Genomic DNA, 65,000 nt, shown 5'->3' on the forward strand with positions numbered 1-65,000 from the left:
TGCGGCACACCCTCAATAATGACCGCCCAACAGTTCGGAGCTCCCTCAGCACTGACACTCGGACATCGCGGCGCTCCCTCAGTCCTGACACCCCGACAGTTTGGAGCTCCCCCAGTACTGACCCTCTGACAGTGCGTCGCTCCCTTGGCACTAACCCTCCGACAGTACAGCGCGCTCTCAGCACTGACCCTCCTACAGTGTGGAGCTCCCTCAGCACTAAAACTCCGACAGCGCAGAGCTCCCTCTCCAATGACCCTCCGACAGTGCGGCGCACCCTCAGCACTGACCCTCCGACAAAGCGGCGCTCCCTCAGCACTGACCCTCCGACAGCGCATCCCTCCCTCTGTTCTGACCCTCCGACAGTGTGGCGCTACCTCAGCACTGACCCTCCGATAGTGCGTCACTCCCTCAGCACTGACCTTCCGACAGTGCGGCGCTACCTCAAAACTGACCCTCCGACAGCGCGGCGCTCCCTCAGAACTGAACCTCTGACAGTGCGGCTCCCTCAGCACTGACGCTCCGACAGTGCGACGCTCCCTCAGCACTGACCTTCCGACAGTGCGGCTCCCTCAGCACTCACCTTCCGACAGTGCGGCTCCCTCAGCACTGACCCTCCGACAGTGCGGCGCTTCCTCAGCACTGACCCTCCGAAAATGCGGCACTCCCACAGCACTGACCCTCAAACTGTGCGGCACTCCCCCAGCACCGACCCTCCGACAGTGCGGCGCTATTTAAGCACTGACCCTCCGAAAGTATGGCGCTCCGTCTGTACTGACCCTCCGACAGACCGGCGCTCCCTCAGCGCTGACCAACTGACAACGCGGCGCTCTCTGTCCTGGCCCTCCGATAGTGCGGCACTCCCTCAGTACTGACCCTCCAACAGCGCGGCGCTCCCTCAGGACTGAACCTCTGACAGTGCGGCGCTCCGTCAGTACTGACCCTCCGACGGTGAGGAGCTCGCTCAGCACTGCCCCTCCGACGGCGCGGCGCTCCCTCGGCACTGACACTGCTACAGTGCGGCACACCCTCAGCGCTGACCCTACAACAATTCGGAGCTCGCTCACTACTGACCCTTTGACAGTGCGGCGTTCCCTCTGTACTGATGCACCGATAGCGTGGCGCTCCCTCAGCAATGATCCTCCGACAGTCCGGCTCTCCCTCAACACTGAACCTCCGACAGTGCGGCGCTCCCTTAGCGATGACCCTCCGACAGTCCGGCGTACATCAGCACTGACCCTCCGACAGTGCAGCGCACCCTCAGCACTGACCCTCCAACAGCCCGGCGCTCCCTCAGGACTGAACCTCTGACAGTGCGGCTCCCTCAGCACTGACCTTCCGACAGTGCGGCTCCCTCAGCACTGACCCTCCGACAGTTTGGAGCTCCCCCAGTTTTGACCCTCAAACAGTGCGGCACTCCATCAGCACTGACCCTCCGACAGCGCAGCACACCCTCGGCACTAACCCTCCGACAGTACAGCGCGCTCTCAGCACTGACCCTCTGACAGTGCGTCGCTCCCACACCACTGACCCTCCGACAGTGCTGCGCTCCCTGTGCACTGACCCTCCGACAAAGCGGCGCTCCCTCAGCACTGACCTTCCGACAGTGCGGCTCTCCCTCAACACTGACCTTCCGACAGTGCGGCTCTCCCTCAACACTGACCTTCCGACAGTGTGGCGCTCCCTCAGCACTGACCCTCCGACAGTGCGGCACTCCCTCAGCACTGACCCTCAAACTGTACGGCACTATCTAAGCACTCACCCACCGAAAGTGAGGCGCTCCCTCAGCGCTGACCCTCCGACAGACCGGCGCTCCCTCAGCGCTGACCAACTGACAACGCGGCGCTCCCTCCGTACTGACCCTCCGATAGTGCGGCACTCCCTCAGCACTGACCCTCCGACAGCGCATCCCTCCCTCTGCTCTGAGCCTCCCACAGTACGGCGCTACCTCAGCACTGACCCTCCGACGGCGCGGCGCTCCCTCGAAACTGACCTCCGACAGTCCGACGCTCCATCAGCACTGACCTTCCGACAGTGCGGCTCCCTCAGCACTGAACCTCCGACGGCGCGGCGCTCCCTCAGCACTGAACCTCCGACAGTGCGGCGCTCCCTCGGCACTGACTCTCCGACGTCGCGGCGCTCCCTCGGCACTGACACTGCTACAGTGCGGCGCACCCTCAGCGCTGACCCTACAACAATTCGGAGCTCCCTCAACACTGACCCTCCGACAGTGCGGCGCTCCCTCAGGACTGAACCTCTGACAGTGTGGCTCCCTCAGGACTGACCCTCCGACAGTGTGGCGCTATCTAAGCACTGACCCTCCGAAAGTATGGCGCTCGCCCAGTACTGACCCTCCGACAGACCGGTGCTCCCTCAGCGCTGACCAACTGACAACGCGGCGCTCCCTCAATCCTGACACCCCGACAGTTTGGAACTCCCCCAGTGTTGACCCTCAAACAGTGCAGCACTCCATCAGCACTGACCCTCCGACAGTGCTGCGCACCCTCGGCACTAACCCTCCGACAGTACAGCGCGCACTCAGCACTGACCCTCCGACAGTGCCGCACTCCCTCAGCACTGACCTTCCGACAGTGCGGCACTCCCTCAGTACTGACCCTCCAACAGCGTGGCGCTCCCTCAGGACTGAACCTCTGACAGTGCGGCGCTCCGTCAGCACTGACCCTCCGACGGTGAGGAGCTCGCTCAGCACTGACCCCCCGACAGCACGGCGCTCCCTCGGCACTGACACTGCTACAGTGCAGCACACCCTCACCGCAGACCCTACAACAATTCGGAGCTACCTCACTACTGACCCTTCGACAGTGCGGCGTTCCATCTGTACTGATGCTCCGATAGCGTGGCGCTCCCTCAGCACTGACCCTCCGACAGTGCGCCGCTCCCTTAGGGATGACTCTCCGACAGTCCGGCGTACATCAGCACTGACCCTCCGACAGTGCGGCACTCCCTCAGCACTGACCCTCCGACAGTGCGGCACTCCCTCAGCACTGACCCTCCGACAGTGCGGCACTCCCTCAGCACTGACCCTCAAACAGTGCGGCACTCACTCAGCACTGACCCTCCAACAGTGCGGCGCTCCCTCAGTACTGACCCTCCGACAGTGCGGCGCTCCCTCAGCACTGACCCTCCGACAGTGCGGAGTTCCCTCAGCACTGACCCTCCAACAGTGATTTCCATGAGCAGCCGCAATCTCTCTCCATTCTCCCCTTAAGGACACTTGCCAGCTTTACAGACCTGGCACTTTTCTGGAGGGGGTGTTGGGTGGGGCATTGAGAGATTCCTTCCTCACTCCCATCCCCACCCCCCACCCCCGCATCCTCATGCACACGGATAAGGGAAGAAGCCTGGATTTAAGGGGAAAGCAACGCACCAGTCGTTCGATCGCATTGTGACGCACGCTGTGGCCAAATAGCTGAGGGGGAGTTGGTGAGGTTGGGGGATGGCACCGGTGAGCCGTTGGCCATGCCAGTGCCTTGGGGAGAGCGCCAGGGGAGGCCCCGAGCTTGGGTGAGGTTCTGGGGAAATTCTGGAACCAGCTGTGTCCACCCTGGTCTGTAAATCCTCGTGTATTGTGCCCAGGCCCTAGAGGGTGCCGCTGAGATCATGTTCCTGGTTCAACATGAAACCCTCTTGTGAATGGCGGCACGAGACTGTCTTTAAATCGCGGTGTCAGTTAGTGAACCGACAGTCCTTACAGCATAGCAGGCCATTCGGCCCATTGAGCTGATGCCAGAGAAACTACCTGCGTATTTATGATGTTTTGTGTGGACTCAATAAAATTAAACGTTGTTTCAGTCAGTGGTATATTGTGTGTGTGTGTGTGTGTGTACACGTCTCTGCAAACAGGAACAGGAGGAGGCCATTCAGCCCCTCTCGAGCCTTTTACACAGGAACAGGATGAGGCCATTCAACTCCTCTCAAGCATGTTACACAGGAACAGGAGGAGGCCATTCAGCCCCGCTGTTGAGACTGTTACACAGGAACAGGAGGAGGCCATTCAGACCCCTCGAGCCTTTTAAACAGGAACAGGAAGAGGCCCATTCAGGCCCATGAGCCTCGAAGGGCTGAATGGCCTCCTGTGGATGGCCCAATATGAAACTGGGGCAAACGCTGCCACCTGCTGGTCAACAAAACCTCGACGACCTGACAGAGGCTCAACAGCAGTCGGGCAGGTTCGGTTTCAAAAGCTCATGTTGGGGGGTGGGCAGGTTGAACGGGGGTGGGGGAGGTGGGGTCGGAGCCTTTGAAGGCGGAGGCGTTGGTCCAATCACAGAATGACACAGCTCAAGAGGAGGCCATTCAGCCCATCATGCATGTGCTGGCTCTTTGAAAGTTCTGTCCAATTAGCCCCACACTCTAACCCCCACCCCCGACCCCACCGGCTCTTCCCCCCACCCCCATAACCCTGCACGTTTTTCCCCTTCCAGTATTTATCCAATTCCCCCCTTATCGAAGAGAAGGAGAGAGAGAGAAAGAGAGAGGGAGACAAGGAAAGACTGACCGTAGCGAAAGAAAGACGTGCGCTCCCTCAGCACTGACCCTCCGACAGTGCGGCGCTATCTAAGCACTGACCCTCCGAAAGTATGGCGCTCCCTCTGTACTGACCCTCCGACAGACCGGCGCTCCCTCAGCGCTGACCAACTGACAACGCGGCGCTCCCTCAGTCCTGGTCCTCCGATAGTGCGGCACTCCCTCAGCACTGACACTCGGACAGCACGGCGCTCCCTCAGCACTGACCCTCCAACAGCGCGGCGCACCCTCGGCACTAACCCTCTGACATTACAGCGCGCTCTCAGCACTGACCCTCCTACAGTGTGGAGCACCCTCAGCACTAAAACTCCGACAGCGCAGAGCTCCCTCAGCACTGACCCTCCGACAGTGCTGCCCTCCCCCTGCACTGACCCTCCGACAGCGCATCCCTCTCTCTGTTCTGTCCCTCCGACAGTACGGCGCTACCTCAGCACTGACCATCCGACAGTGCGTCACTCCCTCAGCACTGACCTTCCGACAGTGCGGCGCTACCTCAAAACTGACCCTCCGACAGCGCAGCGCTCCCTCAGTACTGACCCTCCGAAAGTGCGGCACTCCCTCAGCACTGACCCTCAAACAGTGCGGCTCTCCCTCAGCACTGACGGTGCGACAGTGTGTCGCTCCCTCAGCACCGACCCTCTGACAGTGCGGAGCTATCTAAGCACTGACCCTCTGAAAGTGCGGCGCTCCCTCAGCGCTGACCAACTGACAACGCGGCGCTCCCTCATTCCTGACCCTCCAATAGTGCGGCACTCCCTCAGAACTGACCCTCCGACAGCGCATCCCTCCCTCTGCTCTGACCCTCCCACAGTACGGCGCTACCTCAGCACTGACCCTCCGACAGTGCCGCACTCCCTCAGCACTGACCCTCCGACAGTGCGGCGCTCCCTCAGCACTGACCCTCCGACAGTGCATCCCTCCCTCTGCTATGAGCCTCCCACAGTACGGCCCTACCTCAGCACTGACCCTCCGACGGCGCGGCGCTCCCTCAGAACTGAAGCTCTGACAGTGCGGCGCTCCCTCAGCACTGAACCTCCGACAGTGCGGCGCTCCCTCAGCACTGAACCTCCGACAGTGCGGCGTCTTCAGTACTGACCCTCCGACAGTTTGAAACTTCCTTAGCACTGACCCTCCGACAGTACGGCGCTCCCTCAGCACTGAACCTCTGACAGTGCGGCGCTCCGTCAGTACTGACCCTCCGACGGTGAGGAGCTCGCTCAGCACTGCCCCTCCGACACTCGGCACTGACACTGCTACAGTGCGGCGCACCCTCAGCGCTGACCCTACAACAATTCGGAGCTCCCTCACTACTGACCCTTCGACAGTGCGGCGTTCCATCTGTACTGATGCACCGATAGCGTGGCGCTCCCTCAGCAATGACCATCCGACAGTCCGGCTCTCCTTCAGCACTGACCCTCCGACAGTGTGGCGCTCCCTCAGCAATGACACTCCGACAGTCCGGCTCTCCCTCAACACTGACCCACCGACAGTGCGCCGCTCCCTTAGCGATGACCCTCCGACGGTCTGGTGTAAATCAACACTGACCCTCCGACACTGCGGCGCTCCCTCAGCACTGACCCTCCAACAGCGCGGCGCTCCCTCAGTACTGACCCTCCGACAGTGCGGCACTCCCTCAGCACTGACCCTCAGACAGTGCGGCACTCCCTCAGCACTGACCCTCCGACATTGCGGCGCTCCCTCAGCACTGACCCTCCGACAGTGCGGCACTCCCTCAGCACTGACCCTCCGACAGTGCGGCGCTCCCTTAGCACTGACCCTCCGACAGTGCGGCACTCCCTTAGCACTGATCCTCCGACAGTGCGGAGAGAGAGGGGGGAGCAAAGCGATGGGGATCTAACCCCATTATGATGGTTCGTGTATGCACAGGGGTGGCAGGAGCGAGGTGTTTAAGGAACTGACCGGCCCCCCTGGCCGATCAGCTGTTGTTCAGTCATCGAATCACAAATGTGTCTATTTAAATGTATATATATTTATACGCTAAGCGTGATACCCTCTTGTGAATCACGGCACGAGACTGTCTTTAAATCGCGGTGCCGGTTAGCGAACCGACAGTCCTTACAGCATAGCAGGCCATTCGGCCCATCGAGCTGATGCCAGAGAAACTACCTGCGTATTTATGATGTTTTGTGTGTACTCAATAAAATTAAACGTTGTTTCAGTCAGTGGTATATTGTGTGTGTGTGTGTGTACACGTCTCTGCAAACAGGAACAGGAGGAGGCCATTCAGCCCCTCTCGATCCTGATACACAGGAACAGGAGGAGGCCATTCAACTGCTCTATCGAGACTGTTACACAGGACCAGGAGGAGGCCATTCAGCCCCTTCTCGAGCTTGTCACACAGGAACAGGAAGAGGCCATTCAGCCCTTCTCGAGCCTGTTACACAGGAACAGGAGAAGGCCATTCAGCCCCTTCTCGAGCCTGTTACACAGGAACAGGAGTAGGCCATTCAGCCCATCTCTAGAGACTGTTACACAGGAACAGGAGGAGACCATTCAGCCCCCCTCTCGAGCCTGTTACACAGGAACAGGAGGAGGCCATTCAGCCCCCCTCTCGAGACTTTTAAACAGGAACAGGAGGCGGCCTTTGGCCCTTGAGCCTCGATGGGCTGAATGGCCTCCACCTGTGGATGGCCCAATATGAAACTGGGGCAAACGCTGCCACCTGCTGGTCAACAAAACCTCGACGACCTGACAGAGGCTCAAAAGCAGTCGGGCAGGTACGGTTTGAAAAGCTCCGACAGTGCGGCACTCCCTCAGCACTGACCCTCCGACGGTGCGGTGCTCCCTCAATACTGACCGTCCGACAGTGTGGCACTCCCTCAGTACTGACCCTCCGACAGTGCGGTGCTCCCTCATTACTGACCCTCCGACAGTGTGGCACTCCCTCAGTACTGACCCTCTGACAGTGCGGCACTCACTGAGCACTGACCCTCCGACAGTGCGGCGAGAGAGGGGGGTGCAATGAGATGGGGATATAACCCCATTATGATGGTTCATGTATTCATAGGGGTGGCAGGAGCGAGGTGTTTAAGGAACTGACCGGCCCCCCTGGCCGATCAGCTGTTGTTCAGTCATTGAATCACAAATGTGTCTATTTAAATGTATATATATTTATAAGCTAAGCATGAAACCCTCTTGTGAATCACGGCACGAGACTGTCTTTAAATCGCGGTGCCGGTTAGCGAACCGACAGTCCTTACAGCATGGCAGGCCATTCGGCACATCGAGCTGATGCCAGAGAAACTACCTGCGTATTTATGATGTTTTGTGTGTACTCAGTAAAATTAAACATTGTTTCAGTCAGTGGTATATAGTGTGTGTGTGTGTGTGTGTGTGTACACGTCTCTGCAAACAGGAACAGGAGGAGGCCATTCAGCCCCTCTCGATCCTGATACACAGGGACAGGATGAGGCCATTCAACCCCACTCTCTAGAGACTGTTACACAGGAACAGGAGGAGGCCATTCAGCCCCCCTCTCGAGCCTGTTACACAGGAACAGGAGGAGGCCATTCAGCCCCCCTCTCGAGCCTGTTACACAGGAACAGGAGGAGGCCATTCAGCCCCCCTCTCGAGCCTGTTACACAGGAACAGGAGGAGGCCATTCAGCCCCTTCTCAAGCCTGTTACAGAGGAACAGGAGGAGGCCATTCAGCCCATCTCTAGAGACTGTTACACAGGAACAGGAGGAGGCCCATTCAGCCCCTCTCGAGCCTGTTACACAGGAACAGGAGGAGGCCATTCAGCCCCCCTCTCGCGACTTTTAAACAGGAACAGGAAGTGGCCTTTGGCCCTTGAGCCTCGAAGGGCTGAATGGCCTCCTGTGGATGGCCCAATATGAAACTGGGGCAAACGCTGCCACCTGCTGGTCAACAAAACCTCGACGACCTGACAGAGGCTCAACAGCAGTCGGGCGGGTTCGGTTTCAAAAGCTCCGACAGTGCGGCGCTCCCTCAGCACTGACCCTCCGACAGTGCGGCACTCCCTCAGCACTGACCCTCCGACAGTGCGGCGCTCCCTCAGCACTGACCCTCCGACAGTGCGGCGCTCCCTCAGTACTGACCCTCCGACAGTGCGGCACTCACTGAGATCTGACCCTCCGACAGTGCGGCGCTCCCTCAGCACTGACCCTTCGACTGTGCGGCGCTCCCTCAGCACTGACCCTCCGACAGTGCGGTGCTTCCTCAATACTCACCCTCCAACAGTGATTTCCATGAGCAGCCGCAATCTCTCTCCATTCTCCCCTTAAGGACACTTGCCAGCTTTACAGACCTGGCACTTTTCTGGAGGGGGTGTTGGGTGGGGCATTGAGAGATTCCTTCCTCACTCCCACCCCCACACACCCACCTCCGCATCCTCATGCACACGGATAAGGGAAGAAGCCTGGATTTAAGGGGAAAGCAACGCAACAGTCGTTCGATCGCATTGTGACGCACGCTGTGGGCAAATAGCTGAGGGGGAGTTGGTGAGGTTGGGGGATGGCACCGGAGAGCCGTTGGCCATGCCAGTGCCTTGGGGAGAGCGCCAGGGGAGGCCGCGAGCTTGTTTGAGGTTCTGGGGAAATTCTGGAACCAGCTGTGTCCACCCTGGTCTGTAAATCCTCGTGTATTGTGCCCAGGCCCTAGAGGGTGCCGCTGAGATCATGTTCCTGGTTCAACGTGAAACCCTCTTGTGAATGGCGGCACGAGACTGTCTTTAAATCGCGGTGTCAGTTAGTGAACCGACAGTCGTTACAGCATAGCCGGCCATTCGGCCCATCGAGCTGATGCCAGAGAAACTACCTGCGTATTTATGATGTTTTGTGTGGACTCAATAAAATTAAACGTTGTTTCAGTCAGTGGTATATTGTGTGTGTGTGTGTGTGTGTGTACACGTCTCTGCAAATAGGAACAGGAGGAGGCCATTCAGCCCCTCTCTCGAGACTGTTACACAGGAACAGGAGGAGGCCATTCAGCCCCTCTCTCGAGCCTGTTACACAGGAACAGGAGGAGGCCATTCAGCCCCTCTCTTGAGCCTGTTACACTGGAACAGTAGGAGGCCATTCAGCCCCTCTCTCGAGCCTGTTACACAGGAACAGGGGGAGGCCATTCAGCCCCTCTCGAGCCTGTTACACAGGAACAGGGGAAAGCAATAAGCCCCCCCAAGCATGTTATACAGGAACAGGAGGAGGCCATTCAGGCCCTCTCAAGCCTGTTACACAGGAACAAGTCAGTCAGCCCCTAGAGAGAGATTCAGAGAGTCAGAGAGAGCCACCGAAAGAGAGATAGAGGGAGAGACAGAGAGAGAGACAGAGAAAGACAGAGAGAGGAGAGAAACACAGAGACAGAGAGAGATAGAGACAGAGAGAGAGAGATTCAGAGAGACAGAGAGACAGAGAAAGAGAGTTCGGCGCTCCATAAGACCATAGGAGTAGAAATTAGGCCATTCGGCCCATCGAGTCTGCTCCGCCATTCAATCATGGCTGATCAGTTTCTCAACCCCATTCTCCCGCCTTCTCCCCATAACCTTTGATCCCCCTTACCAATCAGGAACCTATCTATCTCGGCCTTAAATACACTCAATGACCTGGCCTCCACAGCCTTCTGTGGCAATGAGTTCCATAGATTCACCCACTCTCTCTGGCTAAAGAAGTTTCTCCTCATCTCTGTTGTAAGAGGTCTTTACTCTGTCTGAGGTAAAACAATGGATGGAACAGAACCTTATCTACCGACTGGGCACTTTACAGCTTCCCAGACTGAATATTGAGTTCAACCACTTTCGATCAGGAACTCTCTCCTCCATCCCCACCCCCTGTTTCCCCCAAACATTTCTATATATTTTTCTTTTCCCACCTATTGCCATTATTGTTTGGAATGTGTTTCCATCCATTGGGCTATCTGTCCCTTGCATGTCTTGCTTTCTACCCTTAATGTCCCCATTAGCACATTTCTTCGCTGATATCACCACCATCAACACCTCTTTATCCTTTGGCCCGTGACATTTTTTGGTTCCCTCCACCTATCACTGGCCCTCTATCCATCTCTACCTGTCCAACCCCCTCCCCCTTAAACCAGTTTATATATTTCACTCCCTGTTCTATTTTCCCTTAGTTCTGGTCAAGAGACAGAGACACTGGACACGTGAATTGTGCTTCTCTCCCCAGGAAGGGCAAAATTCTTCCTTAAAGAAACAATTATTTTGGAAGCGATTACGAGACTATCTTTCTCTGTCCCAGAGGAATCTTTAACAGCAGCGACACCGCCCCCCCGCAGAGACAATGCTGTCTACCAAGTTGGGGACTGAGTGCAGCCAGACACCGGCCGAGGGATCGCTCCCAGGTAGGAAATTGTTTTTTACATCGTGAGTTCCCCGAGTGTTGGCGCAGGGTCTTTCCCCCCATCTCCCACCCCCCAGAAGTTGGTGTTTGGGGGGAGAAGGGGGAGTGAGCAGGAGTTCTCCAGAGCCAGTGGGATGCAGAGACAGAAACTGAGAGAGAGAGAGAGAGAGAGAGACAGGGACAGAGATGGTCTGGGGCGGAGGGGGCCAGAGACGGATGGAGAGGGAGAGGGAGGTTCGGTTCGGTGATCCCATTAATTGATGATTGATTGGGTCGGAGAGGGAGAGAAAGGATGAGAGAGAAACAGGGAGAGAGAAACAGAGAGAGACAGAGATAGAGAGAGACAGAGAGAGACGGAGATAGACAGAGAGAGATGGAGATAGACAGAGACGGAGATAGACAGAGACGGAGAAAGAAAGAAAGACAGAGAGAGAGAGAGAAAGAGAGAGAGAGAAAGAGAGAGACAGAGACAGAAAGAGAAACAGAGAGACAGAGATAGAGAGAGACAGAGATAGAGAGAGACGGAGATAGACAGAGACGGAGAGAGAAAGAGAGACGGAGAAAGAGAGAGAGAAAGAAAGACAGAGAGAGAGAAAGAAAGACAGAGAGAGAGACAGAGAAAGAAAGAGAGAAAGACAGAGAGAGAATGAGACACAGAAAGACAGAGAGAGATAGAGAGAATGAGACAGAGAGAGAGAGACAGACAGAGAGAGGAGATAGACAGAGAGACGGAGATAGACAGAGACGGAGATAGACAGAGACGGAGAGAGAAAGAGAGACGGAGAGAGAGAAAGAAAGACAGAGAGAGAGAGAGAAAGACAGAGAGAGAATGAGACACAGAAAGACAGAGAGAGATAGAGAGAATGAGACAGAGAGAGAGAGACAGACAGAGGGAGAGAGAGAGTGAAAAAGACAGAGAGAGAAAGAAAGAGAGACACAGAGACAGAGAGAGAGAAAGGAAGAGAGAGAAGGGAAGAGAGAGAAAGGAAGAGAGAGAAAGAGACAGCGAGAGAGAGAGAGAGTGAGAGAGAAAGAAAGAAAGAGACAGAGAGAGCTAGAGAAACAGAACGAGAGAGAGCGAGACAGCAGTGAGACACAGAAAGTGAGACACAGACACACACAAAAAAGCTGTTAGAGAGAGACGGAGAGAGAAGGGGTGACAGAATCACATGTGAGTGAGCGAGAGAGGCAATGGGCAAACTCATTAATTCTCGCTGGAGTTTCGTGGGCTGGGAAGGGTCGGGAGCCTTTGTTAATAAGAACAATTTCAGTCTGATGTGATGTTTGATTGTCTGTCATAACTTTGTTAAACTGAGGCTGGGATCATTGGATGGAGTGTAATTCTCTCTCTCTCTCTCTCTCTGTCTCACCTCCTGCAGTGAAGAAGAGAGAAAGCTTCAAGAAGCTGTACAGTGTGGGCAAGAAATTGGGCAGCGGCGGCTTCGGAACAGTTTTCTCGGCTGTGAGGACCTTCGATGGAGCTCCGGTGAGAGAGGAGGGGGAAAGGAGGGTATTAATGTAATAAGCACATCGATATATAGACACACACACACACTCAGACACACACGCACACACTCAGACACACACACACACTCTGACACAGACACACACACTCAGACACACACAGAGACACACTCAGACACACACACACACCCAGACACACACACACACACTCAGACACACAAACACACACCACCAGACACACAGAGAGACACACTCAGACACACACACACACTCAGATACACACACACACACGTCCCCAGACACACACAGAGACACACACCCACACGAACACACACACACCCCCAGACAGACAGAGACACACTCAGACACACACATGCACTCACACACACGCCCCCAGACACACACAGAGATACACTCACACACACACTCAGACACACACACACACATTCAGACACAAACACACGCACACACACTCAGACACACAGAGAGACACACACACACTCAGACACACACACACACACGCTCCCAGACACACAGACACACACACACACACACGCCCCCAGACACACACACTCAGACACACACACACTCAGACACAAACACACACACTCAGACACAAACACACACAGACACAAAAACATTCACACAGACACTCACTCACACAAACATGCACATAGACACACTCACTCACACACACAAAGATCCTCACAGTCATGCACAGCCAAACACGCACACACACAAACACACACTCAGACACACACACAGGCATACACAGAGACACACTGCCATCTAGAAGCTTCCGTTTTTAGTGCAATAAATTGTAAAACGCGAGCACAACATTACAACATTCCGGGGGTCGCGGGGGGAGTGAAGAGCCAAAATAATTCCCAGGGATCAATGTTTACACCTGCAGGTGTTGCTGATGTTTCTATAGGGGGGTGGGAGACAAGGTGTGTGTTAACTCAGTATGAAATTTCACTTAAAATATATCAATATGGATGTAGTGTTTAAAGTCAGCTCATTTGAATGAATTGGGATCCTGTTTCTGTGCCAGGTGGCGGTTAAACACGTGCCCAGGAAGAAAGTGGTGGATTGGGGTCGTCTGGTGAGTTTAAAATGATTTCAATAAGACTTGTGAACCTGTCTCTGTCTGAGTGTGTGCGAGTGTGCATCTGAGTGTGCACAAAGTGTGCCTCTGAGTGTGCAAGTGTGTGTCTGAGTGTGTGCAAGTGTGACTGAGTGTGAGAATGTTTGAGAGCGTGTCTGAGTGTGCAAGTAACTCAATGTGAGAGTGTGTCAGAGTGTGTCTGCGAGTAACTCTGAATGTTAGAGTGTGCGAGTGTGTCTTAGTGTGTGCAAGTGTGTGTCTGAGTGTGAGAGAGTGAGTATGAGTGTGTGTGTGTTGAGGGCATGTGCGAGAGTGAGTGTGAGAGTGTGTGTGTTGGAGGGCGTGTGCGAGAGTGAGTGTGAGAGTGTGTGTGTTGGAGGGCGTGTGCGAGAGTGAGTGTGAGAGTGTGTGTGTTGGAGGGCGTGTGCGAGAGTGAGTGTGAGAGTGTGTGTGTTGGAGGGAGTGTGAGAGAGTGAGTGTGAGAGTGTGTGTGTTGGAGGGCATGTGCGAGAGTGAGTGTGAGTGTGTGTGTGTTGGAGGGCATGTGCGAGAGTGAGTGTGAGAGAGTGTGTGTTGGAGGGCCTGTGCGAGAGTGAGTGTGATTGTGTGTATGTTGGAGGGCGTTGCGAGAGTGAGTATGAGTGTGTGTGTGTTGGAGGGCATTGCGAGAGTTAGTGTGAGTGTGTGTGTGTTGGAGGGCGTGTGCGAGAGTGAGTGTGAGTGTGTGTGTGTTGGAGGGCGTGTGCGAGAGTGAGTGTGAATGTGTGTATGTTGAAGAGCGTGTGCGAGAGTGAGTGTGAGTGTGTGTGTGTTGGAGGGTGTGTGCGAGTGTGAGTGTGAGTGTGTGTGTGTTGGAGGGCGTGTGCGAGAGTGAGTATGAGAGTATTTGTGTTGGAGGGCATGTGCGAGAGTGAGTGTGAGTGTGTGTGTGTTGGAGGGCGTGTGCGAGTGTGAGAGTGAGTGTGTGTGTGTTGGAGGGCGTGTGCGAGAGTGAGTGTGAGTTTGTGTGTTGGAGGGCGTGTGCGAGAGTGAGTGTGAGTGTGTGTGTGTTGGAGGGCGTGTGCGAGAGAGAGTGTGAGTGTGTTTGTGCAGAGGAGCTGGTTCTTGTTTGCAATTCAGTGAAAAATGATGAAGACTTTCTTTTCAATCTTCGTTCTGTGATATATTTATTACAACCCTAGATCTCATTGCCTTTGAGGGAATGTTTACTTTGCTTTCCCTCCGTGACATCAGTTTAGAGGGAAAAACCCAGGAAACTAAATCATCGCAACAGAAAATTGTTAAAGGTGAACTCGTCACCAGGGGTCGACCCACAAGTGAGTTTTTTTTAGATAGCACATCAATCTCAACGTGTAACCCCCCCCAAACCAGCCTCTTCCCACCCCCTACCCACCCCCAACTCCATCTCCCCCCAAAACCAGCCTCTTCCCACCCCCTACCCACCCCCAACTCCATCACCCCCCAAAACCAGCCTCTTCCCACCCCCTACCCACCCCCAACTCCATCACCCCCCAAAACCAGCCTCTTCCCACCCCCTACCCACCCCCAACTCCATCTCCCCCCAAACCAGCCTCTTCCCAACCCACAACCCACACCCAACTCCATCTCCCCCCAAAACCAGCCTCTTCCCACCCCCTACCCACCCCCAACTCCATCTCCCCCCAAACCAGCCTCTTCCCAACCCCCAACCCACACCCAACTCCGTCTCCCCCCCAAACCAGCCTCTTCCCACCCCCTACCCACCCCCAACTCCATCTCCCCCCAAACTAGCCTCTTCCCAACCCCAACTCCATCTCCCCTAAACCAGCCTCTTCCCAACCTGCTACCCACCCCAACCCCATCTCCCACCAAACGAGCCTCTTCCCACCCCCTACCCACCCCCAACTCCATCTCCCCCCAAACCATCCTCTTCCCAACCCCAACTCCATCTCCCCAAACCAGCCACTTCACACCCCCTACCCACCCCCTACCCACCCCCAACTCCATCTCCCCCAAACCAGCCTCTTCCCACCCCCAACTCCATCTCCCCCCTAAACCAGCCTCTTCCCACCCCCAACTCCATCTCCCCCAAACCAGACTCTTCCCAAACCCCCTACCCAACCCCTACGCCATCTCGCCCCAAACCAGCCTCTTCCAAACCCCTACTCCATCTCCCCCTAAACCAGCCTCTTTCCACCCCCAACTCTATCTCCCCACCCAAACCAGCCTCTTCCCAAACTCTGCCTACCCCCAACTCCATCTCCCCCCAAACCAGACTCTTCCTACACTCTACTCCATCTCCCCCAAACCAGCCTCTTCCCAACCCCCTACCCAACCCCCTACCCAACCCCTACTTCAACTCGCCCCAAACCAGTCACTTCCCACTCCCAGCTCCTTCTCCCCCAAACCAGCCTCTTCCAACCCCCTACTCCATCTCCCCGTAAACCAGCCTCTTCCCACCCCCAACTCCATCTCCCCCCAAACCAGCCTCTTCACACCCCCTACTCCATCTCCCCCCAATCCAGCCACTTCCCACCCCCTACCCACCCCAAACTCCATCTCCCCCAATCCAGCCACTTCCCACCCCCAACATCATCTCCCCCCAAACCAGCCTCTTCCCAAACCCTACCCACCCCCAACTCCATCTACCCACAAACCAGACTCTTCCCACCCACAGCTCCAGCCATTTCTCTTTGCGAACTTGTTCCCTGCTGCCCATGTTCTGAATCCTGCCATCCTTGTGCCCTCTGCTTGCAGAATGACCGCCCCGTGCCCATGGAGATCATCCTGATGTGGAAGGTGTCTTTGCCGGAGCACCGAGGCGTGATTCGCCTGCTGGACTGGTTCTCCAGGCCGGCCGGCTTCCTGCTGGTGTTGGAGCGCCCGCCCAGCGCCAAGGACCTCTGCGACCTCATCGCCGAGCAGGGCCCGCTGAGCGAGGAACGCGCCCGCTCCTTCTTCCGCCAGGCGGTGGAGGCACTGCGGCACTGCCATGCCTGTGGGGTCGCGCACCGGGACGTGAAGTGCGAGAACCTCCTGGTCGACCTGCACACTGACGAGCTCAAGCTCATCGACTTCGGTTCGGCAGCCCTGCTGCGCGACACCGCCTACACCGATATCAGTGGTAAGTACCCGGGCCCGGACACTCCCTGGGGGCATCGCGGAAGCAGCTGGGGGCACAGCGGCTCCTCCTTTCTCTCTCTGACACCTGGGATCCCAGACTTGTTGCACAGACGCCAATTCCCTCCCACAGTGCGGCTCAGTACTGACCCTCCCACAGTGCGGCTCAGAACTGACCCTCCGACAGCGTGGCGCTCCCTCAGCACTGACCCACCAACAGTGCGGCTCAGCAGTGACCCTCCGACAGTGCGGCTCAGAACTGACCCTCCGACAGCGGGGCGCTCCCTCAGCACTGACCCTGCGACAGTGCGGAGCTCCCTCAGCACTGACCCTGCGACAGTGCGGAGCTCCCTCAGCACTGACCCTCCGACAGTGCGGAGCTCCTTGAAGAACTGACACTCCGACAGTGCGGAGCTCCCTCAGCACTGACCCTCCGACAGTGCGGCTCAGCACTGACCCTCCGACAGCGCTGCTCAGCACTGACCCTCCGACAGTGCGGCGCTCCCTCAGCACTGACCCTCCGACAGTGCGGCGCTCCCTCAGCACTGACCCACCGACAGTGCGGAGCTCCCTCATCGCTGACCCTCCAACAGCGTAGCACTCCCTCAGCACTGACCCTCCGACATTGCGGAGCTCCCTCAGCACTGAACCTCCGACAGTGTGGAGCTCGCTCAGCACTGACCCGCCGATAGTGCGGCGCTCCCTCAGTACTGACCCTCCGACAGTGCGGACCTCCCTCAGCACTGACCCTCCGACAGTGTGGAACTCCCTCTGCACTGACCCGCCGATAGTGCGGCGCTCCCTCAGTACTGACCCTCCGACAGTGCGGACCTCCCTCAGCACTGACCCTCCGACAGTACGGCTCAGCACTGACCCTCCGACAGTGCGGCGCTCCCTCAGCACTGAACGTCCAACAGTGCGCCGCTCCCTCGGTACTAGCACTGGGCTGGGGTGGTAGGGCAGGTGGGCGAGTGTCAGGCGTGGGTATTTTGGGGGCATCAGGGCATTAAAACCACAAAGCAATGCTGGGTGGGGTAAATAGTCTCACAGTGAATGTTGTCTGGTTTTAATCTTGTCTCTCTCTCTCTCTCCTATTTCCCTCTCTTTCTGATGTAAATGCCCAGGCACCAGAGTGTACAGCCCGCCAGAGTACATCAGTGAAAGGCGCTACCATGCCCGCTCCGCTACTGTCTGGTCCCTCGGGGTCTTGCTCTACGCCATGGTCTGTGGTGACATCCCCTTCGAGCGAGACGTGGAGATCCTGGCTGGCGAGATCCAGCTGCCCTCCGGCATCTCCAAGGGTAAGTGGCACAGGGGGTGGAGAGAGGGGATTTTAGTTTTAAAGCATCCTTCACTGTCTCTCCTTTCCTATGATCTCAAGAAATAGGGGCAGGAGGAGGCCATTCGGCCCCTCGAGCCTGCTCCCCCATTCAATACGATCGCCTCTGATCCGATTGTTACTCAACTCCACTTCCCTGTCCGTCCCCCTCATAACCCTCGACTCCCCTCGTCGATCAGAAATCTGTCTCACTCGGACTTGAATATATTCAGTGACCCGACCCCCACTGCTCTCTGGGGGGGGAGAGAATTCCACAGACTGACCACCCTCTGAGAGAAGAAATTCCTCCTCATCTCAGTCTTCAATGGGAGACCCCTCATTCTGAAACTGTGCCCCCCTCCCCTCGTTCTAGATTCCCCTCCCACGAGGGGAGGGAAACATCCCCTCAGCATCCACCCTGTCAAACCCCCTCCCCTCAGAATCTGATATGTTTCAATAAGATCACCTCTCATTCTTCTAAACTCCAATGGGTAGAGGCCCAACCTGCTCAACCTTTCCTCATCAGACAAACCCCCTTCGTCCCAGGAATCGGCCGAGTGAACCTTCTCTGAACGGCTTCCGATGCGAGTCTGTCCCTCCTGAAGTAAGGGGACCAGAACTGTCCACAGTGCCCCAGGAGCGCCCTCACCAACGCCCTGTCCAGTTGTAGCAAGACTTCCCCACTTTTATACTCCATCCCCCCCCCCTCGCAATAAAGGACAACTTTCCATTTGTCTTCCTCATCACTCGCTGCATCTGCACACCAACTTTTGAGATTCATGTCCCAGGACACCCAGATCCCTCTGCACCGCCGACTTCTCCAGTCTCTCTCTCTCTTTCTCACATTCATTTCTTCCCCGCGATGCAATTTTTAATGGACCATCTTGTGCTTCCTTCCCCCCTTCCCCCTGCAGAGTGCGAGGAGCTGATACGATGGTGCCTCTCCATGCAACCCTCCAAACGCCCCACCCTCCACCAGATATTGTACCACCCGTGGGTGCAGCGGGACATCACCAGACCGAAAGCCGTGGGCCTCTGGAGCCCGGGGGGAGACTCCGACTGTAGCGCCAGCCAGGAGAGACTGTAGGGAGCAGACAGACCGGGCATGGACACACTCTGTTGCTGGTCACCGTATGGAAGGAGGAGGAACTTTCAGGACTGATGGGGACCTCGCCTGATCGCTCTGTCAGCAGTGGCTGGCTGGTCAGTGAACATTGGCCCAAGGGCCGGAGAGAACTCGAACTGCACACCCCTTGTTCATCTCCCTCGTTCATCCTGAAAGACGCCTCCGACAGTGCGGCTCTCCCTCAGCACTGACCCTCCAACAGCGCGGCGCTCCCTCAGTACTGACCCTCCAACAGTGCGGCGCTCCCTCAGCACTGACCCTCCAACAGCGCGGCACTCCCTCAGCACTGACCCTCCGACAGTGCAGCACTCCCTCAGCACTGACCCTCCGACAGTGTGGCGCTCCCTCAGCACTGACCCTCCGACAGTGCAGCACTCCCTCGGCACTGACCCTCCGACAGTGCGCCTCAGCTCCCTCAGCACTGACCCTCCAACAGTGCGGCTCTCCCTCAGCACTGACCATACGACAGTGCGGCGCTTCCTCAGCACTGACCCTCCGACCGTGCAGCACTCCCTCAGCACTGACCCTCCAACAGCGCGGCACTCCCTCAGCACTAACCCTCCGACAGTGCAGCGCTCCCTCAGCACTGACCCTCCGACAGTGCGGCACTCCCTCAGCAATGATCCTCCGACAGTGCAGCACTCCCTCAGCACTGACCCTACGACAGTGTGGCGCTCCCTCAGCACTGACCCTCCGACAGTGCAGCACTCCCTCGGCACTGACCCTCTGACAGTGCAGCACTCCCTCAGCACTGACCCTCCGACAGTGCAGCACTCCCTCAGCACTGACCCTCCGACAGTGTGGCGCTCCCTCAGCACTGACCCTCCGACAGTGCAGCACTCCCTCGGCACTGACCCTCCGACAGTGCGCCTCAGCTCCCTCAGCACTGACCCAGCTGGGTCCACCCTGGTCTGTAAATCCTCGTGTATTGTGCCCAGGCCCTAGAGGGTGCCGCTGAGATCATGTTCCTGGTTCAACGTGAAACCCTCTTGTGAATCGTGGCACGAGACTGTCTTTAAATCGCGGTGTCAGTTAGCGAACTGACAGTCGTTACAGCATAGCAGGCCATTCGGCATATCGATCTGATGCCAGAGAAACTACCTGCGTATTTATGATGTTTTGTGTGCACTCAATAAAATTAAACCTTGTTTCAGTCAGTGGTATATTGTGTGTGTGTGTGTACACGTCTCTGCAAACAGGAACAGGAGGAGGCCATTCAGCCCCTCTCTCGAGCCTGTTACACAGGAACAGGAGGAGGCCATTCAGCCCCTCTCTCGAGGCTGTTACACAGGAGCAGGAGGAGGCCATTCAGCCCCTCTCTCGAGGCTGTTACACAGGAACAGGAGGAGGCCATTCAGCCCCTCTCGAGTCTGTTACACAGGAACAGGAGGAGGCCATTCAGTCCCTCTCTCGAGACTGTTACACAGCAACAGGTGGAGGCCATTCAGCTCCCACTCTTGAGAGTGTTACACAGGAACAGGTGGAGGCCATTCAGCACTTCTCGAGTCTGTTACATAGGAACAGGAGGAGGCCATTCAGCCCCTCTCTCGAGACTGTTACACAGGAACAGGTGGAGGCCATTCAGCCCCCCTCTCCAGCCTTTTAAACAGGAACAGGAGGAGGCCCATTCAGGCGCTTGAGCCTCGAAGGGCTGAATGGCCTCCTGTGGATGGCCCAATATGAAATTGTGGCAAACGCTGCCACTTGCTGGTCAACAAAACCTCGACGACCTGACAGAGTCTCAACAGCAGTCGGGCAGGTTCGGTTTCAAAAGCTCATGTTGGGGGGTGGGCAGGTTGAACGGGGGTGGGGGACGGGGGGGGGGGGTGCGGAGCCTTTGAAGGTGGAGGCGTTGGTCCAATCACAGAATGACACAGCTCAAGAGGAGGCCATTCAGCCCATCATGCATGTGCTGGCTCTTTGAAAGATCTGTCCAATTAGCCCCACACTCTAACCTCCAACCCCGACCCCACCGGCTCCTTCCCCCCCCATAACCCTGCATGTTTTTCACCTTCCAGTATTTATCCAATTCCCCCCTTATCGAAGAGAGAGAGAGAGAGGGAGACAAGGAAATACTGACCGTAGCGAAAGAAAGACCTGCGTTTATATAGCGCCTTTCACCACCAGCAGACACCTCCAAGTGCCTCGCAGCCAATGAAGCACCTTTGCCGGTGGGATCACCATTTTGCGCAGAGGAAGATCCCACGAGCAGCCGATGTCAGGGGATCTTTTATGTCCACCTGAGAGGGTGGACACAGGCCTCAGGTTTAATGTCTCATCCTGAAGGATGGAGAGAGAGAGAGAGAGAGACAGAGAGAGAGAGAGAGAGAGACAGAGAGAGAGAGAGAGAGAGAGAGACAGAGAGAGGGAGAGAGAGACAGAGAGAGAGAGAGAGAGAGAGACAGAGAGAGAGAGAGGGAGATAGAAAGAGAGGGACAGAGAGAGAGAGATATAGACAGAGAGAGAGAAATAGATAGAGAGAGATAGACAGAGAGAGAGAGATAGAGTGAGAGAGATAGAGTGAGAGACAGAGAGAGAGAGACAGAGAGAGAGAGAGAGAGAGAGACAGAGATAAAGCGAGAGAGAGAGGGAGATAGAAAGAGAGGGACAGAGAGAGAGAGATATAGACAGAGAGAGAGAAATAGATAGAGAGAGATAGACAGAGAGAGAGAGATAGAGTGAGAGAGATAGAGTGAGAGACAGAGAGAGAGAGACAGAGAGAGAGAGAGACAGAGATAAAGCGAGAGAGAGAGAGAGGGAGATAGAAATAGAGGGACAGAGAGAGAGAGATATAGACAGAGAGAGAGAAATAGATAGAGAGAGATAGACAGAGAGAGAGAGATAGAGTGAGAGAGATAGAGTGAGAGACAGAGAGAGAGAGACAGAGAGAGAGAGAGAGAGAGACAGAGAGAGAGCGAGAGAGAGAGAGAGGGAGATAGAAAGAGAGGGACAGAGAGAGAGATAGAGAGAGAGAGAAAGAGAAATAGATAGAGAGAGAAAGATATAGACAGAGAGAGAGAGATAGACAGAGAGAGAGAGAGAGATAGAAAGAGAGAGAGATAGACAGAGACAGAGAGAGATAGAGTTAGAGAGATAGACAGAGAGAGAGAGACAGAGACAGAGAGATGGAGAAAGAGAGATAGAGAGGGAGCGAGAAAGAGACAGAGAGTGACAGAGAGGGATAGAGAGAAAGGGAGAGAGAGACACAAAGAGAGAGAGAGAGAAAGAGAGAGACAGAGATAGAGAGAGAGACAGTGATAGAGAGAGAGACAGAGAGAGAGAGACAGAGACAGAGAGAGAGAGAACTTCAGGATTGCAGTGCAGTATCACCAGAACGCCCTGGGTGTGAGAGGGTTAAATTCCGATCAGGGGTCTCACAGGCCGAGCTTGTATTCCCTCGAGTATCGAAGATTAAGGGGGGTTCTGATCGAGGGGTTTAAGATGATGGGTTTGGAGGGGGTGGGAGAGCCCAGAATGAGGGGTCCGAACATCACAGTTGGAGCCAGGCGGTCAGGGGTGATGTCAGGAAGCAATTGATACAAAGTGGAGTGGAAATGGGAAAGTCCCTCTCCCCGATAAGCCTGTCGAGGCTGAGACGGTGGGGAGGGGAATTGTAAATTTACACCCTGAGATTGGGAGATGTTTCTGGGTAAGGAGGGGATTGAGGATTACAGAACCCAGGGCAGCAGATGGAGTTAAGATGCTGATCAGCCCTGATCTGGTTGAATCGAGCAGGGCTCGAGGGGCAGAATGGCCGCCTCCCGTTCCTGTCTAACAGGCTTGAGCGGGGCTGAATGGCCTCCTCCTGTTCCTGTCTAAAAGGCCTGAGAGGGGCTGAATGGCCTCCCACAGTCCAAAGGTTCTCCCTCAGCACTGACCCTCCGACAGTGCGGCGAGAGAGGGGGGTGCAATGAGATGGTGATCTAACACCATTATGATGGTTCGTGTATGCACAGGGGTGGCAGGAGCGAGGTGTTTAAGGAACTGACCGGCCCCCCTGACCGATCAGCCGTTGTTCAGCCATCGAATCACAAATGTGTCCATTTAAATGTATATATATTTATTACCTAAGCATGAAACCCCCCTTGTGAATCACGGCACGAGACTGTCTTTAAATCGCGGTGCCGGTTAGCGAACCGACAGTCGTTACAGCATAGCAGGCCATTCGGCCCATCGAGCTGATGCCAGAGAAACTACCTGCGTATTTATGATGTTTTGTGTGTACTCAATAAAATTAAACGTTGTTTCAGTCAGTGGTATATTGTGTGTGTGTGTGTGTGTGTACACGTCTCTGCGAACAGGAACAGGAGGAGGCCATTCAGCCCCTCTCTCTCGAGCCTGTTACACAGGAACAGGAGGAGGACATTCAGCCCCTTCTCGAGCCTGTTACACAGGAACAGGAAAAGGCCATTCATCCCCTCTCTCTCGAGCCTGTTAAACAGGAACAGTAGGAGACCATTCAGCCCCTCTCTCTTGAGCCTGTTATACAGGAACAGGAGGAGAACATTCAGCCCCTTCTCGAGCCTGTTACACAGGAACAGGAGGAGGCCATTCAGCCCCTCTCTTGAGACTGTTACACAGGAACAGGAGTAGGCCATTCAGCCCATCTCTAGAGGCTGTTACACAGGAACAGGAGGAGGCCATTCAGCCCCCCTCTCGAGACTTTTAAACAGGAACAGGAGGCGGCCTTTGGCCCTTGAGCCTCGAAGGGCTGAATGGCCTCCACCTGTGGATGGCCCAATATGAAACTGGGCCAAACGCTGCCACCTGCTGGTCAACAAAACCTCAACGACCTGACAGAGGCTCAACAGCAGTCGGGCAGGTACGGTTTCAAAAGCTCCGACAGTGCGGCACTCCCTCAGCACTGACCCTCCGACAGTGCGGCGCTCCCTCAGCACTGACCCTCCGACAGTGCGGTGCTCCCTCAGCACTGACCCTCCGACAGTGCGGCGCTCCCTCAGCACTGACCCTCCGACAGTGCGGCACTCCCTCAGTACTGACCCTCCAACAGTGTGGCATTCCCTCAGCACTGACCCTCCGACAGTGCGGCGCTCTCTCAGCACTGACCCTCCGACAGTGCGGCGCTCCCTCAGCACTGACCCTCCGACAGTGCGGCGCTCCCTCAGCACTGACCCTCCAACAGTGCGGCACTCCCTCAGTACTGACCCTCCAATAGTGCGGAACTCCCTCAGCACTGACCCTCCAACAGTGCGGCACTCCCTCAGCACTGACCCTCCAACAGTGCGGCGCTCCCTAAGCACTGACCCTCCAACAGCGTGGCGCTCCCTCAGCCCTGACCCTCCGAATGTGCAGCGCTCCCTCAGCACTGACCCTCCGACCGTGCGTCGTTCCCACAGAACTGACCCTCCAACAATGCAGCACCGACCCTCCAACAGCGTGGCGCTCCCTCAGTATTGCCCCTGCGACAGTGCAGCGCTCCCTCAGCACTGACCCTCCGACAGTGCGGCGCTCCCTCAGCACTGACCCTCCGACAGTGCAGCGCTCCCTCAACACTGACCCTCTGACAGTGCGGCGCTCCCTCAGCACTGACCCTCCGACAGTGCGGTGCTCCCTCAGCACTGACCCTCCGAGAGTGCGGTGCTCCCTCAGCACTGACCCTCCGAGAGTGCGGCGCTCCCTCAGCACTGACCCTCCGACAGTGTGGCGCTCCCTCAGTACTGACCCTCCGACAGCGCGGCGCTCCCTCAGTACTGACCCTCCGACAGTGCGGCGCTCCCTCAGCGCTGACCCTCCGACAGCGCGGTTCTCCCTCAGTGCTGACCCTCCGACAGTGCGGCGCTCCCTCAGCACTGACCCTCCAACAGTGCGGCGAGAGAGGGGGGTGCAATGAGATGGGGATCTAACCCCATTGTGATGGTTCGTGTATGCACAGGGGTGTCAGGAGCGAGGTGTTTAAGGAACTGACCGGCCCCCCTGGTCGATCAGCTGTTGTTCAGTCATCGAATCACAAATGTGCCTATTTAAATGTATATATATTTATAAGCTAAGCATGAAAACCCCTTGTGAATCATGGCACGAGACTGTCTTTAAATCGCGGTGCCGGTTAGCGAACCGACAGTCGTTACAGCATAGCAGGCCATTCGGCCCAGCGAGCTGATGCCAGAGAAACTACCTGCGTATTTATGATGTTTTGTGTGTACTCAATAAAATTAAACGTTGTTTCAGTCAGTAGTATATTGTGTGTCTGTGTGTACACGTCTCTGCAAACAGGAACAGGAGGAGGCCATTCAGCCCCTCTCCATCCTGATACACAGGAACAGGATGAGGCCATTCAGCCCCTCTCGAGTCTGTTACACAGGAACAGGAGGGGGCCATTCAGCCCGTCTCTAGAGACTGTTACACAGGAACAGGAGAGGCCATTCAGACCCCCTCTCGGGCCTGTTACACATGAACAGGAGGAGGCCATTCAGCCCCCCTCTCGAGCCTTTTAAACAGGAACAGGAGGAGGCCCATTCAGGCCCTTGAGCCTCGAAGGGCTGAATGGCCTCCTCCTGTGGATGGCCCAATATGAAACTGGGCCAAACGCTGCCACCTGCTGGTCAACAAAACCTCGACGACCTGACAGAGGCTCAACAGCAGTCGGGCAGGTTCGGTTTCAAAAGCTCATGTTGGGGGGTGGGCAGGTTGAACGGGGGTGGGGGAGGTGGTGTCGGAGCCATTGAAGGCGGAGGCGTTGGTCCAATCACAAAATGGCACAGCTCAAGAGGAGGCCATTCAGCCCATCATGCATGTGCTGGCTCTTTGAAAGATCTGTCCAATTAGCCCAACACTCTTCCCCCCCACCCCCGACCCCACCGGCTCTTTCCCCCCCATAACCCTGCACGTTTTCCCCTTCCAGTATTTATCCAATTCCCCCCTTATCGAAGAGAGAGAGAGGGAGAGCCAAGGAAATACTGACCATAGTGAAAGAAAGACCTGCGTTTATATAGCGCCTTTCTCCACCAGCAGACACCTCTAAGTGCCTCGCAACCAATGAAGCACCTTTGCAGGTGGGGTCACACTTGTAGGGGAAAGGGATCACCATTTTGCCCAGAGGAAGATCCCACGAGCAGCCGATGTCAGGGGATCTTTTATGTCCACCTGAGAGGGTGGACTCAGGCCTCAGGTTTAATGTCTCATCCTGAAGGATAGAGAGAGAGAGAGAGAGACAGAGAGAGAGAGAGAGAGAGAGACAGAGAGAGAGAGAGAGAGAGAGAGAGAGAGAGGGAGATAGAAAGAGAGGGACAGAGAGAGAGAGATATAGACAGAGAGAGAGAGAGAGAAATAGGTAGAGAGAGAGATAGACAGAGAGAGAGAGATAGAGTGAGAGAGATAGACAGAGAGAGAGACAGAGAGAGAGAGACAGAGAGAGAGCGAGAGAGAGAGAGGGAGATAGAAAGAGAGGGACAGAGAGAGAGAGAGATAGACAGAGAGAGAACGAGAAATAGAGAGAGAAAGATATAGACAGAGAGAGAGAGATAGACAGAGAGAGAGAGAGAGATAGAAAGAGAGAGAGATAGACAGAGACAGAGAGAGTTAGAGTTAGAGAGATAGACAGAGAGAGAGAGACAGAGACATAGAGATGGAGAAAGAGAGATAGAGAGGGAGCGAGAAAGAGACAGAGAGTGACAGAGAGGGATAGAGAGAAAGGGAGAGAGAGACACAAAGAGAGAGAGAGAGAAAGAGAGAGACAGAGATAGAGAGAGAGACAGCGATAGAGAGAGAGACAGAGAGAGAGAGACAGAGACAGAGAGAGAGAGAACTTCAGGATTGCAGCGCAGTATCACCAGAACGCCCTGGGTCTGAGAGGGTTAAATTCCGATCAGGGGTCTCACAGGCCGAACTTGTATTCCCTCGAGTATCGAAGATTAAGGGGGGTTCTGATCGAGGGGTTTAAGATGATGGGTTTGGAGGGGGTGGGAGAGCCCAGAATGAGGGGTCCGAACATCACAGTTGGAGCCAGGCGGTCAGGGGTGATGTCAGGAAGCACTTGATACAAAGTGGGGTGGAAATGGGAAACTCCCTCCCCCCGATAAGCCTGTCGAGGCTGAGACGGTGGGGAGGGGAATTGTAAATTTACACCCTGAGATTGGGAGATGTTTCTGGGTAAGGAGGGGATTGAGGATTACAGAACCCAGGGCAGCAGATGGAGTTAAGATGCTGATCAGCCCTGATCTGGTTGAATCGAGCAAGGCTCGAGGGGCAGAATGGCCTCCTCCTGTTCCTGTCTAACAGGTTTGAGAGGGGCTGAATGGCCTCCTCCTGTTCCTGTCTAACAGGCTTGAGAGGGGCTGAATGGCCTCCTCCTGTTCCTGTCTAACAGGCTTGAGAGGGCTGAATGGCCTCCTCCTGTCCCTGTCTAAAAGGCCTGAGAGGGGCTGAATGGCCTCCCACAGTCCAAAGGTTCTCCCTCAGCACTGACCCTCCGACAGTGCGGAACTCCCTCAGCACTGACCATCCGACAGTGCGGAGCTTCCTCAATACTCACCCTCCAACAGTGATTTCCATGAGCAGCCGCAATCTCTCTCCATTCTCCCCTTAAGGACACTTGCGAGCTTTACAGACCTGGCACTTTTCTGGAGGGGGGTGTTGGGTGGGGCATTGAGAGATTCCTTCCTCACTCCCATCCCCACCCCCCACCCCCGCATCCTCATGCACACGGATAAGGGAAGAAGCCTGGATTTAAGGGGAAAGCAACGCACCAGTCGTTCGATCGCATTGTGACGCACGCTGTGGCCAAATATCTGAGGGGGAGTTGGTGAGGTTGGGGGATGGCACCGGAGAGCCGTTGGCCATGCCAGTGCCTTGGGGAGAGCGCCAGGGGAGGCCCCGAGCTTGGGTGAGGTTCTGGGGAAATTCTGGAACCAGCTGTGTCCACCCTGGTCTGTAAATCCTCGTGTATTGTGCCCAGGCCCTAGAGGGTTCCGCTGAGATCATGTTCCTGGTTCAATGTGAAACCCTCTTGTGAATGGCGGCACGAGACTGTCTTTAAATCGCGGTGTCGGTTAGTGAACCGACAGTCGTTACAGCATAGCAGGCCATTCGGCCCATCGAGCTGATGCCAGAGAAACTATGCTGTTTATTTATGATGTTTTGTGTGGACTCAATAAAATTAAACATTGTTTCAGTCAGTGGTATATTGTATGTGTGTGTGTGTGTGTACACGTCTCTGCAAATAGGAACAGGAGGAGGCCATTCAGCCCCCCTCTCGAGAATGTTACACAGGAGCTGGAGGAGGCCCATTCATCCTCCGCCTCGAGCCTGTTACACAGGAACAGTAGGAGGACATTCAGCCCCTCTCTCTCGAGCCTGTTACACAGGAACAGTAGGAGGCCATTCAGCCCCTCTCTCGAGCCTGTTACACAGGAAGAGTAGGAGGCCATTCAGCCCCTCTCAAGACTGTTATACAGGAACAGGTCAGTCAGCCCCTCTCGAGCCTGTTACACAGGAACAGGGGGAGGCCATTCAGCCCCTCTCGAGCCTGTTACACAGGAACAGGGGAATGCAATAAGCCCCCCAAGCACGTTATACAGGAAAAGGAGGAGGCCATTCAGGCCCTCTCAAGCCTGTTACACAGGAACAAGTCAGTCAGCCCCTAGAGAGAGATTCAGAGAGTCAGAGAGAGCCACCGAAAGAGAGATAGAGGGAGAGACAGAGAGAGAGACAGAGAAAGACAGAGAGAGGAGAGAAACACAGAGACAGAGAGAGATAGAGACAGAGAGAGAGAGACTCAGAGAGACAGAGAGAGAGAGAGAAAGACAGAAAGAGAGCGCGGCGCTCCATAAGACCATAGGAGTAGAAATTAGGCCATTCGGCCCATCGAGTCTGCTCCGCCATTCAATCATGGCTGATCAGTTTCTCAACCCCATTCTCCCGCCTTCTCCCCATAACCTTTGATCCCCCTTACCAATCAGGAACCTATCTATCTCGGTCTTAAATACACTCAATGACCTGGCCTCCACAGCCTTCTGTGGCAATGAGTTCCAGAGATTCACCCACTCTCTCTGGCTAAAGAAGTTTCTCCTCATCTCTGTTCTAAGAGGTCTTTACTCTGTCTGAGGTAAAACAATGGATGGAACAGAACCTTATCTACCGTCTGGGCACTTTACAGCTTCCCAGACTGAATATTGAGTTCAACCACTTTCGATCAGGAACTCTCTCCTCCATCCCCACCCCCTGTTTCCCCCAAACATTTCTATATATTTTTCTTTTCCCACCTATTGCCATTATTGTTTGGAATGTGTTTCCATCCATTGGGCTATCTGTCCCTTGCATGTCTTGCTTTCTACCCTTAATGTCCCCATTAGCACATTTCTTCGCTGATATCACCACCATCAACACCTCTTTATCCTTTGGCCCGTGACATTTTTTGGTTCCCTCCACCTATCACTGGCCCTCTATCCATCTCTACCTGTCCAACCCCCTCCCCCTTAAACCAGTTTATATATTTCATCCCCTCTTCTATTTTCCCTTAGTTCTGGTCAAGAGACAAAGACACTGGACACGTGAATTGTGCTTCTCTCCCCAGGAAGGGCAAAATTCTTCCTTAAAGAAACAATTATTTTGGAAGCGATTACGAGACTATCTTTCTCTGTCCCAGAGGAATCTTTAACAGCAGCGACACCGTCCCCCCGCAGAGCCAATGCTGTCTACCAAGTTGGGGACTGAGTGCAGCCAGATACCGGCCGAGGGATCGCTCCCAGGTAGGAAATTGTTTTTTACATCGTGAGTTCCCCGAGTGTTCGCGCAGGGTCTTTCCCCCCATCTCCCACCCCCCAGAAGTTGGTGTTTGGGGGAGAGAAGGGGGAGTGAGCAGGAGTTCTCCAGAGCCAGTGGGATGCAGAGACAGGAACTGAGAGAGAGAGAGAGAGAGAGACAGGGACAGAGATGGGCTGGGGCGAAGGGGGCCAGAGACGGATGGAGAGGGAGACGGAGGTTCGGTTCGGTGATCCCACTAATTGATGATTGATTGGGTCGGAGAGGGAGAGAAAGGATGAGAGAGAAACAGGGAGAGAGAAACAGAGAGAGACAGAGATAGAGAGAGACAGAGAGAGACGGAGAGACGGAGATAGACAGAGACGGAGATAGACAGAGACGGAGAAAGAAAGAAAGACAGAGAGAGAGAGAGAAAGAGAGAGAGAGAAAGAGAGAGACAGAGACAGAAAGAGAAACAGAGAGACAGAGATAGAGAGAGACAGAGATAGAGAGAGACGGAGATAGACAGAGACGGAGAGAGAAAGAGAGACGGAGAAAGAGAGAGAGAAAGAAAGACAGAGAGAGAGAAAGAAAGACAGAGAGAGAGACAGAGAAAGAAAGAGAGAAAGACAGAGAGAGAATGAGACACAGAAAGACAGAGAGAGATAGAGAGAATGAGACAGAGAGAGAGACAGACAGAGAGAGGAGATAGACAGAGAGACGGAGATAGACAGAGACGGAGATAGACAGAGACGGAGAGAGAAAGAGAGACGGAGATAGAGAAAGAAAGACAGAGAGAGAGAGAGAAAGACAGAGAGAGAATGAGACACAGAAAGACAGAGAGAGATAGAGAGAATGAGACAGAGAGAGAGACAGAGGGAGAGAGAGAGTGAAAAAGACAGAGAGAGAAAGAAAGAGAGAGACACAGAGACAGAGACAGAGAAAGGAAGAGAGAGAAGGGAAGAGAGAGAAGGGAAGAGAGAGAAAGGAAGAGAGAGAAAGAGACAGCGAGAGAGAGAGAGAGTGAGAGAGAAAGAAAGAGACAGAGAGAGCTAGAGAAACAGAACGAGAGAGAGCGAGACAGCAGTGAGACACAGAAAGTGAGACACAGACACACAAAAAAGCTGTTAGAGAGAGACGGAGAGAGAAGGGGTGACAGAATCACATGTGAGTGAGCGAGAGAGGCAATGGGCAAACTCATTAATTCTCGCTGGAGTTTCGTGGGCTGGGAAGGGTCGGGAGCCTTTGTTACTAAGAACAATTTCAGTCTGATGTGATGTTTGATTGTCTGTCATAACTTTGTTAAACTGAGGCTGGGATCATTGGATGGAGTGTAATTCTCTCTCTCTCTCTCTCTCTGTCTCACCTCCTGCAGTGAAGAAGAGAGAAAGCTTCAAGAAGCTGTACAGTGTGGGCAAGAAACTGGGCAGCGGCGGCTTCGGAACAGTTTTCTCGGCTGTGAGGACCTTCGATGGAGCTCCGGTGAGAGAGGAGGGGGAAAGGAGGGTATTAATGTAATAAGCACATCGATATATAGACACACACACACTCTGAAACACACACACACACTCAGAGACACACACACACTCTGACACAGACACACACACTCAGACACACACAGAGACACACTCAGACACACACAGAGACACACTCAGACACACACACACACACAGACACACACACACATACTCAGACACACAAACACACACCACCAGACACACAGAGAGACACACTCAGACACACACACACACTCAGATACACACACACACACGTCCCCAGACACACACAGAGACACACACACACACGAACACACACACGCCCCCAGACACACACAGAGATACACTCACACACACACTCAGACACACACACACACATTCAGACACAAACACACGCACACACACTCAGACACACAGAGAGACACACACACACTCAGACACACACACACACACGCTCCCAGACACACAGACACACACACACACACACGCCCCCAGACACACACACTCAGACACACACACACTCAGACACAAACACACACACTCAGACACAAACACACACAGACACAAAAACATTCACACAGACACTCACTCACACAAAAATGCACATAGACACACTCACTCACACACACAGAGATGCTCACAGTCATGCACAGCCAAACACGCACACACACAAACACACACTCAGACACACACACAGGCATACACAGAGACACACTGCCATCTAGAAGCTTCCGTTTTTAGTGCAATAAATTGTAAAACGCGAGCACAACATTACAACATTCCGGGGGTCGTGGGGGGAGTGAAGAGCCAAAATAATTCCCAGGGATCAATGTTTACACCTGCAGGTGTTGCTGATGTTTCTATAGGGGGGAAGGAGACAAGGTGTGTGTTAACTCAGTATGAAATTTCACTTAAAATATATCAATATGGATGTAGTGTTTAAAGTCAGCTCATTTGAATGAATTGGGATCCTGTTTCTGTGCCAGGTGGCGGTTAAACACGTGCCCAGGAAGAAAGTGGTGGATTGGGGTCGTCTGGTGAGTTTAAAATGATTTCAATAAGACTTGTGAACCTGTCTCTGTCTGAGTGTGTGCGAGTGTGCATCTGAGTGTGTGCAAAGTGTGCATCTGAGTGTGCAAGTGTGTGTGTGTGAGGCTGTGCGTCTGAGTGTGCAAGTGTGTGTCTGAGTGTGTGCAAGTGTGACTGAGTGTGAGAATGTTTGAGAGTGTGTCTGAGTGTGCTAGTAACTCAATGTGAGAGTGTGTCAGAGTGTGTCTGCGAGTAACTCTGAATGTGAGAGTGTGCGAGTGTGTCTTAGTGTGTGCAAGTGTGTGCCTGAGTGTGAGAGAGTGAGTATGAGTGTGTGTGTGTTGGAGGGCATGTGCGAGAGTGAGTGTGAGAGTGTGTGTGTTGGAGGGCGTGTGCGAGAGTGAATGTGAGAGTGTGTGTGTTGGAGGGCGTGTGCGAGAGTGAGTGTGAGAGTGTGTGTGTTGGAGGGCGTGTGCGAGAGTGAGTGTGAGAGTGTGTGTGTTGGAGGGAGTGTGAGAGAGTGAGTGTGAGAGTGTGTATGTTGGAGGGCCTGTCCGAGAGTGAGTGTGAGTGTGTGTATGTTGGAGGGCGTTGCAAGTGTGAGTGTGAGTGTGTGTGTGTTGGAGGGCATTGCGAGAGTTAGTGTGAGTGTGTGTGTGTTGGAGGGCGTGTGCGAGAGTGAGTGTGAATGTGTGTGTGTTGGAGGGCGTGTGCGAGAGTGAGTGTGAATATGTGTATGTTGAAGAGCGTGTGCGAGAGTGAGTGTGAGTGTGTGTGTGTTGGAGGGTGTGTGCGAGAGTGAGTGTGAGTGTGTGTGTGTTGGAGGGCGTGTGCGAGAGTGAGTATGAGAGTGTTTGTGTTGGAGGGCGTGTGCGAGAGTGAGTGTGTGTGTGTTGGAGGGCGTGTGCGAGAGTGAGAGTGAGTGTGTGTGTGTTGGAGGGCGTGTGCGAGAGTGAGTGTGAGTTTGTGTGTTGGAGGGCGTGTGCGAGAGTGAGTGTGAGTGTGTGTGTGTTGGAGGACGTGTGCGAGAGTGAGTGTGAGTGTGTTTGTGCAGAGGAGCTGGTTCTTGTTTGCAATTCAGTGAAAAATGATGAAGACTTTCTTTTCAATCTTCGTTCTGTGATATATTTATTCCAACCCTAGATCTCATTGCCTTTGAGGGAATGTTTACTTTGCTTTCCCTCCGTGACATCAGTTTGGAGGGAAAAACCCAGGAAACTAAATCATCGCAACAGAAAATTGTTAAAGGTGAACTCGTCACCAGGGGTCGACCCACAAGTGAGTTTTTTTTAGATAGCACATCAATCTCAACGTGTAACCCCCCCCCAAACCAGCCTCTTCCCACCCCCTACCCACTCCCAACTCCATCTCCCCCCAAACCAGCCTCTTCACACCCCCTACCCACCCCCAACTCCATCTCCCCCCAAAACCAGCCTCTTCCCTCCCCCTACCCACCCCCAACTCCATCACCCCCCAAAACCAGCCTCTTCCCACCCCCTACCCACCCCCAACTCCATCTCCCCCCAAACCAGCCTCTTCCCAACCCCCAACCCACACCCAACTCCATCTCCCCCCAAAACCAGCCTCTTCCCACCCCCTACCCACCCCCAACTCCATCTCCCCCCAAACCAGCCTCTTCCCAACCCCCAACCCACACCCAACTCCGTCTCCCCCCCAAACCAGCCTCTTCCCACACCCTACCCACCCCCAACTCCATCTCCCCCCAAACTAGCCTCTTCCCAACCCCAACTCCATCTCCCCTAAACCAGCCTCTTCCCAACCCGCTACCCACCCCAACCCCATCTCCCACCAAACGAGCCTCTTCCCACCCCCTACCCACCCCCAACTCCATCTCCCCCCAAACCATCCTATTCCCAACCCCAACTCCATCTCCCCAAACCAGCCACTTCCCACCCCCTACACACCCCCTACCCACCCCCAACTCCATCTCCCCCAAATCAGCCTCTTCCCACCCCCAACTCCATCTCCCCCCTAAACCAGCCTCTTCACACCCCCAACTCCATCTCCCCCAAACCAGACTCTTCCCAAACCCCCTACCCAACCCCTACGCCATCTCGCCCCAAACCAGCCTCTTCCAAACCCCTACTCCATCTCCCCCTAAACCAGCCTCTTTCCACCCCCAACTCTATCTCCCCACCCAAACCAGCCTCTTCCCAAACCCTGCCTACCCCCAACTCCAACTCCCCCCAAACCAGACTCTTCCTACACTCTACTCCATCTCCCCCAAACCAGCCTCTTCCCAACCCCCTACCCAACCCCCTACCCAACCCCTACTCCAACTCGCCCCAAACCAGTCACTTCCCACTCCCAGCTCCTTCTCCCCCAAACCAGCCTCTTCCAACCCCCTACTCCATCTCCCCCTAAACCAGCCTCTTCCCACCCCCTACTCCATCTCCCCCCAAACCAGCCTCTTCACACCCCCTACTCCATCTCCCCCCAATCCAGCCACTTCCCACCCCCTACCCACCCCAAACTCCATCTCCCCCAATCCAGCCACTTCCCACCCCCAACATCATCTCCCCCCAAACCAGCCTCTTCCCAAACCCTACCCACCCCCAACTCCATCTACCCACAAACCAGACACTTTCCACCCACAGCTCCAGCCATTTCCCTTTGCGAAATTGTTCCCTGCTGCCCATGTTCTGAATCCTGCCATCCTTGTGCCCTCTGCTTGCAGAATCACCGCCCCGTGCCCATGGAGATCATCCTGATGTGGAAGGTGTCTTTGCCGGAGCGCCGAGGTGTGATTCGCCTGCTGGACTGGTTCTCCAGGCCGGCCGGCTCCTGCTGGTGTTGGAGCGACCGCCCAGCGCCAAGGACCTCTGCGACCTCATCGCCGAGCAGGGCCCGCTGGGCGAGGAACGCGCCCAGTCCTTCTTCCGCCAGGCGGTGGAGGCACTGCGGCACTGCCATGCCTGTGGGGTCGCGGCACCGGGACGTGAAGTGCGAGAACCTCCTGGTCGACCTGCACACTGACGAGCTCAAGCTCATCGACTTCGGCTCAGCAGCCCTGCTGCGCGACACCGCCTACACCGATATCAGTGGTGAGTACCCGGGCCCGGACACTCCCTGGGGGCATCGCGGAAGCAGCTGGGGGCACAGCGGCTCCTCCTTTCTCTCTCTGACACCTGGGATCCCAGACTTGTTGCGCAGACGCCAATTCCATACCACAGTGCGGCTCAGAACTGACCCTCCGACAGCACGGTGCTCCCTCAGCACTGACCCTCCAAAAGTGCGGCTCAGCAGTGACCCTCCGACAGTGCGGCGCTCCCTCAGCACTGACCCTCTGACAGTGCGGCGCTCCCTCAGCACTGACCCTCCGACAGTGCGGCGCTCCCTCAGCACTGACCCTCCGAGAGTGCGGTGCTCCCTCAGCACTGACCCTCCGAGAGTGCGGCGCTCCCTCAGCACTGACCCTCCGACAGTGTGGCGCTCCCTCAGTACTGACCCTCCGACAGTGTGGCGCTCCCTCAGTACTGACCCTCCGACAGTGCGGCGCTCCCTCAGCGCTGACCCTCCGACAGCGCGGTTCTCCCTCAGTGCTGACCCTCCGACAGTGCGGCGCTCCCTCAGCACTGACCCTCCAACAGTGCGGCGAGAGAGGGGGGTGCAATGAGATGGGGATCTAACCCCATTGTGATGGTTCGTGTATGCACAGGGGTGTCAGGAGCGAGGTGTTTAAGGAACTGACCGGCCCCCCTGGTCGATCAGCTGTTGTTCAGTCATCGAATCACAAATGTGTCTATTGAAATGTATATATATTTATAAGCTAAGCATGAAAACCCCTTGTGAATCATGGCACGAGACTGTCTTTAAATCGCGGTGCCGGTTAGCGAACCGACAGTCGTTACAGCATAGCAGGCCATTCGTCCCAGCGAGCTGATGCCAGAGACACTACCTGCGTATTTATGATGTTTTGTGTGTACTCAATAAAATTAAACGTTGTTTCAGTCAGTAGTATATTGTGTGTGTGTGTGTACACGTCTCTGCAAATAGGAACAGGAGGAGGCCATTCAGCCCCTCTCCATCCTGATACACAGGAACAGGATGAGGCCATTCAGCCCCTCTCGAGTCTGTTACACAGGAACAGGAGGGGGCCATTCAGCCCGTCTCTAGAGACTGTTACACAGGAACAGGAGAGGCCATTCAGACCCCCTCTCGGGCCTGTTACACATGAACAGGAGGAAGCCATTCAGCCCCCCTCTCGAGCCTTTTAAACAGGAACAGGAGGAGGCCCATTCAGGCCCTTGAGCCTCGAAGGGCTGAATGGCCTCCTCCTGTGGATGGCCCAATATGAAACTGGGGCAAACGCTGCCACCTGCTGGTCAACAAAACCTCGACGACCTGACAGAGGCTCAACAGCAGTTGGGCAGGTTCGGTTTCAAAAGCTCATGTTGGGGGGTGGGCAGGTTGAACGGGGGTGGGGGAGGTGGTGTCGGAGCCTTTGAAGGCGGAGGCGTTGGTCTAATCACAGAATGGCACAGCTCAAGAGGAGGCCATTCAGCCCATCATGCATGTGCTGGCTCTTTGAAAGAAAAATTAGCCCAACACTCTTCCCCCCCACCCCGACCCCACCGGCTCTTTCCACCCCCCCCATAACCCTGCACGTTTTCCCCTTCCAGTATTTATCCAATTCCCCCCTTATCGAAGAGAGAGAGAGGGAGAGCCAAGGAAATACTGACCATAGCGAAAGAAAGACCTGCGTTTATATAGCGCCTTTCACCACCAGCAGACACCTCCAAGTGCCTCGCAACCAATGAAGCACCTTTGCAGGTGGGGTCACTCTTGTAGGGGAAAGGGATCACCATTTTGCGCAGAGGAAGACCCCACGAGCAGCCGATGTCAGGGGATCTTTTATGTCCACCTGAGAGGGTGGACTCAGGCCTCAGGTTTAATGTCTCATCCTGAAGGATGGAGAGAGAGAGAGAGAGACAGAGAGAGAGAGAGAGAGAGAGAGACACAGAGAGAGAGAGAGAGAGAGAGAGGGAGATAGAAAGAGAGGGACAGAGAGAGAGAGATATAGACAGAGAGAGAGAGAGAGAAATAGGTAGAGAGAGAGATAGACAGAGAGAGAGAGATAGAGTGAGAGAGATAGACAGAGAGAGAGACAGAGAGAGAGAGACAGAGAGAGAGCGAGAGAGAGAGAGGGAGATAGAAAGAGAGGGACAGAGAGAGAGAGAGATAGACAGAGAGAGAAAGAGAAATAGAGAGAGAAAGATATAGACAGAGAGAGAGAGATAGACAGAGAGAGAGAGAGAGATAGAAAGAGAGAGAGATAGACAGAGACAGAGAGAGTTAGAGTTAGAGAGATAGACAGAGAGAGAGAGACAAAGACATAGAGATGGAGAAAGAGAGATAGAGAGGGAGCGAGAAAGAGACAGAGAGTGACAGAGAGGGATAGAGAGAAAGGGAGAGAGAGACACAAAGAGAGAGAGAGAGAAAGAGAGAGACAGAGATAGAGAGAGAGACAGCGATAGAGAGAGAGACAGAGAGAGAGAGACAGAGACAGAGAGAGAGAGAACTTCAGGATTGCAGCGCAGTATCACCAGAACGCCCTGGGTCTGAGAGGGTTAAATTCCGATCAGGGGTCTCACAGGCCGAGCTTGTATTCCCTCGATTATCGAAGATTAAGGGGGGTTCTGATCGAGGGGTTTAAGATGATGGGTTTGGAGGGGGTGGGAGAGCCCAGAATGAGGGGTCCGAACATCACAGTTGGAGCCAGGCGGTCAGGGGTGATGTCAGGAAGCACTTGATACAAAGTGGCGTGGAAATGGGAAACTCCCTCTCCCCGATAAGCCTGTCGAGGCTGAGACGGTGGGGAGGGGAATTGTAAATTTACACCCTGAGATTGGGAGATGTTTCTGGGTAAGGAGGGGATTGAGGATTACAGAACCCAGGGCAGCAGATGGAGTTAAGATGCTGATCAGCCCTGATCTGGTTGAATCGAGCAAGGCTCGAGGGGCAGAATGGCCTCCTCCTGTTCCTGTCTAACAGGCTTGAGAGGGGCTGAATGGCCTCCTACTGTTCCTGTCTAACAGGCTTGAGAGGGGCTGAATGGCCTCCTCCTGTTCCTGTCTAACAGGCTTGAGAGGGCTGAATGGCCTCCTCCTGTTCCTGTCTAAAAGTCCTGAGAGGGGCTGAATGGCCTCCCACAGTCCAAAGGTTCTCCCTCAGCACTGACCCTCCGACTGTGCGGCACTCCCTCAGCACTGACCCTCCGACAGTGCGGAGCTTCCTCAATACTCACCCTCCAACAGTGATTTCCATGAGCAGCCGCAATCTCTCTCCATTCTCCCCTTAAGGACACTTGCGAGCTTTACAGACCTGGCACTTTTCTGGAGGGGGGTGTTGGGTGGGGCATTGAGAGATTCCTTCCTCACTCCCACCCCCACCCCCCACCCCCGCATCCTCATGCACACGGATAAGGGAAGAAGCCTGGATTTAAGGGGAAAGCAACGCACCAGTCGTTCGATCGCATTGTGACGCACGCTGTGGCCAAATATCTGAGGGGGAGTTGGTGAGGTTGGTGGATGGCACCGGAGAGCCGTTGGCCATGCCAGTGCCTCGGGCAGAGCGCCAGGGGAGGCCCCGAGCTTGGGTGAAGTTCTTGGGAAATTCTGGAACCAGCTGTGTCCACCCTGGTCTGTAAATCCTCGTGTATTGTGCCCAGGCCCTAGAGGGTGCCGCTGAGATCATGTTCCTGGTTCAATGTGAAACCCTCTTGTGAATGGCGGCACGAGACTGTCTTTAAATCGCGGTGTCGGTTAGCGAACCGACAGTCGTTACAGCATAGCAGGCCATTCGGCCCATCGAGCTGATGCCAGAGAAACTATGCTGTTTATTTATGATGTTTTGTGTGGACTCAATAAAATTAAACATTGTTTCAGTCAGTGGTATATTGTGTGTGTGTGTGTGTGTGTGTACACGTCTCTGCAAATAGGAACAGGAGGAGGCCATTCAGCCCCCCTCTCGAGAATGTTACACAGGAGCTGGAGGAGGCCCATTCATCCCCCGCCTCGAGCCTGTTACACAGGAACAGTAGGAGGACATTCAGCCCCTCTCTCTCGAGCCTGTTACACAGGAACAGTAGGAGGCCATTCAGCCCCTCTCTCGAGCCTGTTACACAGGAAGAGTAGGAGGCCATTCAGCCCCTCTCAAGACTGTTATACAGGAACAGGTCAGTCAGCCCCTCTCGAGCCTGTTACACAGGAACAGGGGGAGGCCATTCAGCCCCTCTCGAGCCTGTTACACAGGAACAGGGGAATGCAATAAGCCCCCCAAGCACGTTATACAGGAAAAGGAGGAGGCCATTCAGGCCCTCTCAAGCCTGTTACACAGGAACAAGTCAGTCAGCCCCTACAGAGAGATTCAGAGAGTCAGAGAGAGCCACCGAAAGAGAGATAGAGGGAGAGACAGAGAGAGAGACAGAGAAAGACAGAGAGAGGAGAGAAACACAGAGACAGAGAGAGATAGAGACAGAGAGAGAGAGACTCAGAGAGACAGAGAGAGAGAGAGAAAGACAGAAAGAGAGTGCGGCGCTCCATAAGACCATAGGAGTAGAAATTAGGCTATTCGGCCCATCGAGTCTGCTCCGCCATTCAATCATGGCTGATCAGTTTCTCAACCCCATTCTCCCGCCTTCTCCCCATAACCTTTGATCCCCCTTACCAATCAGGAACCTATCTATCTCGGTCTTAAATACACTCAATGACCTGGCCTCCACAGCCTTCTGTGGCAATGAGTTCCAGAGATTCACCCACTCTCTCTGGCTAAAGAAGTTTCTCCTCATCTCTGTTCTAAGAGGTCTTTACTCTGTCTGAGGTAAAACAATGGATGGAACAGAACCTTATCTACCGACTGGGCACTTTACAGCTTCCCAGACTGAATATTGAGTTCAACCACTTTCGATCAGGAACTCTCTCCTCCATCCCCACCCCCTGTTTCCCACAAACATTTCTATATATTTTTCTTTTCCCACCTATTGCCATTATTGTTTGGAATGTGTTTCCATCCATTGGGCTATCTGTCCCTTGCATGTCTTGCTTTCTACCCTTAATGTCCCCATTAGCACATTTCTTCGCTGATATCACCACCATCAACACCTCTTTATCCTTTGGCCCGTGACATTTTTTGGTTCCCTCCACCTATCACTGGCCCTCTATCCATCTCTACCTGTCCAACCCCCTCCCCCTTAAACCAGTTTATATTTCATCCCCTGTTCTATTTTCCCTTAGTTCTGGTCAAGAGACAGAGACACTGGACACGTGAATTGTGCTTCTCTCCCCAGGAAGGGCAAAATTCTTCCTTAAAGAAACAATTATTTTGGAAGCTATTACGAGACTATCTTTCTCTGTCCCAGAGGAATCTTTAACAGCAGCGACACCGTCCCCCCGCAGAGCCAATGCTGTCTACCAAGTTGGGGACTGCGTGCAGCCAGACACCGGCCGAGGGATCGCTCCCAGGTAGGAAGTTGTTTTTTACATCGTGAGTTCCCCGAGTGTTCGCGCAGGGTCTTTCCCCCCATCTCCCACCCCCCAGAAGTTGGTGTTTCGGGGAGAAGGGGGAGTGAGCAGGAGATCTCCAGAGCCAGTGGGATGCAGAGACAGGAACTGAGAGAGAGAGAGAGAGAGAGACAGGGACAGAGATGGGCTGGGGCGGAGGGGGCCAGAGACGGATGGAGAGGGAGAGGGAGGTTCGCTTCGGTGATCCCATTAATTGATGATTGATTGGGTCGGAGAGGGAGAGGAAGGATGAGAGAGAAACAGGGAGAGAGAAACAGAGAGAGAGACAGAGATAGACAGAGAGACGGAGATAGACAGAGACGGAGATAGACAGAGAGACGGAGATAGACAGAGACGGAGATAGAAAGAGACGGAGAGAGAAAGAGAGACGGAGAGAGAAAGAAAGACAGAGAGAGAGAAAGAAAGACAGAGAGAGAGAGAGAGAAAGAGAGAGAGAGAAAGAGAGAGACAGAGACAGAAAGAGAAACAGAGAGACAGAGATAGAGAGAGACAGAGATAGACAGAGAGACGGAGATAGACAGAGCGACGGAGATAGACAGAGACGGAGATAGATAGAGACGGAGAGAGAAAGAGAGACGGAGAGAGAGAGACAGAGAGAGAGAAAGAAAGACAGAGAGAGAGAAAGAAAGACAGAGAGAGAGACAGAGAACGAAAGAGAGGAAGACAGAGAGAGAATGAGACACAGAAAGACAGAGAGAGATAGAGAGAATGAGACAGAGAGAGAGACAGACAGAGGGAGAGAGAGAGTGAAAAAAAAAGAGAGAAAGAAAGAGAGAGACACAGATACAGAGAGAAAGGAAGAGAGAGGAGGGAAGAGAGAGAAAGGAAGAGAGAGAAAGAGTCAGCGAGAGAGAGAGACAGAGATAGAAAGAAAGAGACAGAAAGAAAGAGAGAGAGAGAGAGAGCTAGAGAAACAGAACGAGAGAGAGCGAGACAGCAGTGAGACACAGAAAGTGAGACACAGACACACACAAAAAAGCTGTTAGAGAGAGACGGAGAGAGAAGGGGTGACAGAATCACATGTGAGTGAGCGAGAGAGGCAATGGGCAAACTCATTAATTCTCGCTGGAGTTTCGTGGGCTGGGAAGGGTCGGGAGCCTTTGTTACTAAGAACAATTTCAGTCTGATGTGATGTTTGATTGTCTGTCATAACTTTGTTAAACTGAGGCTGGGATCGTTGGATGGAGTGTAATTCTCTCTCTCTCTCTCTCTGTCTCACCACCTGCAGTGAAGAAGAGAGAAAGCTTCAAGAAACTGTACAGTGTGGGCAAGAAACTGGGCAGCGGCGGCTTCGGAACAGTTTTCTCGGCTGTGAGGATCTTCGATGGAGCTCCGGTGAGAGAGGAGGGGGGAAAGGAGGGTATTAATGTAATAAGCACATCGATATATAGACACACACACACCCAGTCACACACACACACTCAGACACACACAGAGACACACTCACACACACACACACACTCAGACACACACAGAGACACACTCAGACACACACAGAGACACACTCAGACACACACACACCCAGACAGACACACGCACTCAGACACACTCAGAGACGCACTCAGAGACACACTCAGACACAGACACACACACACCCAGACACACACACACACTCAGACACACACACACACGTCCCCAGACACACACAAAGACACAAACACACACAGACCCCCAGACACACAGAGACACACTCAGACACACACACACACACATCCAGACACAGAGAGATGCACTCAGACACACACACACACTCAGACACACACATGCACTCACACACACGCCCCCAGACACACACAGAGTTACACTCACACACACACTCAGACACACACACACACATTCAGACACAAACACACGCACACACACTCAGACACACAGAGAGACACGCACACACTCAGACACACACACACACACGCTCCCAGACACACAGACACACACACACACACACACGCCCCCAGACACACACACTCAGACACACACACACTCAGACACAAACACACACAGACACACAGATGCAAAAACATTCACACAGACACACAGACACAAAAACATTCACACAGACACTCACTCACACAAACATGCACATAGACACATTCACTCACACACACAGAGATCCTCACAGTCATGTACAGCCAAACACGCACACACACAAACACACACTCAGACACACCCACAGGCATACACAGAGACACACTGCCATCTAGAAGCTTCCGTTTTTAGTGCAATAAATTGTAAAACGCGAGCACAACATTACAACATTCCGGGGGTCGCGGGGGGAGTGAAGAGCCAAAATAATTGCCAGGGATCAATGTTTACACCTGCAGGTGTTGCTGATGTTTCTATAGGGGGGAGGGAGACAAGGTGTGTGTTAACTCAGTATGAAACTTCACTTAAAATATATCAATATGGATGTAGTGTTTAAAGTCAGCTCATTTGAATGAATTGGGATCCTGTTTCTGTGCCAGGTGGTGGTTAAACACGTGCCCAGGAAGAAAGTGGTGGATTGGGGTCGTCTGGTGAGTTTAAAATGATTTCAATAAGACTTGTGAACCTGTCTCTGTCTGAGTGTGTGCGAGTGTGCATCTGAGTGTGTGCAAAGTGTGCGTCTGAGTGTGCGCGAGTGTGACTGAGTCTAAGAATGTTTGAGAGTGTGTGAGTGTGTCTGAGTGTGTGTGTGAGTAACTCTGAATGTGAGTGTGTGTGTGAGTGTGTCTGAGTGTGTGTATCCCCCCCAAACCAGCCTCTTCCCACCCCCTACCCACCCCCAACTCCATCTCCCCCCCAAACCAGACTCTTTCCATCCTCAACTCCAGCTATTTCTCTTTGCGAACGTGTTCCCTTCTGCCCATGTTCTGAATCCTGCCATCCTTGTGCCCTCTGCTTGCAGAATCACCGCCCCGTGCCCATGGAGATCATCCTGATGTGGAAGGTGTCTTTGCCGGAGCACCGAGGCGTGATTCGCCTACTGGATTGGTTCTCCAGGCCGGCCGGCTTCCTGCTGGTGATGGAGCGCCCACCCAGCGCCAAGGACCTCTTCGACCTCATCACCGAGCAGGGCCCGCTGGGCGAGGATCGCGCCCGGTCCTTCTTCCGCCAGGCGGTGGAGGCAGTGCAGCACTGCCATGCCTGTGGGGTCACGCACCGGGACATCAAGGACGAGAACCTCCTGGTCGACCTGCACACTGACGAGCTCAAGCTCATCGACTTCGGCTCGGCAGCCCTGCTGCGCGACACCGCCTACACCGATTTCAGTGGTGAGTACCCCTGCCCGGACACTCCCTGGGGGCATCCCAGAAGCAGCTGGGGGCACAGCGGCTCCTCCTTTCTCTCTCTGACACCTGGGATCCCAGACATGTTGCACAGACGCCAATTCCCTCCCACAGTATGGCACAGCACAGACCCTCCCACAGTGCGGCGCTCCCTCAGCATTGAACCTCCGACAGTGCGGAGCTCCCTCAGCACTGACCCTCCGACAGTGCGGCACTACCTCAGCACCGACCGTCCGACAGTGCGGCACTCCCTCAGCACTGACCCTCCGACAGTGCGGCACTCCCTCAGCACTGACCCTCCGACAGTGCGGAGCTCCCTCAGCACTGACCCTACGACAGTATGGCTCAGCACTGATCCTGCGACAGTGCGGCTCAGCACTGACCCTCCGACAGCGCGATGCTCCCTCAGCACTGAACCTCCGACAGTGCGGCACTCCCTAAGCACTGACCCTCCGACAGTGCGTCGCTCCCTCAGCACTGACCCTCCGACAGTGCGCCGCTCCCTCGGCACTGACCCTCCGACAGTGCGCCGCTCCCTCGGCACTGACCCTCCGACAGGGGGATAGGGCAGGGGGGGCGAGGGTCAGGCGTGGGTATTTTGGGGGCATCAGGGCATTAAAACCCCAAAGCAATGCTGGGTGGGGTAAATAGTCTCACAGTGAATGTTGTCTTGTTTTAATCTTGTCTCTCTCTCTCTCTCCTATTTCCATCTCTTTCTGATGTAAATGCTCAGGCACCAGAGTGTACAGCCCGCCAGAGTACATCAGTGAAAGGCGCTACCATGCCCGCTCCGCTACTGTCTGGTCCCTCGGGGTCTTGCTCTACGCCATGGTCTGTGGTGACATCCCCTTCGAGCGAGACGTGGAGATCCTGGCTGGCGAGATTCAGCTGCCCTCCGGCATCTCCAAGGGTAAGTGGCACAGGGGGTGGAGAGAGGGGATTTTAGTTTTAAAGCATCCTTCACTGTCTCTCCTTTCCTAAGATCTCAAGAAATAGGGGCAGGAGGAGGCCATTCAGCCCCTCAAACCTGCTCCCCCATTCAATACGATCGCCTCTGATCCGATTTTTACTCAACTCCACTTCCCTGTCCGTCCCCCTCATAACCCTCGACTCCCCTCGCCGATCAGAAATCTGTCTCACTCGGCCTTGAATATATTCAGTGACCCGACCCCCACTGCTCTCTGGGGGGGGAGAGAATTCCACAGACTGACCACCCTCTGAGAGAAGAAATTCCTCCTCATCTCAGTCTTCAATGGGAGACCCCTCATTCTGAAACTGTGCCCCCCTCCCCTCGTTCTAGATTCCCCTCCACGAGGGGCGGGTAACATCCCCTCAGCATCCACCCTGTCAAACCCCCTCCCCTCAGCATCTGATATGTTTCAATAAGATCACCTCTCATTCTTCTAAACTCCAATGGGTAGAGGCCCAACCTGCTCAACCTTTCCTCATCAGACAAACCCCCTTCGTCCCAGGAATCGGCCGAGTGAACCTTCTCTGAACGGCTTCCCATGCGAGTCTGTCCCTCCTGAAGTGAGGGGACCAGAACTGTCCACAGTGACCCAGGAGCGGCCTCACCAACGCCCTGTCCAGTTGTAGCAAGACTTCCCCACTTTTATACTCCATCCCCCCCCCTCGCAATAAAGAACAACTTTCCATTTGTCTGCCTCATCACTCGCTGCATCTGCATACCAACTTTTTGAGATTCATGTCCCAGGACACCCAGATCCCTCTGCACCGCCGCCTTCTCCAGTCTCTCTCTCTCTTTCTCACATTCATTTCTTCCCGGCGATGCAATTTTTAATGGACCATCTTGTGCTTCCTTCCCCCCTTCCCCCTGCAGAGTGCGAGGAGCTGATACGATGGTGCCTCTCTATGCAACCCTCCAAACGCCCCACCCTCCACCAGATATTGTACCACCCGTGGGTGCAGCGGGACATCACCAGACCGAAAGCCGTGGGCCTCTGGAGCCCGGGGGGAGACTCCGACTGTAGCGCCAGCCAGGAGAGACTGTAGGGAGCAGACAGACCGGGCATGGACACACTCTGTTGCTGGTCACCGTATGGAAGGAGGAGGAACTTTCAGGACTGATGGGGACCTCGCCTGATCGCTCCGTCAGCAGTGGCTGGCTGCTCAGTGAACATTGGCCCCAGGGCCGGAGAGAACTCGAACTGCACACCCCTTGTTCATCTCCCTCGTTCATCCTGAAAGACGCCTCCGACAGTGCGGATCTCCCTCAGCACTGACCCTCCAACAGTTCGGCACTCCCTCTGCAATGACCCTATGTCCGTGCGGCGCTCCCTAAACACTGACCCTCCAACAGCATGGCGCTCCCTCAGCCCTGACCCTCCGAATGTGCAGCGCTCCCTCAGCACTGACCCTCCGACCTTGCGTCGTTCCCACAGAACTGACCATCCAACAATGCAGCACCGACCCTCCAACAGCGTGTCGCTCCCTCAGTACTGCCCCTGCGACAGTTCAGCGCTCCCTAAGCACTGACCCTCCAACAGCGTGGCGCTCACTCAGCCCTGACCCTCCGAATGTGCAGCGCTCCCTCAGCACTGACCCTCCAACAGTGCGGCGCTCCCTCAGTACTGACCCTCCGACAGTGCGGCGCTCCCTCAGCACTGACCCTCCGACGGTGCGGCACTCCCTCAGCACTGACCCTCCGACAGTGCGGAGCTTCCTAAATACTCACCCTCCAACAGTGATTTCCATGAGCAGCCGCAATCTCTCTCCATTCTCCCCTTAAGGACACTTGCGAGCTTTACAGACCTGGCACTTTTCTGGAGGGGGGTGTTGGGTGGGGCATTGAGAGATTCCTTCCTCACTCCCACCCCCACCCCCCACCCCCGCATCCTCATGCACACGGATAAGGGAAGAAGCCTGGATTTAAGGGGAAAGCAACGCACCAGTCGTTCGATCGCATTGTGACGCACGCTGTGGCCAAATATCTGAGGGGGAGTTGGTGAGGTTGGGGGATGGCACCGGAGAGCCGTTGGCCATGCCAGTGCCTCGGGCAGAGCGCCAGGGGAGGCCCCGAGCTTGGGTGAGGTTCTGGGGAAATTCTGGAACCAGCTGTGTCCACCCTGGTCTGTAAATCCTCGTGTATTGTGCCCAGGCCCTAGAGGGTGCCGCTGAGATCATGTTCCTGGTTCAATGTGAAACCCTCTTGTGAATGGCGGCACGAGACTGTCTTTAAATCGCGGTGTCGGTTAGCGAACCGACAGTCGTTACAGCATAGCAGGCCATTCGGCCCATCGAGCTGATGCCAGAGAAACTACCTGCGTATTTATGATGTTTTGTGTGGACTCAATAAAATTAAACGTTGTTTCAGTCAGTGGTATATTGTGTGTGTGTGTGTGTGTGTACACGTCTCTGCAAATAGGAACAGGAGGAGGCCATTCAGCCCCTCTCGAGCCTTTTACACAGGAACAGGAGGAGGCTCATTCAACTCCTCTCAAGCATGTTACACAGGAGCAGGAGGAGGCCATTCAGCCCCACTCTAGAGACTGTTACACAGGAACAGGAGGAGGCCATTCAGACCCCTCGAGCCTTTTAAACAGGAACGGGAAGAGCCCCATTCAGGCCCTTGAGCCTCGAAGGGCTGAATGGCCTCCTGTGGATGGCCCAATATGAAACTGGGGCAAACGCTGCCACCTGCTGGTCAACAAAACCTCGACGACCTGACAGAGGCTCAACAGCAGTCGGGCAGGTTCGGTTTCAAAAGCTCATGTTGGGGGGTGGGCAGGTTGAACAGGGGTGGGGGAGGTGGGGTCGGAGCCTTTGAAGGCGGAGGCGTTGGTCCAATCACAGAATGACACAGCTCCAGAGGAGGCCATTCAGCCCATCATGCATGTGCTGGCTCTGTGAAAGATCTGTCCAATTAGCCCCACACTCTAACCCCCACCCCCGACCCCACCGGCTCTTACTCCCCCATAACCCTGCACGTTTTTCCCCTTCCAGTATTTATCCAATTCCCCCCTTATCGAAGAGAGAGAGAGAGAGAGAGAGAGCCAAGGAAAGACTGACCGTAGCGAAAGAATGACCTGCGTTTATATAGCGCCTTTCTCCACCAGCAGACACCTCCAAGTGCCTCGCAGCCAATGAAGCACCTTTGCAGGTGCGGTCACTCTAGTAGGGGAAAGGGATCACCATTTTGCAGCAGAGGAAGAAATTCACGAGCAGCCGATGTCAGGGGATCTTTTATGTCCATCTGAGAGGGTGGGCGCAGGCCTCAGGTTTAATGTCTCATCCTGAAGGATGGAGAGAGAGAGAGAGAGACGAGAGAGAGAGAGAGAGAGACAGAGAGAGAGAGAGAGAGAGAGAGACAGAGAGAGAGGGAGATAGAAAGAGAGGGACAGAGAGAGAGAGAGATATAGACAGAGAGAGAGAGAGAGAAATAGATAGAGAGAGAGATAGACAGAGAGAGAGAGATAGAGTGAGAGAGATAGACAGAGAGAGAGACAGAGAGAGAGACAGAGAGAGAGCGAGAGAGATAGAGAGAGAGGGAGATAGAAAGAGAGGGACAGAGAGAGAGAGAGATAGACAGAGAGAGAAAGAGAAATAGATAGAGAGAGAAAGATATAGACAGAGAGAGAGAGAGAGATAGAAAGAGAGAGAGATAGACAGAGAGAGATAGAGTTAGAGAGATAGACAGAGAGATGGAGAAAGAGAGATAGAGAGGGAGCGAGAAAGAGACAGAGAGTGACAGAGAGGGATAGAGAGAAAGGGAGAGAGAGACACAAAGAGAGAGAGAGAGAAAGAGAGAGACAGAGATAGAGAGAGAGAGAAAGAGAGAGACAGAGATAGAGAGAGAGACAGAGAGAGAGAGACAGAGACAGAGAGAGAGAGAACTTCAGGATTGCAGCGCAGTATCACCAGAACGCCCTGGGTCTGAGAGGGTTAAATTCCGATCAGGGGTCTCACAGGCCGAGCTTGTATTCCCTCGATTATCGAAGATTAAGGGGGGTTCTGATCGAGGGGTTTAAGATGATGGGTTTGGAGGGGGTGGGAGAGCCCAGAATGAGGGGTCCGAACATCACAGTTGGAGCCAGGCGGTCAGGGGTGATGTCAGGAAGCACTTGATACAAAGTGGGGTGGAAATGGGAAACTCCCTCTCCCCGATAAGCCTGTCGAGGCTGAGACGGTGGGGAGGGGAATTGTAAATTTACAACCTGAGATTGGGAGATTTTTCTGGGTAAGGAGGGGATTGAGGATTACAGAACCCAGGGCAGCAGATGGAGTTAAGATGCTGATCAGCCCTGATCTGGTTGAATCGAGCAAGGCTCGAAGGGCAGAATGGCCTCCTCCTGTTTCTGTCTAACAGGCTTGAGAGGGGCTGAATGGCCTCCTCCTGTTCCTGTCTAACAGGCTTGAGAGGGGCTGAATGGCCTCCTCCTGTTCCTGTCTATCAGGCTTGAGAGGGGCTGAATGGCCTCCTCCTGTTCCTGTCTAACAGGCTTGAGAGGGACTGAATGGCCTCCTCCTGTTCCTGTCTAAAAGGCCTGAGAGGGGCTGAATGGCCTCCCACAGTCCAAAGGTTCTCCCTCAGCACTGACCCTCTGACAGTGCGGAGCTTCCTCAATACTCACCCTCCAACAGTGATTTCCATGAGCAGCCGCAATCTCTCTCCATTCTCCCCTTAAGGACACTTGCCAGCTTTACAGACCTGGCACTTTTCTGGAGGGGTTGTTGGGTGGGGCATTGAGAGATTCCTTCCTCACTCCCATCCCCACCCCCCACCCTCGCATCCTCATGCACACGGATAAGGGAAGAAGCCTGGATTTAAGGGGAAAGCAACGCACCAGTCGTTCGATCGCATTGTGAGGCACGCTGTGTGCAAATAGCTGAGGGGGAGTTGGTGAGGTTGGGGGATGGCACCGGAGAGCCGTTGGCCATGCCAGTGCCTTGGGGAGAGCGCCAGGGGAGGCCCGAGCTTGGGTGAGGTTCTGGGGAAATTCTGGAACCATCTGTGTCCACCCTGGTCTGTAAATCCTCGTGTATTGTGCCCCGGCCCTAGAGGGTGCCGCTGAGATCATGTTCCTGGTTCAACATGAAACCCTCTTGTGAATGGCGGCACGAGACTGTCTTTAAATCGCGGTGTCGGTTAGCGAACCGACAGTCGTTACAGCATAGAAGGCCATTCGGCCCATCGAGCTGATGCCAGAGAAACTACCTGCGTATTTATGATGTTTTGTGTGTACTCAATAAAATTAAACGTTGTTTCAGTCAGTGGTATATTGTGTGTGTGTGTGTGTGTACACGTCTCTGCAAATAGGAACAGGAGGAGGCCATTCAGCCCCTCTCAAGCATTTTACACAGGAACAGGAGGAGGCTCATTCAACTCCTCTCAAGCATGTTACACAGGAACAGGAGGAGGCCATTCAGCCCCTCTCAAGCATTTTACACAGGAACAGGAGGAGGCTCATTCAACTCCTCTCAAGCATGATACACAGGAACAGGAGGAGGCCATTCAGCCCCGCTGTCGAGACTGTTACACAGGAATAGGAGGAGGCCATTCAGCCCCACTCTAGAGACTGTTACACAGGAACAGGAGGATACCATTCAGACCCCTCGAGCCTTTTAAACAGGAACGGGAAGAGGCCCATTCAGGCCCTTGAGCCTCGAAGGGCTGAATGGCCTCCTGTGGATGGCCCAATATGAAACTGGGGCAAACGCTGCCACCTGCTGGTCAACAAAACCTCGATGACCTGACAGAGGCTCAACTGCAGTCGGGCAGGTTCGGTTTCAAAAGCTCATGTTGGGGGGTGGGCAGGTTGAACGGGGGTGGGGGAGGGGGGGTCGGAGCCTTTGAAGGCGGAGGCGTTGGTCCAATCACAGAATGACACAGCTCAAGAGGAGGCCATTCAGCCCATCATGCATGTGCTGGCTCTTTGAAAGATCTGTCCAATTAGCCCCACACTCTAACCCCCACACCCGACCCCACCGGCTCTTTCCCCCCCATAACCCTGCACATTTTTCCCCTTCCAGTATTTATCCAATTCCCCCCTTATCGAAGGGAAGGAGAGAGAGAGAGAGAGAGAGGGAGACAAGGAAAGACTGACCGTAGCGAAAGAAAGACGTGCGCCTCCCTCAGCACTGACCCTCCGACATTGCTACACTCCCTCAAAACTGACCCTCCGACAGTGCGGCTCCCTCAGCACTGACCCTCCGACGGTGCTACACTACCTCAAAACTGACCCTCCGACAGTGCGGCTCCCTCAGCACTGACCTTCCGACAGTGCGGCTCCCTGAGCACTGACCCTCCGACAGTGCGGCTCCCTCAGCACTGACCCTCCGACAGTGCGGCTCCCTCAGCACTGACCCTCCGACAGTGTTGCACTCCCTCAAAAGTGACCCTCCGACAGTGCGGCCCCTCAGCACTGACCCTCCGACAGTGCGGCGCTCCCTCAGTACTGACCCTCCAACAGTGCGGCGCTCCCTCAGTACTGACCCTCCAACAGTGCGGCGCACCCACAGCGCTGACCCTACAACAATTCGGAGCTCCCTCACTACTGACCCTGAGACAGTGCGGCGTTCCATCTGTACTGATGCTCCAGTAGCGTGGCGCTCCCTTAGCGATGACTCTCCGACAGTCCGGCGGACATCAGCACTGACCCTCCAACAGCTCGGCGCTCCCTCAGGACTGAACCTCTGACAGTGTGGCTCCCTAAGCACTGACCTTCCGACAGTGCGGCGCTATCTAAGCACTGACCCTCCGAAACTATGGCGCTCGCCCAGTACTGACCCTCCGACAGTGTGGCGCTCCTTCAGTCCTGACCCCCCGACAGTTTGGAGCTCCCTTAGCACTGTCCCTCCGAGATTGCGGCGCTCCCTCAATACTGACCCCCCAACAGTTCGGAGCTTCCTCAGCACTGACACTCGGACAGCGCGGCGCTTCCGCAGCACTGACCCTCCGACAGTGCGGCGCTCCCTCAGCACTGACCCTCCAACAGTGCGGCACTCCCTCAGTACTGACCCTCCAACAGTGTGGCTTTCCCTCAGCACTGACCCTCCGACAGTGCGGCGCTCCCTCAGCACTGACCCTCCGACAGTGCGGCGCTCCCTCAGCACTGACCCTCCGACACTGCGGCGCTCCCTCAGCACTGACCCTCCGACAGTGCGGCGCTCCCTCAGCACTGACCCTCCCGCAGTGCGGCGCTCCCTCAGTACTGACCCTCCGACAGTGCGGCGAGAGGGAGGGTGTAAAGAGATGGGGATCTAACACCATTATGATGGTTCGTGTAAACACGGGTGGCAGGAGCGAGGTGTTTAAGGAACTGACCGGCCCCCCTGGCCGATCAGCTGTTGTTCAGTCATCGAATCACAAATGTGTCTATTCAAATGTATATATATTTATAAGCTAAGCATGAAACCCTCTTGTGAATCGCGGCACGAGACTGTCTTTAAATCGCGGTGCCGGTTAGCGAACCGACAGTCGTTACAGCATAGGAGGCCATTCGGCCCATAGAGCTGGTGCCGGAGAAACTACCTGCGTATTTATGATGTTTTGTGTGTACTCAATAAAATTAAACATTGTTTCAGTCAGTGGTATATTGTGTGTGTGTGTGTGTGTTTGTGTGTACACGTCTCTGCGAACAGGAACAGGAGGAGGCCATTCAGCCCCTCTCGAGTCTGTTACACAGGGACAGGAGGAGGCCATTCAGCCCCTCTCGAGTCTGTTACACAGGGACAGGAGGAGGCCATTCAGCCCCTTCTCGAGCCTGTTACACAGGAACAGGAGGAGGCCATTCAGCCCCTCTCTCTCGAGCCTGTTACACAGGAACAGGAGGTGACCATTCAGCCCCTTCTCGAGCCTGTTACACAGGAACAGGAGGAGGCCATTCAGCCCCACTCTCGAGCCTGTTACACAGGAACAGCAGGAGGCCATTCAGCCCCCCTCTCGAGACTTTTAAACAGGAACAGGAGGCGGCCTTTGGCCCTTGAGCCTCGAAGGGCTGAATGGCCTCCACCTGTGGATGGCCCAATATGAAACTGGGGCAAACGCTGCCACCTGCTGGTCAACAAAACCTCGACAACCTGACAGAGGCTCAACAGCAGTCGGGCAGGTACGGTTTAAAAAGCTCCTACAGTGCGGAGCTCCCTCAGCACTGACCCTCCGACAGTGCGGCGCTCCCTCAGCACTGACCCTCCGACAGTGCGGCGCTCCCTCAGCACTGACCCTCCGACAGTGCGGCGCTCCCTCAGCACTGACCCTCCGACAGTGCGGCGCTCCCTCAGCACTGACCCTCCGACAGTACGGCGCTCCCTCAGCACTGACCCTCCGACAGTGCGGCACTCCCTCAGTACTGACCCTCCAACAGTGCGGCGCTCCCTCAGTATTGACCCTCCGACAGTGCGGCTCTCCCTCAGTACTGACCCTCCGACAGTGCGGCACTCACTGAGCACTGACCCTCCGACAGTGCGACGCTCCCTCAGCACTGACCCTCCGACAGCGCGGCGCTCCCTCAGCACTGACCCTTCGACTGTGCGGCGCTCCCTCAGCACTGACCCTCCGACCGTGCGGCGCTCCCTCAGCACTGACCCTCCAACAGTGTGGCACTCCTTCAGTACTGACCATCAGACAGTGTGGCGCTCCCTCAGCACTGAACCTTCATCAGTGCAGCACTCCCTCAGCACTGACCCTCCAACAGTGTGGCACTCCCTCAGTACTGACCATCAGACAGTGTGGCGCTCCCTCAGCACTGAACCTTCATCAGTGCAGCACTCCCTCAGTACTGAGCCTCCAACAGTGCAGCACTCCCTTGGCACTGACCCTCCAACAGTGCGACGCTCCCTCAGCACTGACCCTCCAACAGTGATTTCCATGAGCAGCCGCAATCTCTCTCCATTCTCCCCTTAAGGACACTTGCCAGCTTTACAGACCTGGCACTTTTCTGGAGGGGGGTGTTGGGTGGGGCATTGAGAGATTCCTTCCTCACTCCCATCCCCACCACCCACCCCCGCATCCTCGTGCACACGGATAAGGGAAGAAGCCTGGATATAAGGGGAACGCAACGCACCAGTCGTTCGATCGCATTGTGACGCACGCTGTGGGCAAATAGCTTATCGAAGAGAAGGAGAGAGAGAGAGAGAGAGAGGGAGACAAGGAAAGACTGACCGTAGCGAAAGAAAGACGTGCGCTCCCTCAGCACTGACCCTCCGACAATGCGCCTCCCTCAGCACTGACCCTCCGACAGTGCGGCTCCCTCAGCACTGACCTTCCGACAGTGCGGCGCTCCCTCAGCACTGACCCTCCGACAGTGCGGCTCCCTCAGCACTGACCTTCCGACAGTGCGCCTCCCTCAGCACTGACCTTCCGACAGTGCGCCTCCCTCAGCACTGACCCTCCGACAGTGCGGCGCTCCCTCAGTACTGACCCTCCAACGGTGCGGCGCTCCCTCAGTACTGACCCTCCAACAGTGCGGCGCACCCACAGCGCTGACCCTACAACAATTCGGAGCTCCCTCACTACTGACCCTGAGACAGTGCGGCGTTCCATCTGTACTGATGCTCCAATAGCGTGGCGCTCCCTTAGTGATGACTCTCCGACAGTCCGGCGTACATCAGCACTGACCCTCCAACAGCTCGGCGCTCCCTCAGGACTGAACCTCTGACAGTGTGGCTCCCTAAGCACTGACCTTCTGACAGTGCGGCGCTATCTAAGCACTGACCCTCCGAAACTATGGCGCTCGCCCAGTACTGACCCTCCGACAGTGTGGCGCTCCCTCAGCACTGTCCCTCCGAGATTGCGGCGCTCCCTCAATACTGACCCCCCAACAGTTCGGAGCTCCCTCAGCACTGACACTCGGACAGCGCGGCGCTCCCTCAGCACTGACCCTCCGACATCGCGGCGCTCCCTCAGCACTGACCCTCCAAAAGTACGGCGCTCCCTCAGTCCTGACACCTTGACAGTTTGGAGCTCCCCCAGGACTGACCCTCTGACAGTGCGTCACTCCCTCAGCACTCACCCTCCAACAGCGCGGCGCACCCTCGGCACTGACCCTCTGACAGTACAGCGCGCTCTCAGCACTGACCCTCCTACAGTGTGGAGCTCCCTCAGCACTAAAACTCCGACAGTGCTGCGCTCCCTCAGCACTGACCCTCCGACAGTGCTGCGCTCCCTCTGCACTGACCCTCCGACAGCGCATCCCTCCCTCTGTTCTGATCGTCCCACAGTACGGCGCTACCTCAGCACTGACCCTCCGACAGTGCGTCACTCCCTCAGCACTGACCATCCGACTGTGCGGCGCTACCTCAAAAATGACCCTCCGACAGCGCAGCGCACCCTCAGTACTGACCCTCCGAAAGTGCGGCACTCCCTCAGCACTGACCCTCAAACAGTGCGGCACTCCCTCAACACTGACCCTCAAACAGTGCGTTGCTCCCTCAGCACCGACCCTCTGACAGTGCGGAGCTATCTAAACACTGACCCTCCGAAAGTATGGCGCTCCCTCTGTCCTGACCCTCCGACAGACTGGCGTTCCCTCAGCGCTGACCAACTGACAACGCGGTGCTCCCTCAGTCCTGACCCTCCGATAGTGCGGCACTCCCTCAGCACTGACCCTCCGACAGCGCATCCCTCCCTCTGCTCTGACCCTCCCACAGTACGGCGCTACCTCAGCACTGACCCTCCGACAGTGCCGCACTCCCTCAGCACTGACTTTCCGACAGTACGGCGCTCCCTCGGCACTGACACTGCTACAGTGCGGCACACCCTCAGCGCTGACCCTACAACAATTCGGAGCTACCTCACTACTGACCCTTCGACAGTGCGGCGTTCCCTCTGTACTGATGCTCCGATAGCGTGGCGCTCCCTCAGCAACGTCCCTCTGACAGTCCGGCTCTCCTTCAGCACTGAACCTCCGACAGTGCGCCGCTCCCTTAGGGATGACTATCCGACAGTCCGGCGTACATCAGCACTGACCCTCCGACAGTGCAGCGCACCCTCAGCACTGACCCTCCGACAGTGCGGCGCTCCCTCAGTCCAGACCCCCCGACAGTTTGGAGCTCCCCCAGTACTGACCCTCTGACAGTGCGGCGCTCCCTCAGCACTGACCCGCCGACAGTCCGACGCTCCCTCAGCATTGACCTTCCGACAGTGCAGCTCCCTCAGCACTGTCCCTCCGACAGTGCGGCGCTCCCTCAGCACTGACCCTCCGACAGTTTGGCACGTCCTCAGCACTGACACTCCGACAGTGCGGCTCCCTCAGCACTGACCCTCCGACAGTGCGGCGCTCCCTCAGCACTGACCCTCCGACAGTGTGGCACTCCCTCAGCACTGACCCTCCCACAGTGTGGCACTTCCTCAGCACTGACCCTCCGACAGCGTGGTGCTCCCTCAGCACTGTCCCTCCGGGAGTGCGGCGCACCCTCAATACTGACCGCCCAACAGTTCGGAGCTCCCTCAGCACTGACACTCGGACAGCGCGGCGCTCCCTCAGCACTGACCCTCCGACAGCGCGGCGCTCCCTCAGCACTGACACTCGGACAGCGCGGCGCTCCCTCAGCACTGACCCTCCGACAGTGCGGCGCACCCTCAGCACTGACCTTCCGACAGTGCGGCGCTACCTCAAAACTGAACCTCCGACAGCGCAGCGCTCCCTCAGTACTGACCCTCCAACAGCGCGGCGCTCCCTCAGAACTGAACCTCTGACAGTGCGGCTCCCTCAGCACTGACCCTCCGACAGTGCCGTGCTCCCTCAGCACTGACCTTCCGTCAGTGCGGCTCCCTCAGCACTGACCCTCCGACAGTGCGGCGCTGCCTCAGCACTGACCCTCCGAAAGTGCCGCACTCCCTCAGCACTGACCTTCCGACAGTACGGCGCTCCCTCAAAACTGACCCTCCGACAGCGCAGCTCTACCTCAGCACTGAACCTCCCACAGCGCGGCGCTCCCTCAGCATTAACCTTCCGACACTGCCGCACTCCCTCAGCACTGACCCTCCGACAGTACGGCGCTGAGGGTGCGCCGCACTGTAGCAGTGTCAGTGTCGATGGAGCGCCGCGCCGTCAGAGGGGCATTTCTGAGCGAGTTCCTCACCGTCGGAGGGTCAGTACTGGTGGAGCGCCGCACTGTCGGAGGTTCAGTCCTGAGGGAGCGCCGCGCTGTTGGAGGGTCAGACCTGAGGTAGCGCCGCACTGTGGGAGCTCCCTCACTACTGACCCTTCGACAGTGCGGCGTTCCATCTGTACTGATGCTCCGACAGTGTGGCGCTCCCTCAGCAATGACCCTCCGACAGTCCGGCATACATCAGCACTGACCCTCCGACAGTGCGGCGCTCCCTCAGCAATGACCCTCCGACAGTCCGCATACATCAGCACTGACCCTCCGACAGTGCGGCGCTCCCTCAGGACTGAACCTCTGACAGTGCGGCTCCCTCAGCACTGACCCTCCGACAGTGCGGCTCTCCCTCAACACTGACCCTCCGACAGTGCGACGCTCCCTCAGCAATGACCCTCCGACAGTCCGGCATACATCAGCACTGACCCTCCGACAGTGCGACGCTCCCTCAGCAATGACCCTCCGACAGTCCGGCATACATCAGCACTGACCCTCCGACAGTCCGGCTCTCCCTCAACACTGACCCTCCAACAGTGCGGCGCTCCTTTAGCGATGACTCTCCGACAGTCCGGCGTATATCAGCACTGACCCTCCGACATCGCGGCGCTCCCTCAGCACTGACCCTCCGACAGTGCGGCCCTCCCTCAGTCCTGACACCCCGACAGTTTGGAGCTCCCCCAGTACTGACCCTCTGACAGTGCGTCGCTCCCTCAGCACTGACCCTCCGACAGCGCGGCGCACCCTCGGCACTAACCCTCCGACAGTACAGCGCGCTCTCAGCACTGACCCTCCTACAGTGTGGAGCTCCCTCAGCACTAAACCTCCGACATCGCAGAGCTCCCTCACCACTGACCATCCGACAGTGCTGCGCTCCCTGTGCACTGACCCTCCGACAAAGCGGCGCTCCCTCAGCACTGACCCTCCGACAGCGCATCCCTCCCTCTGTTCTGACCCTCCCACAGTACGGCACTACCTCAGCACTGACCCTTCGACAGTGCGTCACTCCCGCAGCACTGACCCTCCGACAGCGCATCCCTCCCTCTGTTCTGACCCTCCCACAGTACGGCGCTACCTCAGCACTGACCCTCCGACAGTGCGTCACTCCCGCAGCACTGACTCTCCGACAGTGCGTCACTCCCTCAGCACTGACCATCCGACAGTGCGGCGCTACTTCAAAACTGACCCTCCGACAGCGCAGCGCTCCCTCAGTACTGACCCTCCAACAGCGCGGCGCTCCCTCAGAACTGAACCTCTGACAGTGCGGCTCCCTCAGCACTGACCCTCCGACAGTTCTGCGCTCCCTCAGCACTGACCTTGCAATAGTGCGGCACTCCCTCAGCACTGACCCTCCAACAGTGCGGCACTCCCTCAGCACTGACCCTCCAACAGTGCAGCACTCCCTCAGCACTGACCCTCCAGCAGTGCGGCGCTCCCTAAGCACTGACCCTCCAACAGCGTGGCGCTCCCTCAGCACTGACCCTCCGAATGTGCAGCGCTCCCTCAGCACTGACCCTCCGACCGTGCGTCGTTCCCACAGAACTGACCCTCCAACAATGCAGCACCGACCCTCCAACAGCGTGGCGCTCCCTCAGTATTGCCCCTGCGACAGTGCAGCGCTCCCTCAGCACTGACCGTCCAACAGTGCGGCACTCCCTCAGCACTGACCCTCCAACAGCTCGGCACTCCCTCAGCACTAACCCTCCGACCGTGCGGCGCTCCCTATGCACTGACCCTCCAACAGCGTGGCGCTCCCTCAGCCCTGACCCTCCGAATGTGCAGCGCTCCCTCAGCACTGACCCTCCGACCGTGCGTCGTTCCCACAGAACTGACCCTCCAACAATGCAGCACCGACTCTCCAACAGCGTGGCGCTCCCTCAGTACTGCCCCTGCGACAGTGCAGCGCTCCCTCAGCACTGACCCTCCAACAGTGCGGCGCTCCCTCAGTACTGACCCTCCGACAGTGCGGCGGTCCCTCAGCACTGACCCTCCGACAGTGCGGCGGTCCCTCAGCACTGACCCTCCGACAGTGCGGCGGTCCCTCAGCACTGACCCTCCGACAGTGCGGCTCTCCCTCAGCACTGACCCTCCAACAGTTCGGCACTCCCTCAGCACTGACCCTCCGACCGTGCGGCGCTCCCTAAGCACTAACCCTCCAACAGCGCGGCGCTCCCTCAGCCCTGACCCTCTGAATGTGCAGCGCTCCCTCAGCACTGACCCTCCAACAGTGCGGCGCTTCCTCAGTACTGACCCTCTGACAGTGCGGCACTCCCCCAGGACTGACCCTCTGACAGTGCGTCACTCCCTCAGCACTCACCCTCCAACAGCGCGGCGCACCCTCGGCACTGACCCTCTGACAGTACAGCGCGCTCTCAGCACTGACCCTCCTACAGTGTGGAGCTCCCTCAGCACTAAAACTCCGACAGTGCGGCGCTCCCTCAGCACTGGCCCTCCGACAGTGCTGCGCTCCCTCTGCACTGACCCTCCGACAGCGCATCCCTCCCTCTGTTCTGACCCTCCCACAGTACGGCGCTACCTCAGCACTGACCCTCCGACAGTGCGTCACTCCCTCAGCACTGACCATCCGACTGTGCGGCGCTACCTCAAAAATGACCCTCCGACAGCGCAGCGCACCCTCAGTACTGACCCTCCGAAAGTGCGGCACTCCCTCAGCACTGACCCTCAAACAGTGCGGCACTCCCTCAACACTGACCCTCAAACAGTGCGGCGCTCCCTCAGCACCGACCCTCTCACAGTGCGGAGCTATCTAAGCACTGACCCTCCGAAAGTATGACGCTCCCTCTGTACTGACCCTCCGACAGACTGGCGTTCCCTCAGCGCTGACCAACTGACAACGCGGTGCTCCCTCAGTCCTGACCCTCCGATAGTGCGGCACTCCCTCAGCACTGACCCTCCGACAGCGCGCATCCCTCCCTCTGCTCTGACCCTCCCACAGTACGGCGCTACCTCAGCACTGACCTTCCGACAGTGCCGCACTCCCTCAGCACAGACTTTCCGACAGTACAGCGCTCCCTCGGCACTGACACTGCTACAGTGCGGCACACCCTCAGCGCTGACCCTACAACAATTCGGAGCTACCTCACTACTGACTCTTCGACAGTGCGGCGTTCCCTCTGTACTGATGCTCCGATAGTGTGGCGATCCCTCAGCAAAGACCGTCCGACAGTCCGGCTCTCCTTCAGCACTGAACCTCCGACAGTGCGCCGCTCACTTAGGGATGACTATCCGACAGTCCGGCGTACATCAGCACTGCGGCGCACCCTCAGCACTGACCCTCCGACAGTGCGGCGCTCCCTCGGTCCAGACCCCCCGACAGTTTGGAGCTCCTCCAGTACTGACCCTCTGACAGTGCGGCGCTCCCTCAGCACTGACCCGCCGACAGTACGACGCTCCCTCAGCACTGACCCTCCAACAGTGCAGCACTCCCTCAGTACTGACCCTCCAACAGTGCAGCACTCCCTTGGCACTGACCCTCCAACAGTGCGACGCTCCCTCAGCACTGACCCTCCGACAGTGCGGCGCTCCCTCAGCACTGACCCTCCGACAGTGCGGAGCTTCCTCAATACTCACCCTCCAACAGTAATTTCCATGAGTAGCCGCAATCTCTCTCCATTCTCCCCTTAAGGACACTTGCCAGCTTTACAGACCTGGCACTTTTCTGGAGGGGGTGTTGGGTGGGGCATTGAGAGATTCCTTCCTCACTCCCATCCCCACCCCCCACCCCCGCATCCTCATGCACACGGATAAGGGAAGAAGCCTGGATTTAAGGGGAAAGCAACGCACCGTCGTTCGATCGCATTGTGAGGCACGCTGTGGCCAAATAGCTGAGGGGGAGTTGGTGAGGTTGGGGGATGGCACCGGAGAGCCGTTGACCATGCCAGTGCCTTGGGGAGAGCGCCAGGGGAGGCCCCGAGCTTGGGTGAGGTTCTGGGGAAATTCTGGAACCAGCTGTGTCCACCCTGGTCTGTAAATCCTCGTGTATTGTGCCCCGGCCCTAGAGGGTGCCGCTGAGATCATGTTCCTGGTTCAACGTGAAACCCTCTTGTGAATGGCGGCACGAGACTGTCTTTAAATCGCGGTGTCAGTTAGTGAACCGACAGTCGTTACAGCATAGCAGGCCATTCGGCCCATCGAGCTGATGCCAGAGAAACTACCTGCGTATTTATGATGTTTTGTGTGTACTCAATAAAAGTAAACATTGTTTCAGTCAGTGGTATATTGTGTGTGTGTGTGTGTGTACACGTCTCTGCAAATAGGAAGAGGAGGAGGCCATTCAGCCCCTCTCGAGCCTTTTACACAGGAACAGGAGGAGGCTCATTCAACTCCTCTCAAGCATGTTACACAGGAACAGGAGGAGGCCATTCAGCCCCGCTGTCGAGACTGTTACACAGGAACAGGAGGAGGCCGTTCAGACCCCTCGAGCCTTTTAAACAGGAACAGGAAGAGGCCCATTCAGGCCCTTGAGCTTCGAAGGGCTGAATGGCCTCCTGTGGATGGCCCAATATGAAACTGGGGCAAACGCTGCCACCTGCTGGTCAACAAAACCTCGACGACCTGACAGAGGCTCAACAGCAGTCGGGCAGGTTCGGTTTCAAAAGCTCATGTTGGGGGGTGGGCAGGTTGAACGGGGGTGGGGGAGGTGGGGTCGGAGCCTTTGAAGGCGGAGGCGTTGGTCCAATCACAGAATGACACAGCTCAAGAGGACACCATTCAGCCCATCATGCATGTGCTGGCTCTGTGAAAGATCTGTCCAATTAGCCCCACACTCTAACCCCCACCCCCGACCCGACCGGCTCTTTCCCCCCCATAACCCTGCACATTTTTCCCCTTCCAGTATTTATCCAATTCCCCCCTTATCGAAGAGAAAGAGAGAAAGAGAGAGAGGGAGACAAGGAAAGACTGACCGTAGCGAAAGAAAGACGCGCGCTACCTCAGCACTGACCCTCCGACAGTGCGGCGCTCCCTCAGCACTGACCCTCCGACAGTGCGGCTCCCTCAGCACTGACCCTCCGACAGTGCGGCGCTCCCTCAGCACTGACCCTCCGACAGTGCGGCTCCCTCAGCACTGACCCTCCAACAGTGCTGCACTCCCTCAGCACTGACCATCCGACAGCGCGGCGCTCCCTCGGCACTGACACTGCTACAGTGCGGCGCACCCACAGCGCTGACCCTACAACAATTCGGAGCTCCCTCAGCAATGACCCTCCGACAGTGCGGCGCTATCTAAGCACTGACCCTCCGAAAGTATGGCGCTCGCCCAGTACTGACCCTCCGACAGTGTGGCGCTCCCTTAGCGATTACTCTCCGACAGTCCGGCGTACATCAGCACTGACCCTCCGACAGTGCGGAACACCCTCAGCACTGACCCTCCGACAGTGCGGCGCTCCCTCAGTCCTGACCCCCCAACAGTTTGGAGCTCCCACAGTACTGACCCTCCGACAGTGTGGTGCTCCCTCAGAACCGTCCCTCCGAGATTGCGGCGCTCCCTCAGCACTGACCCTCTAACTGTGCGGCACTCCCTCAGCACTGACCCTCAAACTGTGCGGCAATCCCTGAGCACTGACCCTCAAACTGTGCGGCACTCCCTCAGCACTGACCCTCCGACAGCGCATCCCTCCCTCTGTTCTGACCCTCCCACAGTACAGCGCTACCTCAGCACTGACCTTCCGACAGTGCGGCGCTCCCTCAGCACTGACCCTCCGAAAGTGCGGCACTCCCTCAGCACTGACCCTTAAACTGTGCGGCGCTACCTCTGCACTGACCCTCCGACAGTGCGGCGCTCCCTCAGCACTGACCCTCCGACAAAGCGGCGCTCCCTCAGCACTGACCCTCCGACAGTGCGACACACCCTCAGCACTGACCCTCAAACTGTGCTGCACTTCCTCAGCACTGACCCTCCGACAAAGCGGCGCTCCCTCAGCACTGACCCTCCGAAAGTGCGGCACTCCCTCAGCACTGACCCTCAAACTGTGCGGCACTTCCTCAGCACTGACCCTCAAACTGTGCGGCACTCCCTCAGCACTGACCCTCAAACTGTGCGGCACTTCCTCAGCACTGACCCTCAAACTGTGCGGCACTCCCTCAGCACTGACCCTCAAACTGTGCGGCACTCCCTCAGCACTGACCCTCAAACTGTGCGGCACTCCCTCAGCACTGACCCTCAATCTGTGCGGCACTCCCTCAGCACTGACCCTCAAACTGTGCGGCACTCCCTCAGCACTGACCCTCAAACTGTGCGGCACTCCCTCAGCACTGACCCTCAATCTGTGCGGCACTCCCTCAGCACTGACCCTCAATCTGTGCGGCACTCCCTCAGCACTGACCCTCAAACTGTGCGGCACTCCCTCAGCACTGACCCTCAAACTGTGCGGCACTCCCTCAGCACTGACCCTCAATCTGTGCGGCACTCCCTCAGCACTGACCCTCAAACTGTGCGGCAGTCCTTCAGCACTGACCCTCAAACTGTGCGGCGCTCCCTCAGCACTGACTCTCAAACTGTGCGGCGCTCCCTCAGCACTGACCCTCCGATAGTGCGGCTCTCCCTCAATACTGACCCTCCGACAGTGCGGCTCTCCCTCAGTACTGACCCTCCGACAGTGCGGTGCTCCCTCAGCACTGATCCTCCGACAGTGCGGCGCTCCCTCAGCACTGACCCTCCCACAGTGCGGCGCTCCCTCAGCACTGACCCTCCCACAGCGCGGCGCTCCCTCAGCACTGACACTCGGACAGCGTGGCGCTCCCTCAGCACTGACCCTCCGACATCGCGGCGCTCCCTCAGCACTGACCCTCCAACAGTACGGCGCTCCCTCAGTCCTGACACCTTGACAGTCTGGAGCTCCCCCAGCACTGACCCTCTGACAGTGCGTCACTCCCTCAGCACTGACCCTCAAACAGTGCGTCGCTCCCTCAGCACCGACCCTCTGACAGTTCGGAGCTATCTAAGCACTGACCCTCCGAAAGTATGGCGCTCCCTCTGTACTGACCCTCCGACAGACAGGCACTCCCTCAGCGCTGACCAACTGACAATGCGGCGCTCCCTCAGTACTGACCCTCCGATAGTGCGGCGCTCCATCAGAACTGACCCTCCGATACTGCGTCGCTCCCTCAGCACTAACCCTCCAACAAGGCTGCTCTCCATCAATACTGACCTTGAGACAGTGCATCGCTCCTGAACCACTGAGCCTCCCACAGTGCGGTGCTACCTAAATACTAACCCTCCGACAGTGACGCGCTCACTCAGTACTGACCATCCGACAGTGCAGCGCTCCATAAGACCATAAGACCATAAAACATTGGAGCACGAATTAGGCCATTCGGCCCATCAAGTCTGCTCCGCCATTCAATCATGGCTGATCAGTTTCTCAACCCCATTCTCCCGCCTTCTCCCCATAACCTTTGATCCCCCTTACCAATCAGGAACCTATCTATCTCGGTCTTAAATACACTCAATGACCTGGCCTCCACAGCCTTCTGTGGCAATGAATTCCAGAGATTCACCCACTCTCTCTGGCTAAAGAAGTTTCTCCTCATCTCTGTTCTAAGAGGTCTTTACTCTGTCTGAGGTAAAACAATGGATGGAACAGAACCTTATCTACCAACTGGGCACTTTACAGCTTCCCAGACTGAATATTGAGTTCAACCACTTTCGATCAGGAACTCTCTCCTCCATCCCCACCCCCTGTTTCCCACAAACATTTCTATATATTTTTCTTTTCCCACCTATTGCCATTATTGTTTGGAATGTGTTTCCATCCATTGGGCTATCTGTACCTTGCATGTCTTGCTTTCTACCCTTAATGTCCCCATTAGCACATTTCTTCCCTGATATCACCACCATCAACACCTCTTTATCCTTTGGCCCGTGACATTTTTTGGTTCCCTCCACCTATCACTGGCCC

At 55.8% G+C, this 65,000-nt stretch overlaps 2 protein-coding genes and 1 pseudogene across 2 annotated transcripts; all 3 read left to right on the plus strand.

Moving 5' to 3' along the window:
- The first annotated feature begins 10,818 nt into the window (after nt 1-10,818).
- LOC144676231 (serine/threonine-protein kinase pim-3-like) lies at nt 10,819-19,290 on the plus strand. The gene is made up of 6 exons (XM_078536716.1): nt 10,819-10,879; nt 12,249-12,364; nt 13,397-13,447; nt 16,187-16,553; nt 17,674-17,850; nt 18,782-19,290. The coding sequence occupies exons 1-6, from the start codon at nt 10,819-10,821 to the stop codon at nt 18,952-18,954; spliced, it is 945 nt and encodes a 314-aa protein (XP_078392842.1). The 3' UTR covers nt 18,955-19,290.
- A 10,345-nt stretch (nt 19,291-29,635) lies between these two features.
- On the plus strand, nt 29,636-43,284 carry LOC144676230 (serine/threonine-protein kinase pim-3-like; annotated as a pseudogene).
- Nucleotides 43,231-46,261, plus strand: LOC144676232 (serine/threonine-protein kinase pim-3-like). The gene is made up of 4 exons (XM_078536717.1): nt 43,231-43,269; nt 43,641-44,007; nt 44,756-44,932; nt 45,863-46,261. Exons 2-4 carry the CDS (start codon nt 43,659-43,661, stop codon nt 46,033-46,035), a joined length of 699 nt encoding a protein of 232 aa, XP_078392843.1. The 5' UTR covers nt 43,231-43,269; nt 43,641-43,658; the 3' UTR covers nt 46,036-46,261.
- Nucleotides 46,262-65,000: the final 18,739 nt, after the last annotated feature.

Source organism: Cetorhinus maximus, unplaced genomic scaffold, assembly GCF_964194155.1.
Source record: "Cetorhinus maximus unplaced genomic scaffold, sCetMax3.hap1.1 HAP1_SCAFFOLD_1446, whole genome shotgun sequence".
Taxonomy (NCBI): Eukaryota; Metazoa; Chordata; class Chondrichthyes; order Lamniformes; family Cetorhinidae; genus Cetorhinus; species Cetorhinus maximus.

Bases quoted from the DNA above. Each gene is read 5' to 3' on its own strand.
- LOC144676231 (XM_078536716.1), top strand. From the start codon at position 10,819: ATGCTGTCTACCAAGTTGGGGACTGAGTGCAGCCAGACACCGGCCGAG. The intron at 10,880-12,248 runs GTAGGAAATTGT...TCTCTGTCTCAC, and splicing joins GGCCGAGGGATCGCTCCCAG to CTCCTGCAGTGAAGAAGAGA. The intron at 17,851-18,781 runs GTAAGTGGCACA...TTCCCCCTGCAG, and splicing joins GCCCTCCGGCATCTCCAAGG to AGTGCGAGGAGCTGATACGA.
- LOC144676232 (XM_078536717.1), top strand. From the start codon at position 43,659: ATGGAGATCATCCTGATGTGGAAGGTGTCTTTGCCGGAGCACCGAGGC. The intron at 44,008-44,755 runs GTGAGTACCCCT...GTAAATGCTCAG, and splicing joins CGCCTACACCGATTTCAGTG to GCACCAGAGTGTACAGCCCG. The intron at 44,933-45,862 runs GTAAGTGGCACA...TTCCCCCTGCAG, and splicing joins GCCCTCCGGCATCTCCAAGG to AGTGCGAGGAGCTGATACGA.